The sequence below is a fragment of the Panthera uncia genome, chromosome B1, assembly GCF_023721935.1.
Source record: "Panthera uncia isolate 11264 chromosome B1, Puncia_PCG_1.0, whole genome shotgun sequence".
In the NCBI taxonomy this organism is placed as follows: domain Eukaryota; kingdom Metazoa; phylum Chordata; class Mammalia; order Carnivora; family Felidae; genus Panthera; species Panthera uncia.
The window spans coordinates 9,885,366-9,957,454 of record NC_064811.1 but is presented as its reverse complement, the minus strand read 5'-3'; the positions used below and the strand labels follow the sequence as shown (position 1 = coordinate 9,957,454).

The 72,089-nt window shown below is 41.5% G+C and overlaps 1 pseudogene; it reads left to right on the top strand.

Annotated features, from left to right (window-relative positions):
- Window positions 1–15,068: 15,068 nt before the first annotated feature.
- LOC125923969 (40S ribosomal protein S5-like) lies at window positions 15,069–69,988 on the top strand (annotated as a pseudogene).
- The last annotated feature ends 2,101 nt before the right edge of the window (window positions 69,989–72,089 follow it).

Here is a 72,089-nt window from a genome sequence, read left to right as displayed (position 1 = left end):
ATCTTCTCTCAGTGTGTAACTTGGGTTTCCACACTCTTCTAGCAATCTTTTGATTGAAGCCTTGATTTTCTTACTTGTAAAATGTACAACTCACTGTGTGGTCTGCCTACTCCTGATTGCTCCCAAATGGGTATATATGCATTTTAATACGAAGGAAGACTTAATACCATAAATAATCAAATAAAATCCAAGTTGATTGACACATACAAAGCATTCAAATGAAAAAATACAACAGGAAGAGAGAACTGGAAGAGGAGACATAATATCAGTACTCTAAAGCTCCAATTAAGTACTGTATGTGTAAAGTTCCAATTAAGACAGCATGTGGTACTGATGCAGGTGGAGAAATTTGACCAGTGAGAAGCACCTGGGTGGCTCAGTCAGTTAAGCATCCGAATTCTGCTCAGGTCATGATACTGCAGTTGATGAGTTTGAGCCCTGCACCAGTCTCTGTGCTGATAGTGCAGAGCCTGCTTGAGATTCTCTCTCTCTCTCAACCCCTCTCTCTCTACCCCGTCCTGCTTGTACTCTCTCTCTCTCTCAGGATAAATAAACTTTTAAAAAACAATTTTTCAAAGAAATTTTACCAATGAAATAGACTGGGGGTCCAGGAACACACGTTTATTTATATATCGAAACTTAGTATATGACAGATGTAATATGGCACATTAGTGATGAATAATAGAACTGTTCAATAGTTGGAGTTGGAAAAAAGTACACCCACTAAGAAAAAAATCCCTGGCTTACACCCTATGCTAAAATCTCATTTATTCATGTATATACCACTTGCCTAGAATTCTTTACTTATAATATCCCATTATTTCCCTATCCAGTCTCCTGTATCACTAGCTAAGTCATCTGTTCAATATTAAGAATCGACATAGATATATAGCATTTTAATAATGACCCTCACTCTGCAGGACAGAGAACTAATATGAAGACTGTTGGCTATTAAATTTACCACTCTTACTATGCACTCAGAATCCAGGGATATAACACAGCTAGGTCTGCAGACTCATTAGACACAATAGGAAATGGGTTAATGGAGCAAATTCCATTTTTGCTTGGTTTCTATAAGTTCCCAATCTAACCAGAGGAACATGAGGACACTTCCAGATTGGGTGGGCACAAATATCATGCAAACTCTATACCCTATAGTCTTAAAAATCTGAATATTCTCAGAGAACAGTTTCCTTGGAAGTTAAAAGGGCTTTTGTGAAATTATGAGACAAATATTTACTATATATTTTTGATAGCATCATAGGGTCTTGTCTTAAAGGGCTCCAGCTCTGATTTCAATCAGTTGGTTTTGGGCCTATGAACCAACTTCCATATGGAAACTGGGTGAAAAACAATCATTGTTCGTTGCGTTAGTTGATGTTAGCCTTTGTCACTCTCCATTAACTTCCATTGGTCAAAATTATACTCGTAGAGTTTTAATTGTTCTGCACTTCCAGTTTGGGTGGGCATTGAGTCATCTCTGACATCTCAGCAGGAACATGGAAACCTCAGGTCAGAAGGTAAAAAGCGTCCAGTGCTATCATGAGATGGTGTGCCTGCAGGCTGTGCCTATATGAATCACTTGCCATAGAGTCTGGAATAAAGCAAGGGTCCTAGAAATAGGTGTGACCAAGAGACTATAAAAATGATCATAAGAAGCAAATAATACAAGTGGCTATTAAGTCAACGATGAATGGAAATCCTCTTTGTAGGCAAAATTGTGAGCAACACATCTGTTTTTTCCCCACTTTTTCCATTAAGAGATATGATGTGATGAGTCTACATCACCTTATGGGTAGTGGCCAGTTGGTTGGCTTGCTACTTTCAGGTAATGTAAAAGACCAAAACTGCAAGATTAGTAACAAGAAGGTCTGGGGAAAAGGTGTGTGTGTAGATTTCTTGGATTTTGTAGTACATTTTGGATAATATGTAGTATGTATTTTGTACTACATAAATGCCCACAGGAAGTCATCCACTCTGGAAGGGGTTTTTAGCATGATGAAATCATCCATACTGTGGATGTCAGCCCCTTTCCCAAGACATACTGATACTTTTCCTGTGTCTCCTTATTCAGTCTTGGCAGGAAGAAACCCATGCACGAGCACAAATACATGACTTAAGCCCCACCAAGGCTGATCCAGGTACTGAAACAACTGAATTCCTATCTTGACAACAGTGGATTCTAATATTAAAACCAAATATAATAAAACCAATGGCTAGTTAATACATTGGATGCCTTCCATCATGAGATGACAGTAATTTGTATTCTTGGGAATAGATATTTGAGAATCCTATTCTGGATAATGATGACTGCCTACCATACTCTGTCAGAACAACCATTTGTGGACTTACAGAATACCACTGTCATCATCTCAGTGTCCTATATAGCATCTCTTCCAAGTAAGAAACTATATGGGAAATCAAATAAAACAAAGCTTTTGTATATGCAATGTGTTTTTCTTATCAGTAATCCTTCATCCATAAATGTATAGTTCAATAGAATTGTGGAAATCAAACACAGCTTCATTCCCTGCTGCCAAGGCTACTATTTAAAGCTTACTTACAGCATTGGCTAGAAGAAGACACCCTCAAGTATTAATGTTGTCTTACATGGAGTAATATGTAATTTAAACCAACAACCAGCCCATGGTATCATTTCCCTCAAAGCCAGAATACATGGGTCTGGGAATAAAGAAGCAGAAGTAGAAGGGACCAATCTCACTGCTATGTCACATAACTCACTTAGAGAATTTCTAAATTCCAGTGATTATATTTCTTAAGAAAATAATGTTTCCCTTAGGGAGAATAGCAACACTTCTATTAACTTACAAGACAAGAAAATACCCTGGTCATTTGGGTTCCTCTGCTACTGCACTGAAAGACAGAGAAGTGATGACTACAGGGCCTTGATTTCACTTACTAAAAAGAAATTAGGTTGCTTCTACCCAATGGAGGAAATAAGTAATCTATTAGTAATCAATGAAGTCGTTAGGGTAACTTTATCACTCTCTTGACAATGGTCCTAGTCAATGGAAAAGACAGCTCAATGAAGATAGAATATTGGGGAATAAACATTTAGGTCTCAGTACAAAAGATTTATCCACAGGGTTCACAGAGAACAGGGGTAACATGGACTGTGGTCTGAAAAGGAAATCATGATTATATATGTTTATGCATAACTTATTATATTATTTCTTCTACTTTACCCCTTACGATATCTTTTCTTTTGAAAACTAGTGCTGATGATTTATATGCATTTATAAGGATTCAGTATGACAAGATGGGCATCACTGCCACCAGAACTAGGACAACATTGAGAAAAGGGTTTCCTAAGTTACAAAATCAAGGAGTTACTCACTCTCAAGGGTGTGCATGTTAGGGTGCCATCTGGATTGAATTACAGTTCCTGCTGTGTCTTTCCTGATACATGTCCAGTGCTTAACTTCTATAATAGACTGATCATATCCTTTGTCTCCTTACATGTATTTGAGCTCTTAAAGATAACTCTATCTTTTATTTTAAAGTTCACAATCTTTTTTTTTATTTTAAAAATTTTTAAATGTTTTTATTTATTTTTGAGACAGAGACAGAGCATGAGCAGGGGAGGGGCAGAGAGAGATGGAGACACAGAATCTAAAGCAGGCTCCAGGCTCTGAGCTGTCAGCACAGAGCCTGACATGGGGCTCGAACCCACAGATGGTGAGATCATGACCTGAACTGAAGTTGGATGCTTAACCGACTGAGCCACCCAGACGCCCCAAGATAACTCTATCTTGTTTAACACTATATTCTGAAGACTTTTAGCACATTGTAGATGCTAACTAGAAGTTTGTTTAATGGAAGCATGTTGTCTCACAGGTAAATTTTTGTTTTGTTTTGATTTTTGTATTTTTGCACAGGTTTTTATTACACAATGTTCATAAACCAAGACCAATACTACTGTATTCTTTCATTCTTGGCAGGGGATGGGAAACATTGCTGGTGATAAATTAATAAGCCAAACATTTTAAGCTAAGGTGTAGACAAAATATTACAGCAGGGCCATATAAAAAAAGAAGGTATAGAGTGGGAAATGCAGATAGTAAAACTTAGTTTTCAGAACTAAATCTCTTATTTACTAACTCTGAGAACTGAGATAACTTATTTGATCTCACTGAGTGTCAGTGTCTCCTATTTGTAAAATAGTGTATGATATCTAGAATATACACCTTACAGAGCCATTATAAAGATTTAAAATTAAGTTGAAAGTATAGGTGAAAATAACATGTAAGCTTTAACATGATATAAAATTGTAAAAGATTCCTAGTTAGCAACTTCACTGCTTTTCTAACTTATCTAAATGAGTGATTTTCTCTCTCTCTCTCTCTCTCTCTCTCTCTCTGTGTGTGTGTGTGTATTTTATTTTTGAGAGTGAGAAACAGAATGTGAGCGAGAGAGGGGCAGAGAAAGAGGGAGAAAGAATCCGAAGCAGGCTCCAGGCTCCAAGCTGTCAGAAGAGCCAGACTTGGGACTTGAACGCACCAACTGTGAGATCATGACATGACCCGAAGTTGGATGCTTAACTGAACTACCCAGGTGCCCCTACATGAGTGCTTTTCTACCACTAATCACAGATTATCCAGTATGATAGATAATTCTACATATTTCAATCTTATCTTTGTAATAAGTTTCCTGCTGTCAGTGGAGATTGAATCTTATTTCTCTTGTCTCTCTCTTCCTCCATCCCTCATTAGCTCCCTCCCTCTTCCATGTTTTCCTTCCTTCCTTCCTTCCTTTCTTCCTTCCTCTCTCTCTATCCTTCTTCTTTCCTTCTTTCCTCTTCTTTTCCTGCTCCCTTTTCTTTTCCTCTTTCCCCACTTCCTCCATCTCCTTCTTCCTCTCCTCCTCCTCTTCCTTCTCCTTGTCCTCATTCTCCTTCTTTCTTCTTCTTCTTCTTCTTCTTCCCTTCTCACTCTCCCTCTCCACCTCTCCTCCTCAGCCTCTTCCTCTTATCATCTTCCCTTAGAACTTACCACAAGGGCTCAATAATGTCTATTTAATTAAATAATATTTTACTTATGGCCAACTCATTTAGTGTTTTCCTGCCAAGATTTGTACATATTTTTTACCTAACAAGTTATGATCCAGCAAACTTTTTTAAATTATAGAACATAAACAATAAAACCAAACATGTGCAATGAAGTTGATAAGACATGGCATTAAACTATATTTTTTGTGGTCTCAAGAGGTAAGCTTGAGGGCATACACACTAAGATTTTGTGTAAGAAGAGAACTAGACTGAACAGAGAAAAGAATGAGATGAGTGAGGTAAACTGGCCCAACACAACTAAATGCAAGGGCAGGGAAGTGGAGTGTGGCGCTGTCCATGGTCCTGGCCTTGTATTAAACTTGGGAAACAAAAAATTCCTGTCCAGTTTCTCCCAAAATTTCCTAGTTGGCTAGAGATGAAACCATAAATGGAAGACAAAAGTTATTAACCAGATAAAATGGGTAGATACTGTCAGTGATGCAAGGTATTGATTCCCTAGTTTATAAATGAGGGAAAGCTAAGTAAAATAAAAAGAAATATTGTTATTTTATCATCATATTAAGAAATCCAAGATTACTGAGCAAGAAACCACAAAATAATATTATTTGAATGTGAAACAACTATAGAATAAGAAATATGTGAACCAAGAAAATAATACCTGTGTTTGTGTCAACAAAACCCAGCCTGCCTGATACCAAGACTGAAGTTACAACACCAATGATAAGTTTTTCTTTGTTTTTATTTTCTATCTTGATTTTTCAAAGTTATGTTTTCTATCATATTGCAGAATATATTAAATCATGACTTGTGTTTTATAATATTTGCCAGTGATTTTTATTTAGTTTGATAATTTTGTCATATTCTTAATTTCTATAATTCCTTATAAATCTATAACTTATTTATGTTTGCATGGAGTATATCAGGAATCCTGGCTTTTCTTCTTCCACCTCCTGCCTGATGCTCTGTGAGCATTGTTATCAATAAATTGTCCTGCTTCCAGCATCTATTATTTTCAACCACAGGCAAGAAAGCAAAAGGTCATCTTCAACTTCTCCTTCCATTGAATTTGTTTCTTGCAATCATTTCAGCTACATATAACTATCTCTTCTATTGGATATAGGTTACATTCTTTACAATGAAAAGAATGTCCAACTTAATTTGGTCTAGATCTGTGTTACATTCTTATCAGTCACTACTCTGATCAAACAACTCTAGTCTACTTATGGTTCCAAAAACATCCATACCTTTCATATATCCAGCTCTTTCTTTGCTGATGCTGTTTTCTATGTTCATGAACTCCTGCCTGGTTTTCTCCAATCAAAAGTCTGTTCTTGGGGCACCTTGGTGGCTCAGTTGGTTAAGTGTCTGACTCTTGATTTTGACTCAGGTCATGATTTCAGGGGGCGTGAGATAGAGCCCCACATCAGGCTTTCTAATAAATAAATAAATAAATAAATAAATAAACATTTAAAAAGTCTGTTCATTCTCTAAACACATCAAAATATCTCAAAAGATACCAATCAGAAACACTCTTTCATTGATAATTCCACTACATTGTGAACATTTTTGGATAGACTGGAGAATTACAGCATGTAATACAGACTGATGTACACTGGGAGGAAGAATGAACCATGGAATTAAAAAGATTTGACTTTCAAATAAATATTCATTTATTCAGCAAATACTAACTAAAGTCCTATCAGGTCTGGGCACATTCATAAGCATTAGAACAAATGGAAAGAATAGAAAGTCTTTGCTTACAAAGAACCAAATCCCTAGTCAGAGGTGGTAGACAATAATCAAGTAAATAAAAAAAATACGTTTAATATTTTCAGATAATTAAAATATTATGAATATAATAAGCCCGAATTATAGCTTAGAGAAAGGTAATTAGCGAAGGCTTCCTTGAGAAAAAAATCTCTCTCTCTCTCTCTCTCTCTCTCTCTCTGTCACTTCCCCTCTCTGCCTCCCTCCCTCCGTCTCTTTGGGAACCTGAATATTATGAAGGAGCCAATGATGCAAAGATTATAGATGATGATGAGAAAGACAAGGAAGAGAAGGAGGATAGCAATTATAATAACCAGCATTGATTAAACCCTTATGTCTTGTAGCCACTTATTTAAAATAACACAGTTCTATGAACTGGGTACTAACACTATCTCCATTTTGCAAATGAGAGAGAAAATAGGTTTACAAAGACTGAAAATTCAACATCAGTTAAAAAGCACAATAAGACTCTTTAAAAAGCTATTTAGTCTCAGGATGCCCATAGGGCCAGACGAAGGAGTTAATGTCCTAGTCCTCCTATGTTTCTCATTTATAACAAAGATCTTTATAAACAATCATTGACAGGTGATCTTAGCATAAAGGATAAAAATAGGAAATAAATGAAAAGATATCAATAAGCATTCAAGGTATATATATTATTATAAATTACTTAAGGTTGGATATACATATCCTTTTAAAAGTACATATCCTTTTATATGCAAAAAAGGACTTAAGTGCATGTACAGAAAAATAGAATTAAATAAGAAAACAAAAATAATTAAATAAAAGGTTAGACTGAAGAAGTTTATATAATGGATCCAATAAAGCAAGATATTTAAGTAATAAATAGAAATTTAAAAGAAGGGATAATGCATAGCAAAATAAAAGGCACAGTCAGGAAGGACTAGAGTGTGTGAGTATGAACAGCTCTTTAACATGTTTTTGTGCATTTTAAGGAATTATCTGTCTGAACTTGATGGCAAATAAATGGTGCTACACAGATAACCTTAGCAGAATTTTTTTTTTAAGTTTTCTATCAGTCTTGAATATTACTGTCCTAAACCTAAGGAAAGTTATTTTCAAATCCTAAAGCGTCCCAAGGTTTCTTTTTAAAGAATTGCTTCTCCTGTGAGTCATTACCCAAGGATTCCATTTCTCAGAAAGGCCTTTAGCCCAGTTTCTCAGTCTCTGGTGGCTATTACTTATGTTTAACAGTTACGTGATTGATGAACAGATATATTTTTGAGATTTTCTTGCATAGTCTTAAAAGTTGTTGAAAACAAAGTGTTATCTTTTTCATTTGTTAGTTTTTCTTTTTATTTTGAGAGAGAAAGCACAAAAGGAGGGGCAAGAGGGAGAGAAGACAAAGAATCCCAAGCAGGCTCCCCGCAGTCTGCACAGAGCCCAATAGGGAGCTCAATCTCTTAAACTATGAGATCATGACCTGAGCCCAGATAAAGAGTTGGATGCTTCACCAACTGAACCACCCAGGTGCCCCATGCTGATTTTTTTTTTTATTAAACTGCTTTGAGGTGTTTTTTGTTTGTGTAACTTTTCTTCTCAGTTTTGAACAATTGGTTTAAAATCATGTAAAAGCATCATGATCTTGTAGTCCACTTTCATATCAAAATGTAAACATAGTTCAGCGCATTATGCTTTCTTATGCCTCCCAGGATGGGAAAATCCAGAATAAACAAAATTACTTGACATTTCAAAGTCAGAATTATATAGTAATTCCACTGACTGATGTGGCTGTTGGCCCATGTGATTGAACAGAGTTGAAAATCTTAAACTGATCATGTGTTAAGTGGTACCTTTGACTAGCATGCTTTCCACATATAGTAGGAATATACTTTATCCCCAGTTTGTTCCCATCCAGAAAGCAAAATCAAATACCTTTAGATTTGTCACTCTATTTCTGAATCTACTATGTCAGAAATAGATACAGAGATAGTTTAAGGAAAAAGAAAGAGCCACAGTCTTTAGCTGCAAAGATTGAGATTTTTGAGTTCAAGAAGCACTCAAAACAATGCACAGAAAGGCTGATATTAAAGAGGATTGTAGGAAACAACATTAACATTTGTACTAAGGGTGTCCCATGGCTTCGCCTATACCAGCCAAGCTAGACTGGAATATGTGGCAAGAACAAATGACCACCAAATCTCAATATTTAAAATAACAAACATGTGTTTCTTACTCACACTGACTACACTGCACATCAACATGGAGGGGATGTGGAATCACTCAAAATCTTGGGCCAATAAGCAGCCACCATCTCAAACATTACTGGTAAACAAACTGGATAGAAAGAAAGAGCTGGAGGGTCTTGCGCTAATAATCGAATCATTGTCCCTCCATTGGCCAAAGATATTTATTTATTCCCACCTAAATTCAAAGGCAACAGAAGTTCTATTCTTTCATGTACCCAAAAAGAAGAGAGCCAAAAATATCCAGAAAATAGAACTAGACCCTACCACAGCTTCCATGCTTTGCTTTTGTGAACACTCCATTTTTACCTATAAATAAACTGCTCCTCTGATTTGAATTAAAGCTTTTGTGTGGCAGCACTCGTTCCGCAAATGAAAGGAAGTGGTCTTTCTTTGTTAACATTTATATTTAGCAATGCAATATAAGACATCTTTGCTAGCACGCTTGTCTTTATTTTCTATTCCATCCAGAGTCTGATCCAATTATCAATGATATTAGCAGAACCAAAAAGAAAAAGACCAGCTTTTGTAATTATATAAAGCTTACCCCTTGGTTTTCACTGCTGCCTGCCATCAATCTGCACAATGACATACATTTAGGGAGAAAAGGGGAATTTAGTCTTTGTCCTAAGACCTGACATTGCAGTATTCCCTGAGTCCCAGGAACAACTTCCTCTTGTACTGCATGAACTTCTCCGGGGCTGGCTGTGTTGGGTGGTGGGATGAAGGTTAACAGAGCCCGAATTTGGGGGCACCTGGGTAGCTCAGTTAGTGAAGCACCTGACTCGTGATTTCAGCTCAGGTCATGATCTCATAGTCATGAGATGGAGCCCCATGTCAGGCTCATGTTGACAGTGTGGAGCCTGCTTGGGATTCTCTCTCTCCCTCTCTCTGCCCTCTCACCCCTTCTAAATAAATAAATAAATAAATAAACCATTAGAAAAAAGAGAGCCTGAATTTCATTCCTGACTGTATCACTTCCTAGCTATAAAATCTTGAGCAAAAGGGTTTACTTTTCTGCATCTTCTCTTTCTGCAAAGTCACAACAAACAACATGTTCCATGAGTACAAGACTTGCAATTCATCTCTTTCTTCCTTCCTTTCTTCCTTAACTTGCCTCCAACTACCATTGCACTTTACATGTTTTCATTGTATTTTTAACTTTATCATAGTAATTTAGGCATATGTACAGATGATATTACATTGGACCAGAAGTAAATTCTGCTACTTATGATAGCATATGGCAATCTTGTATCAGATACTGTACCAAATGGGAATCCATTTCCCAAATGAGGAAACTGAGAATCTCCAAAGTAGGCAGATAACACCTGTTCTAGGCTACCTCACAAGGTGGTTGGGATGATGAAATTTGATAGTATAAGCCATATTTTTTGGCCATATTTTTTCCATGTATTTTTTGGCATAGCACTAGTACATGGTAAAGTGCGGTCTCGTTACACATTATAAAACTCTTGAAGGGGCAGGATCTGTGTCTGTTTTGTTTTTTCCTTCACAACGGCAAATCCAATGCCTGACAATGGTAGGAGCTCAAGGGATGGTTGTTACCTTTACACCAAACCCTAAGAGCCCTTTCCCACACTCAAGAAGACCTATGAGATGAAGATACATATAACCATGTTTTAACTGTCTCCATACTGATAAGGATTACAGTGAGCCAATGTGACTGAAGGAAATAGAAATCTTTAGTCACATACACACTTGTGGTCAAATTGTAGCTCTGCCCATAAAATCCAAGTGTCCTTGAGTAACACGATCTGATTTCAGGTTTAGAAGAGTGGATTAAAACATGTATATAAAATTCTTTGCATAACCCCTTGCACATAATAGGACATCAGTAATAGTGGAATACATCGTTTACACAGTTATTTCAAAATTGCTTAATATATGAAAAAAGGATTAATATAAGGCATTGAAATAAGGTATTCATAAATGATGACACAGCCACAAGTATAACTGTATTGGAATTAGTGATTATTTCCTATCTTCCTGACCCAGGCTATCTATATTCTTGCATTTGCTATGTAAGTATTGATAGCTTTTATATATTTATCTCAGGCAGTTGAGGAGAAAGATTTATATAATTGTCATAGCCGAAATATAGTCATAGAGATTAAGGAAACTACTTCTAGAATGACCTGACTTCCATTAACCAAGAAAAGCTCAAACAGGAAAGAGAGAAAGCCCTCCTTTTGGGGCGTCCACTTCGTAAAGTAGTGACCTGTGGAAATTCATTCTAGAGACAACAGTTCTGTATTGTTTCAGGTCTGTCTAAAAATCTGTATCACCTACATTCTCCCTTGATTTTCCCTTTAGTGAGTCCTCTCCCTTCTCAAAGAGACACAGTACCTACAAAGGGTGGGATACAAGTGCTAAAGGTATTTCGGGTCATGCCTTTGCATGGGGGCAAGCATTGCACTGAAGTCCTCTATCCAACATCCAAATCACACTTTTCTAAACAAAACTATTTCTTTCCAGTTACCTTTATGTCTTTGTTGATTTTGTTGGCTGACAATGGAGAGCATTGAGCATTGAGCTGTGAGGACACAAGCATTAGGTCAGAACTCCCGAGGGGGTGACTTTGCCCTGCCTTCAGTGTGGGGACTAGATCTAGTCCCCGGTGCAAATTTTCCTGGAGCATCTCCTGCATTTGTGTCCAGATGAGAGGAGGTTTTAATAAAGACCCAAGATTCAGGTGGCCTAGGGGCAAGCGCAGAGATTCTGGAGTCAATGGGCCCCAGCTTCAATCCCAATTTTGCCCATCACTATGTTAATGACTTTGGAAAAGTCACCCAACTTCTGTAAACGATCGGGCCATAACCTTTTTAAGTGGGGGGGTGTCTTTGTCTGACTTATTACCAACTCTCTCTAAATTTCGTACTTTTCCTAAAATAGAACAGTGCCAGTTAGCTACTTTTTGACATAGTCAATGAGTAAGTGAACCTCATTTTTTCTCTCCGTGATGTGGATCAGTATGTACCCCTTCTGTATAGGAAACAAGAGGGGTGAGAGGTACTGTGTAAGGCACCCTGAATAAGGGAGAAGAAAGAAGGATGCGTCTCTGTGCTAGATGTGAAGCTTGCAAGTTGAAGCAGTGGAGATTCTTCTGGCAGAGCAGTGGATTATAAACTGTAGGCTTAGTGTTCCTCCACATAGCAATGAAACTTCAATTTCATCATCTTTAAAGTGGGGCTAATAATAACAGCTTTGTTGCAAGTTAATTATGGTAATTTAAGAAAAAGAGAATTCTGGCAAAGTTACTTGAATTCATGACTATACAAACACGTAGTGAGCTTTCAAAATCATCATCATGCCATGCTTCAAGACTGTCCCAGAAGGCAGTCTCACCCACTGGCTCCCTAAAGGAATTGCCTCCACTAGAGAGGGCACCTGCCCAAACTCACATCACCTTCCTGGGGCTGCCTGCACCCATGACTACTCAATATGATGGTATGAACTGGACTTGGGACCCTTCACTCTCAACTTGGGGCAACTCTGCAGGGTCATCCCAGCCTCAGAAGGTTGGCTCAGGCTTCTGATGGGACTGCGTCACTAACCATCTTCTCCCTCTGCCAAATTCTGCTTCCATCCCTACTTGCCACAGGTGTGGACCCTAACAGCACGCCTGATAAAATCTCCTGTATCTAATCTCCACCTCAGTCTGCTTCTTGGGGGATCCAATGTGGGGCTTCGTTATACTGCCAAGGTGTCCATCACTTTTACATCAGCCGCCAGCAGAAACCAGGTTTAGAAAATGTAAACCTCAGCCAAGGCCGACGGCATAAGCCACTTACCCTCACGTTCTGCTTTCTGGCCTATTTCCTACATCTCTGTACCTTGGGAACTGCCTTCCCTCCTGCTTCCGATCCACAACACAGCACTTAGGCATGATTCTGGACCAACAATATCCAGAATTTATTTCTGTTCCTGTCCCCACAGTTTGTTTCTATGAATATAATAGAAAAAAATGTTCATTAATGAAATAGCCGTGTATACAGTGAGTCGCTATACACACGTCACTGCTCTAACACGAGCATTCATCTTGATGTATTGTATCAGTGCCCTGTTGGTTAGACTTTCAGGGAGTGCCGGACTGGTATAAATGCATCCATCGCTTTGTTCTCGTATTCCCAGCTTGAAGAATACAACGCAAAGTAATTGCACAGGAACGGCAACATTTCCAAACAATTTCATTAAATTGATGGAAGTTATAAGACCCATCTCGGAGAAGGTCCAAATTCTCCTGTAAAACCGCTGATGGTCCAGAAGGTGGCAGTTAAATCGGTTAACAATTAAAGAAAAGACAAACTCAAAATACCCTATTGCATTTCAAGAGTGAATAATTTGATTATCAAAAAAGCCAGAAGAACACTTGGACAATGAACAAAATAATATATATTTTGCAAAACAGTACTTTCTTTAAGGTCAGGCTATGAAGGACTATTGGAAAGTGAAGGATATATTGTCCTGATGCCATACGTTTATAATAAAAACCATGCACCCACCACCAAAACGATGAAATCCACTTGATCCATTTTTTTTGTTCATTCTAAGAACTAGATCACAATTACATTTTAGCTAATATTGTTAAGTAGAAGATAAAATGAACTGAGGCACCTGGGTGGCTCAGTCGGTTGGGCGTCCGACTTCACCTCAGGTCATGATCTTGCGGTTTGTGAGTTCGAGCCCTTCGACAGCCTCTGTGAGGACAGCTCTGAGCCTGGAGCCTGCTTCCGATTCTGTGTCTCCCTCTCTCTCTGCCCCTCCCCCACTTGTGCTCTGTCTCTATCAAAAATAAATAAATGTAAAAAAAAAATTTTTTTAGAAGAAGGTAAAATGAACTTATTTTTTTATAATTGTTAAGTTTCATTTGTCATACATTATCCCAGTCTAACTGATTTTTTTTATTTTCTCCAAAATATGTGTCCCATTTTTGTGGATTCACTTTAAGTGATCTTATCTCAGTATGAAAGTGTCCTGAGATAATGAGGCCTTCCCCGCCCGCTGCCCTGGAGATGACTTCTGACCTCCCTGGAATGTCCCTGTCCCTACTTCACCTGTGGCCCCTACCTTACTTCTATTTATGGACTCCGTGCACCTTTCCACCTGGGTACACAGCATCCTAAGAACCCCAGACCCTGACTATCAATGCTCCTCTCAGCAAATGAAGCTGGGCACCAAGATCTAGATCTCCCCTTTTTAGAATAAGCAAAGGACATCATTATTTTCATAAACATGAATAAATTGCAGAAGTATATCATTGAAATATACACACATAGGTACCCTCATGTATATACATGTACCTGCCTACCTATGTGTACACATGTATGCACATACATAAAAAACCAAACATCACTGCTATTTTTAACATTTAAGAATTTGTCATAGAGATGCATTCCCATGGGTATGTGAAAATGTTATAGCTTACAAATTTAATGAATGTAATCAAAGTGGTTTTACTTCCCCCAAATCCTGGGCTTTACATAACAAGACTAAATGACTATAGTAACTGTGGGAACGTGGGAGTTACCAGAGTCGGCTAGAAAAATATTCTGCCAGCAAGATCTTGCTTGCATGACAAACAACCAGAACATCCATCAAATTAAAATCATGTTTGAAGCGAAATCCTATTTGCATGACAAACAGCAGAGCATCCGTCAGAACAAACACCAGTGTTTAGGACTTGGTAAAAATTCCGCAGGAAGAAAAAGCAGCAAAGGACAACGAGTACCAAATTAGGGCTGAAAAATGGAAGCCAGAGGCACAAGACTTTTGCATAGAACGAGCCCTGTCTACAAGTTTCAGCAAAAAGCACCCTAAAGAGGTTTTGTTTCTTTTTTATTATTATTATTACTTTTTATAAAATGAGGACAAAGTCCACCCAAAAAGAGAGAGGGAAAGAAAGGTGAGGGAGAGAGAAAGAGAGGAGGTGGGAGGGAGAGAGAAAGAGAGGAGGTAGGAGGGAGAGAGAAAGAGAAAGATGAAAGGTGGAAGAGGAGAGAGAGAGAGAGAGAGATGTTCTTCTTTCCATGGAAAGAGAATGGAGCATGAAGGCATGGGGTCTGAAGGGAGATAATCGCGCAGCCCAGCAGCCAGCAGCTAAAGGGTTTGGCAGACTGCGAGAGCAGGTGTGCTTGGCTGTAAAACAAGCATTGCCTGCCAGGCCCTGGCATCTTCCCAGACTCATGTGTACCACACAGGCATATGGGGCATAAATAGTGACAGGACAGGAAACGCAAGGCTAGAATCAGGGCGGGAAGCAGAACCCAGCCTTCTAGCACATCCTCAGGCTCTCTCGGACCCTCTCCTCCGAGTGCATTTCATCCACACCTGGGCTCAATTTGAGGGCGTGTTGTTTATTGTCCCGGTGAGAATGTGAGCTCTAGATTCGGGCAGAAGGGAGCCCATTATTCACCAGCTCTATGGCATTGGTCGTATTGGGTCTCGGTGTTCTCATCTAAAAATGAGGGCCAGGGTAGATTTCTGAGAGAATTGGAAGAAAGAAAGATGTGCGAGCATGCGCGGTACGCCTTGCTGAGCACCTGGCAGGCCACGCCCCTTCCCTCCGTTATTGTGGGGACACTTTTCCCTCCTCTGTCTAGGAAGGGTCATGGCTGCCGAAGTTAGAGCCCACCCCATCTTGTAAAAAAAAAAAGACCCCCGAACTGCATTTCCTTCTTCTTACCTATGAAGTTAGTGTTTATTACTGGGAGGCAGGTGGAGTGAAGAATTCTGCAGGAGGGGCTTGGAACCAGGAGCCAGGAGAGCTGGAAATTACTTGTCTATGCCCTTGGGCACTAACATAACCTTGGAGAGATGCCATGACTGTACTTGAGCATCCTCAACTCTGTTTTGGGGATTCTCCAGAGATCGAGAACTGGTTTTACTATATGCTATATAACTATAATATATAATATATGTTCTGTAACTAGATTTTTGAACTGCATGGGTTTTTGTTGTTTTGATAAATACAGTACAATACTAATCATGTATTTTCTCTTTCCTATGATTTTCATGATAACATTTTCTTTTCTCTAGTTTACTTTACCGTAAGGATACTGCATATAATACATACAACACACAAAATATGTGTTAACTGTTTCGGTTATCGGTACAGCTTCTGGTCAACAGTTGGCCAATAGTAGTTAAGATTTTCAGGAGTCAAAAGTTATTATATAACTATAGTAATATAGTGATTAATTTATATTAATATATGATTAATCATGAATGTACAATTTAAGTAATGATTAACACACAATTATATACCTTAATATAATTATTTTAAGACAGATATATAAGTAGAATTTTTCTAGTACATTACAGTTATATGGCTTCATTCCATGATTATAGTATATATTATATACAAGTATATATATATATCATATATGTAACTAGAATGTAATTATCTATATATAATTATGATGAGATATATATTTTTCGTGTGTGTTATATATAGATACATATTGTAAAGAATTGGTTCACGTAAGATGGTGGCTGAGAAGTCCCGAGATCTGCAGTCAGCAAGCTGGAGACTGACAATTCATGAGACTGAGTTCTAGTTCAAGCCTGGAGGCCTGAGAAACAGGAAAGCCAATGGTGTAAGTTCTAGTCCAAAGGCCAACAGGCTTGAGAACCAAAAATGGATATTTTAGTTCAAGTCCAAAAGCAGGAAAAAAACTGATGTCCCATCTCCAAAGAGAGTCAAGTGGACTTACCTGGAACTTTGAGGTCAATCTTTTCCTTCTATTTAGGCTTTCAACTGATTAGCTGTGGCCCACCCACACTGGGAGGGCAATCTGCTTCCCTCAGTTACTGATTCAACTGTTAATCTCATCCAAAAACACCCTCACAGACACACCCAGAATAGCATTCGATTACGTGTTTGGGCACCATGTGGCCCACTCAAGTTGGCACATGGAATTAACCATCACATCAACCATACCTTTCTTGAAAAGAGAGGAGGAGGAGAAGGGTAAGGTAGAGCCCAGAAATACAGAATTGAAAACTCAAGAAATCCAGGTTTCTTCATATTTAGCATCTTCCAGGAAACGAGATGAAATAGCTAGATTCTATGAATTTTAGGAGACACAGAGGAAGATGGTACCTTATCACATCATGAAGAAAACGCATGATTTCTAAGGAGAATGAAATCCTTAATAATGCATAGAAATAGCGTTACTATTTAAATATGCATCTACCATGAGCCAGGCATCTTACATGCATTATCTTACTACTCCTCACATTAACCCTCAGAGCTGGGCTTCATTAAGACCATATCAGGTAGGGGCAGAGGCTGAGAGGGGTTAAGTAACATGTCCAAGGTCACTTAGCTAGTCGGTGACAATGCTGGGATTTTCTTATCCCCAAACTTCTGCTCCTTCTAAATTGTCCTTTTGGTCTCTGCTGGACACACTGTGCCCTGGTGCCTAGGACATTACCTGGCATGTAGCAGGGGCCCAACAACTATCTGCGGAATGAATAATGAGAGACGCCCAGACAACCTGCCTTCTCCTGCCGTTGTTTTTACCAGACCTCTCTCACCGGAAAGCCTGGTGGACCCCACCCACCTATCCACATTGCCCTGTTCCTGAGTCAATCAGTCCTAAATAGAGAAAGAAGACAATTCTTCACCTCCACTGCTTCAGATGAGGAGGACTGAATACTTCCTTTCCACAGATTGTGTTTTCTCTATGATAGAAAAGGACCCTGGACATTTTAGTGCCTCAAATTCATCTCCCCGTCGAGCACTACAAAATCATCCACACAGGTTCTCTGGTGCTCCTTTCTGAAGAAGCACACCACACACTATCAGGTACTCGGATCCACCATACACAGTAACGATGTGCCATCACGTGGGTCTGATTTTGCATTCGGATCCGATTTGGCCACTTCGGGCTTATGAATCGGGGCAAAGAAACCACATTTTTAGCGTGTTTCCCCTTCTATAAATTTTGTATGATTTTCCCCGGCATGTAGGGATGCTGTGGGCATTTAATGTGCTAATTCAGACAAAGTACTTAGCACAGTACCTGGCTTATGGGTAAGGAGGATGAAGGATGACGTATTAGGTATTATCACTGCCCAACCTCAACCTCCAGTTTTATTCTACAGCAGACTGTGTGTCCCAATGGAGAGAAATCCCCAGTGCTAATACTATCCGAAATGCTACCTGAGTCGGGTATGGTTTCTGGCCTCTGCACTAGAATGGCTGCCCTTGCCAGGGCCCATTTCCCCAGTTGAGTTGGTTTTCCCCCACCTCATCCCCCTCTTCGTGGCTTCTTACGCTCCGTGACGCAACAAAGTACTCAACTCCTGTGGCTCCCCAACTCACTGCCCACACTGTCTGCCAGCCTTCGAAGCCGTCTTCTCCAAATTTAAAGATGTGTCACTTTCTCTTTTAAAAAGTTCCCTTTTATTTGGATTAACAGCCCCATCGTCCTGTTTGCCACTTCCGAAGTGATTCCAATAAATAGAAACCAGAACATTTGGAAATTGCCTCGAGCCCTCTCTATGCTAGTCTCACTTGGAAATCTCCAGCAGCTGCGTGTTTTCCTAACGACCTTCAGTTGCACAGAGAATGTATAATTCATTCCCCACCTATCTTCACTAATCCCACTTTCCTAAAATAAATATTAACTGAACTTATCTGCTAAAACAAGCCCAAATCAAGTCTCTTATCAAATGAACTCAGAGGCAGAACAAAAAGCTGAGAATCTGGTGGAGAGGTAATTGTCTTTATTGGGAAGGCAGATCTAAAACTCCCTCTGGCCTGCCGTTGCATTCAATCCTGTTCGGCAAACCTTTATTGAACACTCTCTATGCAGGCAGCAACAGGGCTGGAGAGCACAGAAAATTGGATTCAGAGTTAGAAGGCCTGATATCAGAGGAATTGGATCCGAATTCCATCTTTACTCTTGACCAATTGTGAACATCATGAAAATCGCTCTGAGGCTCATTTGCGGTAGAATAGTAACACGATTCCTATTACCGGAATCCCTCAACACCTCTCCCCACCTCCTAACACACACAACTTTCAGCAAAGTCTCCCTGGATTTGTCGGGGATAAGACAGTGAGTGTCTTGTCAAATATTAGAAAAAAATATTGACTTCCTGATGCATGGATGGATCATGGGAGTAGAAGTTGCAATATCTCTAGCTCAATTCAAAGGAGAAAGTTATTTGTTTTATTTCATGAAAATTTATAAATCCCATTGCCCATGAAAATACCTTTCCCAATCCAATTCTATTTAAGCCCCGTGCAGTCCTAGTATCCTTATCCTAACAGCACCTTTGCTTGCTGCTAGCATGGGAGATTGAGGAATAATCTAGAAATGTGTCTTGAACCTTCATTGCAGAGGCTGTTGTTCCCAAAGGCCTTATCTGACGATGTCACTTTTTTGTTTGAGCTCTTGGATGGGACCATCCTTGGAAGCCTCTCTCCTTCCGGATTAGACTGGTCATCATAGCACCGGGGATGCTGGGTTGGGTCCAAATATGACCCATCATCTAGCATCAATAGGTGAGGGGACCACAGGATCCCATAGATGAAACATAGCAAATAACCAGATTTGTGCTACCAAGCAGCAGCTACGAAAGGCAATTTTAAAATCTCCAATCAGAAAAGGGTGTTGTCTCAATGGATAATGGATTCTTTCTGAGAAACAAAATAGGAGATGGAAGTAAAGGTTTACGACAAATGCTGATTTTTACTTCCAAACTGGCTTCGCGATATTGCTCCAAAATCTTGGGTTCCCACTCTTTCCCCCTCTCCAATAAAATCCCCTCCTGCTTCTTTCCCAGGGCTGCAATGATGGACTGAGCAATGGTGTTGAAAGCGCCGGGTAGACTATCGAATCCTGAACGTGCCACAGGTCGTCACCATTCTGAGCCACTGGGATAGGTGCTCTGAGGGGCAAGCAGATGAAAATCTCATTGGCCCCAACACTCTTGAGCGCACAGCCCAGGGAGAACTATTCATAGACTCCCCAGTAAGAGAGTCCACTGAGGGCTGGGCAAGAGGAAGTGTAGTGAGCGAAACAAGCACACGTTTAGGAACGCCCTTTGCTCTTAAAAGAACGTCAAGGCCAAATGGGGCAATTACAGAGAAAGGGTTACAATTGCCCAAGAAATCTTCAAGGAAAATAATTCCTTGTCCTCTGAGGGGACCTTCCAGTGCACCCTCAGGAAAGCATCCTTAAACCCTCATGGACCTAATGAGGTAGGCCAGTTATCAAACACATAAAAAACTCTGCTCTGCTCTTATTTCTGAGAGAGCTCTCTAACCCACACGCCTTCTTTGAGTTCAAATCAAGAAATTAAATATTCTTTTTTTTTTTTTTTTTTTTTTTTGCACCAGCCTGTGTTCCTGTCTTTAATTTACAGAGCCAGGGACAGAAAAGGGAAGACAGGGGCATGCTAATGAGGTTATTTCTCTTGTTGACATTTGCCTACTAGTATTTCTTTTCAAAAGAAGGATATGAACTAGAAACACAGCTCATTGTTCTAAACACCTTGAGAGTAAGATGACTTAGTAGAAATATAGTAGGAGGGAAAAAAAGGCTGGAGAAAAAAAACACGAAGTTTCATCCCATGTACCTCTCGCGGTACAAATGTTTTCCCCTCCGTCATTTGCTATCAATTTTTTTTTTTTTTTTACATTGCTTGCTACATGAAAATGTGTTACCATAAAAAATACTCTCCAAAAGAGTTTTCAGTGGGGAATTGGACCATACATGTGTGGCCACTTGGATTCTAAATTGAGGACACTGATGTGTGAAGGTTTATTCCTGGCGACTTGTAATGAACAAGAACCAAAAAAGACAAGGACGTAGGAAGGTTTTATCCAAGCTCATTGGAAGTTTTCACAGGGTCTCAGTCTCATGTTGTAACTTCAGCGGAACTAAACGCGAGAGCCAGAAGACACAGTGAATTCAGCCACATGCCCCGTCCTTTCTCCCTCCCCTGTTCCTTTCTCTGGAGATAGAAACTATTTTTTTTCTTAAGCCCTTGTCATGATTGCAGCTTCCTGAAGGCTGTCTCTGTCTATCCCCCTGCTACCCTTTGAGCACAAGAGAGATACCATAGCTACTACTCTGTCAGTCCAAATTCGAGAAATCAAAGTCCTCCAAATAAGCAAACAGCGAAAGCTACCGATTTAAATTCTACCTACAGGAGCCGTTTATTTCGTCCACTTTTCCCCCATTTGTTTATTTTGTTGTTCTAGACATCTGTGGGGGATCACATTTGTCCTGGGAATTTCAAGTTGGCCTTCTGCTGCCTGAATGTCGCATTCCTGTGCATTCCACCAGGGCCGATGGATACAAAGTCACAACAAAATGGAAACTATTACCTTGAGCCAAGCTAGCCCTTGGGAAGTCCTTAACTTGAAAGTTTTCATTCCGCCCAAATGTTCAGTCAAGGACAAAGTGCTGAGAAGATGGCCTTCTAGAAAGCATGACTTGGAGGAGACAGGCTGCACTGTGTGCTGAAGTCAGCGAACTCAGGCTGGAAACCAGTCACACTTGGTAGTGAGAGTCAGTTGAACGCACCTCTTCCGATTCTCCTCTGCCGTGGATCCTGGATCGCAGCTTAAAATTTGCCGCGGGGGAGTATTTACATCCCTGAAATCAGCAAACGCTACAAATCTGAGGGTAATGTTTTTCTGTTTCATTTTGTCCCAGAGAGGCAGTTAATAAACTTTTTTCTAGCACAGCACTAACTACAGACCTGTGAAAGGTCAATGTTTCAAAGAGCCCGTCTGGATCCGAAATGCCTTAAAAGGAAGGCCTCTCATTTCTGCGATTTCTCAAGGAAGTGCCAGCAAGAAATGAAAATCTGTCTCTGTGACTTTTTCTTTCAGTGCTTTAAAATAACCCACACCAGGGGCACCCGAGTGGCTCAGTCGGTTGAGCGTCCTAGTTCAGCTCAGGTCATGATCTCACAGCTCGTGGGTTCGACCTCCGCATCAGGCTCTGTGCGGACAGCTCAGAGCCTGGAGCCTGCTTTGGGTTCTGTGTCTCCCTCTCTCCCTGCCCCTAACCCATTTGCATTCTATCTCTGCCTCTCTCAAAAATAAATAAACATTAGAAATATTCTTTTTTAAATAACCCACACCGGAGCTCCAGCCAGTGACTTCCTGCCCTCCCCTTGTGTTGTGCGTGACTTGAAAGTCCTTCCATTGCTCAGGCCATGCAGTTTTTACACCTGTATTGTGTTATATAAGCCAGCCTGTCTAGTTCTGGAACCATCCTGTAAATATGTCAGCTTAGATTTTCCTTTTCTTCTGCTTCACCCTCAGGCGGTAACTTTCATTCCCTTCCAAACAAATCCTTCCTGCAGTGGTTTGCTCCCCTGCCTCCACTTTCTCATGTTCCATCACTTTTCACTGCCCGCCACCCGCCTGCTGTGCCCTCAGCTCAAGAGCTCCAGTGCCGGTCAGCAATGTAGGCTCCTGGCTGCTACACACCCCTTCTCTCTCCCTCTGAGCATGTGCCCCTGTCAGCAGAGCCGTGTCCCTAAAACGCCTCCCTCGGCTGCCACAGCTACTCCAGATCATGGGACTCAGGCTTCATCTCTGACTAATCTTCTGTCTCTTCTTGGTGGGATTGTTCTCCTCCTACAGGCAGGGCTTTTGAGGAGTCTGAGGTGGGTACAAGCCATTGGGTCCACACAGGGCTTGGAACCCTTTTTACAGCCATCGCTATTTTATTGTGTTGTTACATATGTAAATATGGCATTTCCTCTAGTAGAATAGACAGGCCTTAAGAGCCAAGAGGGGGCCTTATTGATTATCTGGATTCTTTACAGATGCTTTTTAGGTGAGAAGTGTTAGGCAGAAAATGGACTTCCATAGCTGGACCTCCCCAATGTCCTAAGTTATCTGATATAAACACAGGAAGGACAGTTGTTCTCAAGCAAGGGTGATTGGTCCCTTACACATTTGGTAAAGTCTGGAGGGTTTTTTTGTTTTTGTTTTTGTTTTTTTCATTTTCACAGCAGTGAGGGCATGCTACTCACTACAGGTGGTTAGACAACATGCATCCAGCTAAATGTTCTATAGTGCATAGTACGATTCCCACAAAAAGGAATCATCAGACCCAAAATTTCAATAGTGCTGAGGTTGAGAACCCCTGACTTATAGTGTGACCATCCTAATGCTGTTCACCAGCTAATGGGGGTAAGAGTTGGGTTGTGGGTCTGGTCACACTTGCTTAACCACCCAATAACTGAATGTCATAAGGGTTGCTGCACCCATCTGCTTATCCGAACCTGGCAACAGGATGGCCCCCTTCTGGCTTTCCACAAGGTCTTTGTTCTGACCCTCAGTTGCCACTGAATACACAGCAGAGCCCCTCACTTTCAATCCTTGGATGTATCTCTAACACGCAATAAACAAGCCATAGCATCAGGATGATCTGTGTGTGAGTCTCAGCAACCTGCATCGTTCACAAGCACATCACATATTCAAAAACTTACACTTGACAATCACGAGTTCGGGGAAAGTGTAAGTTAGTGGCTAGAAGCTCAGAGACCCAAGGTCAGAGGACAGTTATGCTCATGATAACTTGAGTGTTGAGTCTTTGCTAATCTTCACTCCGTTTTCTAGTCTGTAAAATGAGGACATAAGTGAGACACCCCTCACAACTCATGGAGTTGTGACAACTATCCGATGATGCAACCACAGTGTTGAGAAAAACGCCCCGCAGTTAGTAACCACTTAGCAAATAGGCGGTGTCAGTAAAACAACATTAGATTCTTTATGGGTAGGAAAAAAAGAGAAGCCGGGTGTTTCTGAATATTAGGGGGATTATGGATTATCATCAAATTAATAACCTACTTTCTATAAGTAACTCCTTCGATCTTTATTGTGTTGAATTGAAGTGAACTGATTTCGGTAAGATGCACGTGTATCCCATTGTTTGTTACCGAGCAACAATTCAAATAGAATAGAATGTTTGAAAGGAATAATTCATGGAGCTTGCAAACAGTGAGGAAAGGGTGGGGGGGGGGGGAAGAATACAGTACATAGAATACAAGATGCATTGCCATGAGCCAAGTCTTGAATATCTTCTATTTTTCTACATTAGTTTGTGCCTCAAGGGTCCAAAGCGTCTTGCTAATCTGATGACTCTCCACAACATCCTGGTATTATCATTCCAATTTTTTTTTTCAACCTGAGTAAACTGAACTGCAGAAAAATTGAGTGATTTGCTCAAGGTCACACAGAAGAGAAGCCCAGAATAGAACTGCATCTGTTGGTTTCCCGTTCAGCCAGGACCCTTCCCAATACACCTTACTTGAAGCAGTCTGGTGAGAGTGGCTAATGGCTTTGCTATTCTTAAACCACCAGCACCTTTTCTTTTTTTTTTTTTTTCCTGAGTAATACTCTTGGCAAACTTGTTTATTTTCTAGAGTGAGAGATATTTCTGAAAATAGAGCCTCTGGGCAAAGTTGATTGTCATTCTAAAAAGAATAGTCAGTCTCAAAGCAGCAAATTAATTTGTTAAAAATGTGGGTTTGGGGACTGTAATCAAAGAGGAAGATCCTATACCAATGTCAAGAATCTGGAAAGATGGAGAAATTGAATGAAAGATATTGACTATCAAAGGAAGAGTTTTGCAAAGGCTCAAAAACGTGGATTCAGAGTAATAGCAGGCATTTAGCAATGAGCTTGAGTTCTTGCCAAGAAATGTGGTGCACCTTGGCACCTTTCCCTGACCTCACAATCCTGCAGGCAACTCATTTCCTCCAGCCAAATCGATGGCTTTCTAATAGCTGAGCGTCCCGCTCTGAATCACTTGCAAACCACTAAGATATACTTTCACTGTTTATTTTCTAACTTGAGACGGAGAAGAGCAAGGTCAGTTGATTCTTTCAATGATTGCTCTTAAAATAAAAACTCTCACTGCCATCTTTTGGACTTTTGAAAGCCAATGCCCAATAACACAGCCATTTTAGCCAATTCAGTTGTTCATGACCATAGTTTTCCATAACTTTACTATCTCCGTCTATAGCATATGTATTTAATGCACTGGCATTATTAATGACATGTGCTTTTACATTTGTCAAGGATGGTGCCTTGTGCCTACTGTGTACTCAGCTAACATTGGAAACAAAAAAAAATATACAAAGATAATAAATGGTTCCATTTAATTAAGGCTTATTTTTCATGTGAGATAGAGCCCTCCTATTAGAAGAATAAGTGTATATTGATCATATGATGATGTGGAGAAAAGGCTTACTGGTGGGAAAGGTGCATGTCCAGGAGCTATAGAAAATAAAATTGAATGGGTGTGTCAATTAGGCAGAGAACATAGGCTTCATGTTGGGTGGGCATAATAGTGTGGACAGTATGAGCCAAAGAGTGGAGGGATTCCAACCACAAGATGAAAGCTCTAGAATGAATAAGTTCTAGGAGGCAATACATTTGCTACCTGCATTCCACTTGGTAACCAACATGCTCATAAGAAGCTGCATCAATGTCACTACTACCACCATCATCATCACCACCATCACCATCATCATCATCACCATCACCACCATCACCACCATCATCATCACCATCATCACCATCACCGTCATCATCACCACCATCATCATCACCATCACCATCATCACCATCACCATCATCATCATCATTGTCATCCTCTCTTATGACTACAAGTCAAAGAAAGAAATTCATCAAAGTCTGGAAGCCAGAATATAAATATTAATATAAATATTATTGTTAATCATTACTGTTAGAATACTCAGGTTCTTTTAGTGTTTATCTGAAGCTACTTTACATTTTTACACTAACTGAAACAAGATTGCTTAGTTTCTCAGGACTGGAAGAATTATAAAGCATATGGCAGAGAATTCACTTTTGTTGGTCCATATCCAGAGTTTTGTACTCATGCTGTACCTTATTTGAATATAATGAATCAACAGACAGAGGCTAGAGGCTAGATTAGATTGCTGACTGACTGTCAAGGCAATGGAGAAGTATGTGGTGAAACCAGCTTATATCTCTCTTGTAATTATGTCGTCTTTACCTTCATTCTGTTTGAAATGAAAGATGCTTCTTCTAGATGCTTGCCCCTTTGGAAAAGTGGCCTGAAAAATACAACATATTTCTTCCTCAAACTCCAAATTCTATTTCAGATGTTAGATGCTAGTTGCTAAGGGAACCATTACAGGGCAATTATCATTAAAACAGTCTGAAACTAGATACCTGAAGGAGGGGATTGTTCTCTGGTCTTTTAAGTGCAATGGTTGGGCAAACCCTTTCTCCCATTAGTAAAGCCTGTTCACGGACAGACTACTTTTCCTTTTCACCCACTTCCTGGGAAAAGAGTGAAAGAAATTGTATTAAATCCTTGGAGAAGAGAAGACTCATATATGGATGAATGTTGAAATCAGATTGAACCCAGACTCATGATAGCTGTGCTATAAGGAAATTGTATTTAAACTTGGGAAACGACTTTTTTTCTTCTACCTTTTTTATAAATAGGAGTACAAATTGCATACAATAAAATGCAGATTTTATGTACATTTTGATGAGTTTTGACCAACGTATACCTTTGTTCAAACGCCACCCCCCAAATGATACAGAACATTTTCATCTTTCCACAAAGTACCCCCCTTATACCACATTCCAGGCATTTCTTCTCCCTGGACACAACTATGCTGGTACCAGTCACCATAATTTAGTGTCTCCTATCCTGGAACTTCATATTAATGGAATAACATTATACTTAATCTTATTTTCTGGCCTCTATTGCCCAAATGTAAGGTTTATAAGATTAATCCATGGTATTCTATTTACCAATAGTCCTTTCCTTTTTATGGCTGAGTTGTATTCCACTGAATGAATAAAGCTGTTATGAGTGTTCTTTTAGATATCTGTCTGTGGGCAGGTATTTTCATTCCAACTTTAGTGTTGCTAGTCACAGATTTGACTTACTAACTCTATATAGAAGAAGCCACCGTGGGAGTAGATTGTTCTGAATAGAAGGGCCTTTTATGCAGTTTTAGCTCTTTGGTCATCTCAGCCCAGGGTTGTGAACCCACTGTCTACCACCATCACCCATCCCCAACCTTCAATATCCATTGAAAATATTCTCAAATTCCGTATGTCTTGAATATCACAGCCAAACAGTGTAATAAAGTCAAGACCCCTTCCACATTCCCATTCTCACTTAAATAATTGGGACTTCCTTCTAACATGTCAACACCTTGTAGCTCGAGAGGAGACGCACAGTAGCTATGCCTCTGTTTAGATTGAAAAGCAGCCTGGGGTGCATGGGTGACTCAGTCGGTTAAGTGTCTGACTCTTGGTTTCAGCTCAGGTCATCGTCTCACTGTTCCTGAGAGCGAGCCCCCATCTGGATCGCTTGGGGTTCTCTCTCTGTTCCTCTCACTCTCAAAATAAGTAAATAAACATTAAAAAACCCAGCAGTCTAACATTTTCAGAGTAATTGCTTCAGAAACTCACCTGACCAACCCACAAGCCCCCTCGGGTAGTGACTTTGAATGCATGCGTTACCACTTTGCATGAATTTTGCATGCATAGTGAAAAATAAGTCAGGTTTCAACAATGCACTTTCTTTTTTTATATATTAAATATAATGTGTTGTCAAACTGATTTCCATACAACACCCAGTGCTCATCCCAACAAGTGCCTTCCTCAATGCCCATCATCCACTTTCCCGTCTTCTCCACCCCCCATCAGCCCTCAGTTTGTTCTCCGTATTTAAGAGTCTCTTATGGTTTGCTTCCTTCCCTGTCTGTAACTTTAACTTTTATTTCCCTTCCCCTCCTCCCTGGCCTTCTGTTAAGTTTCTCAGAATCCACATATGAGTGAAAACAAATGATATCTGTCTTTCTTTGCCTGACTTATTTCACTTAGCATCACACTCTCCAGTTCTATCCACGTTGCTACAAATGGCCAGATTTCACTCTCTCATTGCCAAGTAGTATTCCATTGTGTATATAAACCACAATTTCTTTACCCATTCATCAGCTGATGGACATTGAGGCTCTTTCCATAATTTGGCTATTGTTGAAAGCACTGCTATAAACATTGGGGTACAAGTGCCCCTACGCATCAGCACTGCTGTATCCCTTGGGTAAATTCCTAGCAGTGCTATACCTGGGTCATAGGGTAGATCTATTTTTAATTTTTTGAGGCACCTCCACACTGTTTTCCAGAGTGGCTGCACCAGTTTGCGTTCCCACCTACAGTGCAAGAGGGTTCCCGTTTCTCCACATCCTCGCCAGCACCTATAGTCTCCTGATTTGTTCATTTTAGCCACTCTGACCAGCGTGAGGTGGTATCTCAGTGTGGTCTTGATTTTTATTTCCCTGATGAGGAGTGACGTTGAACATCTTTTCATGAACAATGCACTTTCTAGGAGGACTTCTGGTGCCTCCTACGTTTTCTGAGCTATAGGAAAGGATATGTTAATAAGACCATATTTAAAATTCACCCCAGTGGTGCTTCAACATCCTTTCTGAGAAAGATGTACTGAGATGTTTGCTATAATCCATGCTAAGACCTTTCTAACACTTTAAGGACTGTGTTACAGCGGAGAATGCTTTATTAGAAAACGGTGGTCTGGCTGTGGGATCCCTGGAGCGTTTGCTTTAGCCCACGGGGTAGTGACCCTGTTATCCGTGCTTTGATTCTGGCACACACAGGTTATGCCTGAAGCTCTCACACATTTCCAATGCTTCTAAGAGGTGACACATCTCTAGGTGATTTAATCCCATCAACTGATTCTTTGTTTTTTCTTTTGGAGATGAGCTGATGTGCAGGGGACACCATTTAAACACGAGTGCTTCCAACTCCTGATTTTTAGGGGGGAGGGGCGGTTTCTTCTCAAGGTTATATGATTTCCCAACCGCTTTCTTTTGGACTCTGTTAGCCAAATAGGCATTAAATACCATGCCCATTTTACAGATGGTAAGAATGGAGCAGGTTAAGTGGCTTTTGCCCGTAGGGGCGTGTGTATGGTGTGCCTGGAACCATTGTGATCCCCAGCCATGCCTTCAAGGTGACCGAGTGGGAGATGGTGCAACCTGCATCACAGAGACCCCCAACATCAAACCCCTGGGGAAGTGGAGCACCAGTGACGTGCAGATGAGTGCCGTTTCCTTGAAGGATTACATTGCGGTGAAGCAGAATGTGCCAAGTACTTGTCCCGCAGCACAGGGCACTATGCGGCCAAATGCTTCTGAAAAGCCTGGCGCCCTGCTGTGGAGAGCCTCACCAACTCGATGACGTTGCACGGCCATAACAACGGCAAGCAGCTCATGACCATGCCCATTGCCAAGTGTACCTTGGAGATGACCTATCTGCTCACCGGTGAGAAACCACACATCACCCCCCTCTGACCGCACAGGTCCTGGTGCATGTGATTATTCACAGGTTCTGGGAGGACTCAACCCGAACTGGGCGAACCAGAACAGTGAAGCATCAGGCCACCGATGTGTCCCCACTACGCCGTGGGAATCAGGCCGTCTGACTGCTGTGCACAAGTGCCCGTGGGGCCGCCCTCTGGAACATCAAGACCATTGCTGAGTATCCAGCAGATGAGCTCATCAGTCAAGCCCAGGGTTCTTCCAATTCCTATGCTATCAAGAAGCACGAGCTGGAAAGTGTACTCAGGTCCAACCATTGGTCCCCTGGCTGTGGCCCCAATAAACCTAACTGCCCACCCCAGTCTGGGTGGAAGCAAAACCTCGTCTCTGTTCTGAGAGAAATCCCTGAAGTAATTGTAATTTTTTGTAAATGAAAGACAAGTGGATACTTACTGTAGGGGAGGGGCTTGGCAAGGTAGCCCCTCCAAATCCCCCTAAATGTACCCAGCTAGCACTGAAGGATGGGGGAGAGTCAGTAAATCTGCACACGAATGAAGAAACCTGAGAGGAAAAGGATCTAGATTCTGAATGCTTTCTCTTTCAGGGGCCAGTATTTGAGAGCGTGCCTGGTGAATCAGGATGTTGGGAACTGAAGGTCGTGAGGCACGAAGAACACCAAAGAGGAAAACGTTATGACAGAAGAAGGGGTTCACCAACAAATCTGAAAACACCCAAAAACTTAACTCACAAAATCCACTAGAAAAAAATGCAAATCATGTACATAGTTTTAATGTTCTAGTTACTACCTTTAAAAAAATTAAAGGACAGGCACCTGGGTGTCTCAGTCAGTTAAGCAAAAGACTTCAGGCCAGGTCATGATAGCATCTGACTTTGGCTCAGGTCATGATCTCGTGGTTCATGAGTTCCAGTCCCGTGTCGGGCTCTGTGCTAACAACTCAGAGCCTGGAGCTGCTTCAGATTCTGTGTCTCCCTTCTCTGCCCCTCCCCTTCTTGCTCTCTCTCTCTCTCAAACATTTAAAAAAGTAAAAAGAAACCTACATAATTTTAACCCATTTTTTAATTTATTTAACCTAATATATCCAAAATATTATCGTCTTAAGAAATAATATAAAAATAATGAGATACTTTATATCCTTTTTTCATGTATTAAATCTTGAAATCAAGGGTATATTTTCTACTTATGGCGCACCTCAATTGGGACAAGTCACATTTCAAGTGCTCTTGCTTTTATTTTTTTATATTAAACATAATTTATTGTCAAATTGGTTTCCATACAACACCCAGTGCTCATCCCAACAGGTGTCCTCCTCAATGCCCGTCACCCACCCTCCCTCCCTCCCACCCCCCCCATCGACCCTCAGATTGTTCTCAGTATTTAAGAGTCTCTTATGGTTTCCCTCCTTCCCCCTCTGTAACTTTTTTTTCCCCCTTCCCCTCCCCCATGGTCTTCTGTTAAGTTTCTCAGGATCCACATAGGAGTGAAAACAGATAGGATCTGTCTTTCTCTGCCTGACTTATTTCACTTTCAAGCGCTCTTGCTTTTAAGTAGCTTCCATGTTGGATGGTGCGAGGCTTGATGTTCATGGGAGAAAGACAAGAAACTCCCTCTTAGCAGTCACTCTCCCAAGAGTTCTGAGCAAGAGTGTGAGCTAGAGCTGTAACCATAAGGTGTGATGAGCTATATCTCAGGACACAGAGGGTAGTGAGGATGACACCTGGGGGGCAGCAGTATAACCACAGCCCCACACTGTGGGCCACAAGTGGACCGAGCATTTTGCTTTACCCACTCCCTATTGTTTGGAAAAAGAGTCAGTCCCAAAATTCCCGGCCAGTTGGTGTAAGGAGAAGAACCCAAGAGAGAATTTGGTCTTATGTCAAGTTGAAGCAAAGGAGACTTCAGCCAAGAGTCTGAAAAGAGAAATATAATGTCCTCTGTTTTGGAAGTCTGTGACATGGGTCAGACCAGTAACAATTATTTAGTTGTGCATCAGCCTTCCCACCCCACGCCAATATGGCACAAGGGCCTTGAGGGGCAGAATTAAGATATTCTCTTTTATAATAGTTGCTGAAATTTCTGTGGCACCACAGTTGTGGTAAACTGGATAAGCGTGGTCTTCTTCAACCTCTTCCCAGCACCTTGAATAGGACTCGCCATGGAGTCATATGCATTAAAAAGTCGTTGAAAGACTGAGCAGAGAAACCTGAGCTCCTTTCCTTTCTGCTTGCAGCTCCCTCCTTCCAAAATGGACATAACCAGAAGATTCACACTGCTCGTGTCTCAAGTAAATTTTTTTTGAAGTTTATTTGTTTGAGAGTGACAGAGACAGCACGAGTGGGGGGAGGGGGTAGAGAGGAAGGGAGAGAAAGAGAATCCCAAACAGACTCCACGCTGTCAGTACAGAACCCGATGTGGGGCTCGAACTCACCAAGTTGTGCATGACCTGAATTGAAACCAAGAGTCGCATGCCTAACTGACTTAGCTGCCCAGGCGCCCCTCAGGTAAATTTCTGTAGGCGTTACTATCCTTACCTACCTACATAAGTCAATGGGAAGAAAAAACTATAAGAAAAATTATTGGAATAAAAGATGTTGCATTTGCATGATGTTTTAGATCATATAGAAGGCTCTCGTATGCAAATCTCATTTAAGCCTTCACATTTTACATGTTCAGAGAAGGTAAGACCCTCGGTTCACTCAAGTGACTAACAAATCATTCAGCTGGAAACTGATCCTACAACACCTGACTCCAAATCCAACTAATTTTAGTCTTCCTTTCCCTGCATTATGGCTGCCTTCAAATGCAGGACCACCTTGTACTGATAATAAAATGCTCTGCACAAATTCATGATATTTTTACCATGTTGTTATCAGGAGTACTCAGTTAGCCCTAAGAAAATATTATTATATGAAACTGCCTTTGACCTATCTTTACATATATTAAATACAACTATTGACCCACCAGAAAACCCAGAGTGGCTCTAAATAAAGATTTTCATTTTCCAGGTTATACCATGATAGTTTGTCTTCCAGAATAAAATGACTTCTTTGGAAGCAGGGGAGAATTGATTTCTTAAATCTGACCCAGACGTCAGATTGGTGTGCTTTATTGTAGGAGTCTAACTGAATGTTTTCTTAGCAGGATCTCCTGTTACTGGAACAAGGAGATTTTGCACAATTTATTCATCGAAGCAATGGGGGAAAACAGGCCAGACCACACAGCTGGCTTAGAAAACAATGTAAATGCCTTTTTGTTCAGTAAACGATTGAAGAGGGAAAATAATTTCCTCCCAAGCCAACTGAAAGTGGGAAAGGACAAACATTTGCTTTTGCCAAATTCAGTCTGAATTATTTATCACCTGCTACAGAACAGGGTATGTGAATAATATTGTAAGAAGCAGTAAAGTTCTGACACCTTCTCAAGAAATAGTTTGTAAGTATTTTGTAAATAGTTTGTGAATTGTCAATAAATTACCACGTATCAGTCCATGTAAGGAGTGGGTCATGGGCAGTTGTGGCCATCATTATACTCTCCTCGGTTCTACATCTTGGCCGAAAAAAATCTTAACACTTCTCAACACGCTGTTGAGAAATGAGTGCACTTGAAGCCCAGAGACCTGGCTTCATTCTGTAGCTAGATTGTCTTCTTCGAGTCACCGAAAATTTCTGAGCTTCCTCTCTCCTGTTGTTAAGCATGCTAAAAATATCTACTTTGTAGGGTTGTGCTGAGAATTAAGTGAGCTAATAGGAGTGAAATGTCCTTGTGCAATACCTGATCCATAATATTAACACCCACAGATCAGTGATCTGTAGGGGGAACACACACTCAGAAATATAATTTTCCTGATTTAAATATGGCTGCAAAATTGGTGTTGCCTGTCTACTAAGCTGATAATCATACCTGCTCCTACAGTGAACTTGAGATGATATAAGACTAATGCATCACTCATTTGTGTATTCTTTCACTGCATCATCATTTTAAAAAAAAGTTAATTTATTATCTACTGTGTGTGTGGCACCATACCAGACCCAAGGCAGACAACATATCTATTCCCCATAGACTACAACCTATAGCCTACTATTGATGGGGAATGGCAGGTGGTAAATGTCGTTATACAGGAAGGGCCTTGGCTCCCTAATGTGAGACTGATGGTTTCAATGTCAACCGTGCACAGCAAAAGACGTTCTCAAAAGGGTGTTTAAGACACCCATCTCATTATTCCAGCTTGCAGTCACAGGGTACCAGGCTGAGATACAGAGAAACAGCCTTCCCTTCTGAGGAGCACACAGGTAAACTCTTATGTTAAGGAGAAGCAAGAGTTCATTGGCAATCAAATTATAAGAATTCCGCACTTAAACAAGTGTTCTTCAAACAAAAATCAAAGGAAAGTATAAGATCTCACTTCTATTGATAATACTCTGCAGCAGAAACCAGATCTGAGAACACAGTGATCAGGAAAAACTTCAGACAAAGATGGAGTTTTAAATACATGGTGTTAGGAGAACTGGGCAAATCATTTTGGAAAAAAAAGATAAAAATTAGATTCATATCACACCATATACAAGAATAAATTCTGAATGGATTAGAAACCTAAATACAAAAAATGGGACCATATATATACTATATGGGTGAATTCCTTTTTAACTACAGAGTAGAGACAGGCTTCCTAAATATGACCCAAAATCCAGAGGCAATAAGGAAAAGTTGATAAAATTGACTACAGAAAAATATGTAAAAATGCATCACACAAAACATCATAATCAAAATCAAAAGACAGCTGGGGAAAAAAGCAACATGTACCATGGCCAAAGGTTTAAGATGCCTAATAAGCAAGGAATTCTTAAAATTTTAAGGACAAAGGACAAAAATAATAGAAAAATAGAAAAAATATATATATGGACATACAATTTGGAAGAGCATATAAACATCACTCTAAATATATTAAAAAGTTCAAATTAGTTAAATAAATGCAAGTTATAATAATGCTTGAGTTATTTTTCACCTCTCAGATTGACAAATGATTTAAAAGTAAGAAAACAAATGGTACTGAAACGACTGGATAGCCACATGCAGAGACAGAATCTAGACACAAGCCTCACACCCTTCACAAAAAATGGACTGAAAGTGGATTCTAAACATAATTTAAAGTACAAAACTGTTGGGGTGCCTGGGTGGCTCAGTCGGTTGAATGTCGGACTTCGGCTCAGGTCATGATCTCAGTTTGTGAGTTCGAGCCCCGCGTCAGGCTCTGTGCTGACAGCTCAGAGCCTGGTGCCTGCTTCAGATTCTGTGTCTCCCTCTCTCTCTCTGCCCCTACCCCACTCATGTTCTGTCTTAAAAATAAAACATTAATTTTTTTTTTTTTAAGTACAAAACTGTAAAGTTCCTAGACAATAACATAGGAGGAAACCCACCCAATCTTGGACAAAGTAATGACTTTGTAGATACAACACAAAGGCATGACCCATGGAAGAAATCATTGATGAGCTAGACTTCATGAAAATTAAAATTTTCTGGTCTGGGGAAGACACTATAAACAGAATGAAAAGACAAGCCACCGACTTGGAGAACACATTTGCAAAAGACATGTCTGATAAGGGACTGTTATTCAAAAATATAGTCTTAAGTGAGAAAATGAATGGCATAATTTTCAAAACTGGGTGCAAGACCTGAACAGACACCCCACCAGAGAAGATAGAAAATATACAGATGGCACATAGCATATGAATGGATGCTCAGCATCATATGTTATTAGGGAATTGCAAATTAAAACAAGATGCTACTACTCACCTATTAAAATGGCCAAAATCTAAAACACTGATAACACCAAATGCTGGCAATTGAGGATGTGGAACAGCAGGAGCTCCCCTTCATTGCTGATGAGAATACAAAATGGTACCACCACTTGGAAGACAGTTGGGTATTTTTTTTTTTTTAATTTTTTTTTTTTAACATTTATTTATTTTTGAGACAGAGAGAGACAGAGCATGAACGGGGGAGGGGCAGAGAGAGAGGGAGACACAGAATCGGAAGCAGGCTCCAGGCTCTGAGCCATCAGCCCAGAGCCTGACGCGGGGCTCGAACTCACAGACCGCGAGATCGTGACCTGAGCCGAAGTCGGACGCTCAACCGACTGAGCCACCCAGGCGCCCCTAGTATTTTTTTTTTTTTTTTTTTTTTTTTTTTTTACAAAACTAAATATACTCTTACCCTTATGACACAGGAGTCATGTTTCTCAATATTTACCAAAGGAACTGAAAGCTTGCACCCATACAACAACCTAAGCACGGATGTTTATAGTAGCTTTGTTCTCATTTGCTGAAACTCAGAAGCAACCAAGATATTCTTTGGTAGGTAAATGGATTGAAAGAAAGAAGAAAGAAAGAAAGAAAGGAAGGAAGGTAGAAAACTACATCCAGACAATGGAATATTATTCAATACTCAAAAAAGTGAGCTATGAAGCCACGAAAAGACATGGAGGAACTTTGAATGCATATTATGAAAGGAAAGAAGTCAATCTGAAAGGCTACGTACTATATGATTCCAACTATACGACATCCAGGAAAAGACAAAACTATGGAGACAGCAAAAAGATCAGTGGTCAGCAGGGCCTAGGGAAGAGTGACAGATGAACAGGGACAGCATGGAGTATTTATAGGGCAGTGAAACTGTTCTATATAATATTAGAATGGCAGATATATGTCATTATATATGTCATTATTTGTCAAAACCCATACAGTGTATAACACCAAGGGTGAGCCCTAATGGAAAGTATGAACTTTGGTTATGATGTATCAGAGTGGGTTCATCAATTGCAGCAAATGTAGCACCCTGACCAGGGATACTGATGGTGGCGAAGGACACCCATGTGCGGGGCGGTGAATATACAGGAACTCTCTACTCTCCACTCAATTTTTCGGTGAACCTAAAACTACTCTAATATACAAAATCTCTTACAAAAATAGAACATATCCTGTTGGTAAAACTGTGAGACAACACATTCTCTTCAAACATTACTGGTAGACATGCGAACCAATACAACCCTTCTGGAGGGGAACTCCAGACCCAACAAAACTACCCACATGCTTACCTTTTGACTCCACAATTCAATTCCTAGGAATCTACGGCATGACATAACAGATATGCACAAGGTTATTCGTGGCAGCATTGCTTGTTATTTCAAAATATCAGAAACTACTTAAATACTCAAAGCAGAATTATTGAAAATAAATGTGGCACGTCCACACAAAGTAATAGTATGTACCTATAGCAAAAATCAAGGAAGATCTCCTTTGATTAGTATGATGTGATTTTCAGAATATACTATCCTATGAAAAAAGCAAAGTGCAAAGTCATGTCTACGGTATGCTGCCTTTCATGTAAGAAAGAAAAGGATATAAGAAAATGCACCACACATAATTTTTGCAAAAGTTGAACAGGGAGGATAAACCAAAAACTAAAGAGATTGGTTATATGCAAAAGATAGCTAGGAAAAGGCTGGACAGGAGCAGAGAGGAGGGCCAAGTGGTCTTATAAGGAGAGAGGGCCGCTTCTCCGAGTGGACTTCTTTAGATAGCCCTCACTCTTAACGTCACAGGAATATTTCACAAACACCCCCAAATAAATCATTAAAATCAACCAGAATGCAGGGGAATCCAAGGTGGAGAATAAAACACACAAAATGAACTTCATCACATCGCCGCAAATATCGAAAGCACACCGAAGGGGTTGGGGAAGCAAAGAACTGACCTAAACCACCTTGAAAAACTGGCATTTGGATAAAATATTTGGTAAAGCACAAGACAATAAGAACTGCGTGCAAATGCTGTCATTCAGTAAAATCGTTTCTCATAGAGATACGGGTTAGCAGTTCTAAAACTATTTGACGTGTGTAATAGGATTATGTGAGGATTATATACTGTGCATGATGCGAGCAGGATTTCTTGCAGCCACAGAATGGGGGTGAGGGTGGGTACATGGCACCTCTCTGAATTATCTTTGCAGTTTCCTATGAATCTATAATTATTTCCAAAAAATCAAAATGAAAAAGAAGGGCAAGGGCAGCAGGTAGCTGGAAGGACCGGGTCGAGATGTCTAGTCTGGTCAGTCCACGGGGCTCCAAGGCATTTGTAAATCTGCATATGCTCTCATAAGGGAATGTGTGTGAGCGTGTGCATGTGTGCGCATGTGCACACACACTTTTACATAGGCATAAGTATGTATAAATAGAAAGGTGATGATTTTAGAAGAGATTTTTTTTTCCTGATGTTTCTTATTTTTCTACCATGAACATATATTATCTTTAATGGAAGAAAAAAGAGGCATTTATAATAACGTTAGAGAAAAAAAAATGGAATTACTTGTCCAACTTAAACAATTCTTCTATGGGGAAACCAAGGCCCAGAGGGATCGCATGTCAGGGCCAAGCTCCCCCAGTGACCCCATGGCAAGGTGAAGGCCACTGCCATCTATCTGTCCAAGGCTTCATCCACGGAGCCTGTGACATCCTTCCCTCGGGAGGAATCGACGCTTTTCTTCTCCCAGAGTCCAAGTTTCTATAGGAAATGTCAACAGCAGGGCTAAAGAAATTTCACAAAGCGAATAATAGACATATAATTAGTACTGCAGAAAGCAATTTGATTGTTGATGAAAAAGCGAAGTTGTCAACCAGAGGTATGCAAACAGGCTTTCTGTGCCAATAAAATTCCAGCAGCCTTGTTTAAAATTCTCTACTGATGAACATCCTTTTCACATAAGGCAAACAGTAATTGTAAAAACACAGAACCACCAAAGTCTTTTAAAAGTCTCTGGCATAGTTTCATTTATGTAAGACTTTTTTTTTTCCCTTAAAACTAAAATTATCTTAAATATCAATTCCTAAAATTAAATTTAAAAAATAAAAGGCCACTCTTTCTTTGAAATTCTTTAAGTAAAAGATCTGGGTCATTCCTTGAATGCAGGAACAAAGAATTTTGGAAATAAAGAAAGATTTTTAGGCAGTTTGAAAACCCCAGTTTTCTTTAGAAATGACTAAGATTATTACCATTTTAGGATAAAACACACATAAAAGTGTGATTGGAAAATAGCTTATTTTTACTGTGTAAAGAAAATGCCTATTTTATAAAAACTAGCGAGTAGGGAATTTTCTGAAAAAGTTGTTTTGCTTTCAGATTCCATTTATCAATACGTGTTTCAACAAAAATCCATTAAGCACCTGCTTTAGACTGGCCCCACTCCCATTTGGGTTCTGAACATACATCAGTGAATGAGATCAGTAGAGCTTAAACTGTAAGAAATTCGTACGGCTCCAGCCCCAGGAATTTGGAAAATAGCCACGTTTTTCCCATCGTGAGAAAGGATTGTGATGGACGTGAGAAGAGGCATCACCCTGCTTCATTCTGCACACAAGGGAGAGGGTACCAGCAGTGGCTAAAGTTTCAAGCATTTCCCAGACAGCACTTTGCCATAATCACGACCACCCACTATGGTAAGTCATTTCTCTATGTTCCAGCCCTGGGAACTATGATTCAGGAGCTTAAGTAACTAAATGGGGGTAAGACAGAGGTAGCGATAGAGACATTTAAAGAAGGACAAGCTTGAGCAGGTATGGAATACATCCTTTACTCCCATTATCATGTTGAAGAATTTTTGTTAAGGTAGGGAGTGAATGAATGAATGAATGAAGAGAAGGACATAGGGATTCTCATTCTACAGCTATTCCTTACCTACGCATGGGTTAAGTTTCATGTTCTACTTTATTTTTTTTAAGTTTATTGATTTATGGGGGGGGGGGAGGGGCAGAGAGAAGAGAGAGAGAGAATCCCAAGCAGGCTCTGTTCTTTCAGCACAGAGCCCAACATGGGCCTCGATCCCACAAACCATGAGATCGTGACCTGAGCTGAAATCAAGAGTTGGTTGCTTAACTGACTGAGCCACCCAGGTGCCCCCATGTTCTAATTTAGAGAGTAAATGGTGGCCCCTTAATTTCTGGGAAGGGCATTCTCGGGAGGCACTGAGCATAGAAGGAATTAGAAAGAAAGGACAGGACTGTGGCCCAGCTCTGATGAGGTGGCAAGAAGGCAAAGAACCTGGGTCACTGCCCCCTTCTTCTTTCCAGTTAGTACCTTCATCAGCTTGGTTGAATAACAGCTAACACCTAGGACTTCAAAACCTCATCCCATAAAATAAAAACAATGCAACGTGTCTCACTGTCCAGTTGTGAGAAGGAAACAAAACAAGCACATTGCGTGCAATTGCGTGGAAGGTTCTTGGCTCCTGGTTGACAGAACCTTCTTTCACAAGCGCCCACCTGAGACCAGGATGGGACCAGCAGAAACAGACTTGGTTGTGGGTTGCGGGGCATGAAACATGTCTGCTGGCTGAGGGAGCTGTGGAGGGAAGAAGGCGAGGGGGTAGGAGCTGGGTGGGCAGAGGCCACACAGTCAGGGTTTTTGAACAGCACCACAGACGTCACCATGGAATGTTGGAGTCGTCCTCCGAAGGTCGTCAAAAGTCAAGCTGAATCCAATCCAGTGAGGCTCCACCTAAAAAGAGCATATGGTCTGGATGGTTTTTCAAGGCCCCTTCTAGCCCTCAGGTTCTGTGACAGAATCATCTTTAAAATAACCAGCCTTTAATTTTTTTTTTTCCAGTACCTTCTTTTGTAAAGTCAGAGAGTTCAACCGATTGCTTACCTTCCATTGCCTCTCGGTGGGGTTTATTTATAGAATAATCACATGACAGCCAGAAATACCTTCAGACCAGGAGGGACACCGGCCATCTGTTCCTCTGATAAGGCGCTTCCAGTGATTTCTCCGGGATGCTGGTACTTAACAAAATGTTGCTACGGCATCATCCAATCTGTGTATTTATAGGGAAGGAGAATGTGTGTACGTTACATATTTGGACTTGTTTCTTTCAGCGGGAGAAATATAGCTTCTGCCATATGTTTGCCGCACACATAATTACCTCAGCACTCCATACATCTAATTTTAAATATTTTACCATCCGCAGAGCAGCAGGTTAGAATCTTCCCCTTGAGTCCAGAGACACTTAAACCCATCATCCTGGAACAGAAGCCCTTTGTGGGAGGGTCATTAATCAGATAATTACTAACTTCCAAGCTGATTCTCTAGATAAACACTCCCAGTTTTGAGGTATCTTCTGGAGCTCGGAGAGGAAAGCCATGGTTCCCAGGTGGGTCCAAGGCATGCGCCTTCACTCCCTCTGGCTTCCGCCACCCCCCACAGCTCCTCTTGCGTGCATGAAGGGCCTGTTGGTAAGAATGAGACCTGTAGCTTCGCTTAGTATATTCTTGTACCTCATGCCACACTGCGCTACACATGGTATGTGAGGTACCTGATTTTGCTTCTCACAGCAGCTCTGAAGGGTGGGACTCATACCCCCACCTTACAAGTGGTCAGACTGAGGCTTACAGAAGGAAAGTATCTAGTAAAGGACAGAGCTGGCCCTCAAGCACAGACCTAGCTCTCTATAGGGGACGCCATTTTGTTAAATACTTCAAACATGGATTCAACCAAGATTACTGAAACCCCTCCCAGCACCTGCTTTGACCTTGGGAATACGGTGCTCCACAGAAAAGGCAGAGTCCTGTCTCTCACGGGACTGGGAATTCTGTCAGCAGAGGACGGACAAACAGCAGGGGAGAAAATGGCAGGTACTCAGGAAGCTATGATGGAAACAACGCAGGACAATACACAGGGAGAGCCCCGAGGTCACTTCGACTTTAGCTTTGTGGAATGAGCTGAGACCCGAAAGAGACAGGGCTGGGCAAGGGAAGCTCCTGAGGCAGAACATTCTGGGCAGAAGGAACATCTGTAAGCTCATCCCCTTTACAAGTTCAGATGGAAGATAGGTGGAACCAGATCCTCTGTGCAGGCGGGGATCCAAGTATAGAGAGGAGTCTCAGAGGCAGACAGGGACATGTTTTATAGAAGCTTCCAGACCAGGGCAGGGAGATTGACTTTTCTTGAGGTGTCTGAGTGGCTACTTGTGGAGCTGGAAGTGTTTAAGGGGAGATTTTCATCATCTGGTTTACACCTTTCAGAACTCAGAATTGTACGTGGCCGGGGGTGGGGTTGGTGAGCACAGAAGCAAGAGGAACCATTAGGTCACTACCGCAGCAACACCCAGCCCAGCAGGTAGATGGAGTGTTGCTGCCACCCGTGTGAGGGGTGGCCGGGAAGGGGGACAGGGCATCCTTCCCATATGAGCTCTATCTAGAAAGATAACCAAGATCTCATTAGGCAGGGGAATGGAGAAGAATATTTCACTTAGAGGGAACAGTGACTGCAAATATATGGAAGTCTCTAAGTACAGGGTAAGTTAGGGAAGCAGTAAATATTTGTCCCCAGACTATGGTGGGACCCAAACTGTTAGGAACAGGCGGTGAGGGGCCTTGAGCCTGTTCCTATATATAAGGGCTTCCTATATATAAGGGCTTCTCCACAACGAGAATGATTGTCCCTTCCTCTAGGTGGACAGAGCCCACACCAGAGCTTATGGGAAGGAAAAGTGGAAACAGCCATCACTTCAGCTCCTCCTTCCTGATGACACCCTGAGCTACATCTAGAGCAGTGTGCAGAAATGTCTGATGTCCCTTCTCTACTCCCTCACCCCACTCCTGCCACCCTCTTACAAGGTCTATTCTGGGTTCTTGCTCAGTTCGCTAGTGCTTATGCATAGGACTGCCTGGTGGAAACAGTATGTGCCCCACATAGGAAATGGTGGTCCACACCCAGGACTGGTGCCAGGAGTCTCATCCTGGAAGGTTCCATGCTAGATGTTTGCAATAGACCCTTGATCCTCTAAGTGGAACAGCAGTATCAGAATTTCCTGGCGTATGTTAGAAATGCAGAATCTGGGGGCACCTGGGTGGTTCAATCGGTTAAGCATCTGACTTTGGCTCAGGTCACCATCTCACGGTTTGTGAGTTGGAGCCCCACAGAGGGCTCACTGCTGTCAGCCTGTCAGCCCCGAGCCTGCTTGGGATCCTCTGTCCCCCTCATTCTGCCCCTCCCCCACTTGTGCTCTCCCCAAAAATCAATATAGAAAAAAAGAAATGCAGGATCTCCAGCTTACCCTAGAGTAATTGAATCAGGCTCTGCATTTGAGCAAGATTCCCAGGTAAGTTGCATGCACATCTGAATCTGAGAAACACTAGTCCAGATAAAACATGTTCTGCCAAAGATAAGTCATGGCCGAGAAAGCCAGAAAGGGTCCAGAATTGTGCAGAAACCCACCGCGTGATGCTAGCTGAGGCCTGGGATCCGCAAATCCTGTGTCGAGGGCATGGGTAGGCACTGAATGTTTCGGTCCCCATTGCCAGCTATGCTTCTGACACAGAGTTAGAGGCAGACAATGTGTTCTTAGGGCCGTGCCTTCCCTTGCTTCCTGTGTCTACCAGTGAAGATACTTCTTTTAATGGATGCAAAGACAAGGTTGAAAGGTTCTCCTAATAAATATATTTCCCTGAAGAAAAACAGAATATTTTCCCTTGACTGCCATCAGAAGAACTTAAAGTGCTCAGGAGAAGAAGAAGAAGAAGAAGAAGAAGAAGAAGAAGAAAAGGAGGAGGACGAGGAGGACGAGGAGGACGAGGAGGAGGGAGAGGAGGAGGAGGAGAAAAGTGTGAAAAAGAAATCTATAAAGAAAATGAAAAACTGTATAAATTGCTTTATGACCACAAGAAATGTCCAATGAGTTATCTGTTCGTACAGAGCATTAGGTGCTATCGTTCATTGGGGGAATCTACTCTTTTACTATGCTATATTATTGATCCACAAGCAGACATTCTCTTTCCTTGCATTATTTTTTTATAAACTTACCACCTTTTAACACTACATAATCTCTTAGTTTTAACGTTTGGGTCTGAATCCTTAGGGTGATCTCAGTCTGAGGTGACTCTGGTTTGAGGTGTTGGGTCAAAGGGAGGAAGATCAAAAAACCCTAAAATATTAAATTACCACTCAGTATATGTGAAATGTGTCTTTGAAGCTCATGCAACTTTTTTTTTTAGCTTAATGCTCGATGGCATGTCACTCTGTCTTAAATCTCTGCGAGAAAAAAATCAATTAGCATCGTCGAGCTGGTAATTCTACACCATATTCCGCAACAAGGAGAATGACAGAGAAAGAGCAATTTAGGCTGATAGCTACATCAAGCACAGTACAGTTGATTAAAAATTTAACAGTTTTTTTCTGATGAATGTCCTAGCTCAGATTTGGAAAACACTGACGGATTTAATTTTCCACTGACTAAATAATCATTTTATAAGCCATGTATAATTCATGTAATGGCAATGTTATGGGCTTGTTAAAAATCACTGCTACTAAACAGTTAACGCTCTCTAGCAAGCAGAGACTTATAAAGGATTATTATTGGAATTAGTTGGCACCCCTTCACTGAGAAAGGGGTTTTGCCTTCTGAATCTTTAAAATGAAATAGGTTCAACCTATTAGCACAAGTAACACCCCACCCCACCCCCTGACCAAAAAAAAAAAAAAAAAAAAAAAAACCATAAGTACGTATTGGGGAAAGCATGGGATCTGTTTAGCTCTGTGTTTCCCAACCAGATAAACCTGAACAAGATATTCAGCTTTCCCAAGTTCAGTTTCCTTACCCAGAAAACCAGAAAATGGTGATAATCATGCCTATGAGACAGTGTTAGTAGGGGAAGAAAGCGAAGCGATGCTTTCCTTTTTAAAACCACTTAATGGCGGGGCGCATGGGTGGCTCAGTCGGTTGGTTAAGCGTCTGACTTTAGCTCAGGTTAAGATCTCATAGTCGTGGGTTCGAGCCCCGTGTCAGGCTCTGTGCTGACAGCTCAGAGCCTGGAGCCTGCTTCGGATTCTGTGTCTCCCTCTCTCTGCCCCTCCCCTTCTCATACCTCTGTCTCTCTCTCTCAAAAGTAAATAAACATTTAAAAAATTATTTTTAAACTTAAAGAAAAGAAACAATGGCATTTTTTAGAGAAATAGAAAATCAACTCTAAAATTCATATGGCACCACAAAAGACCCCAAATAGCCAAAGGAATATTGAGCAAAAAAGAACAAAGTGGGAGGCCTCACAATGTCGGATTCCAAAACGTATTTCAAAGCTACAGTTATACAAACAGCATGGAACAGAATAGAGCCCAGAAAGATATCCTTACACCCATAGTCTACTGATCTTCCACAAGAAAGTCAAGAATACACAATGTACAATGCATAATACATAATTTTCCTTGTTAAATATATTAACCAGCCCCCCCTGGAGACTTTAAGGGAGCTATTCCTTGGTCATAAAGTTGAAAGATTTCTCTTTCTCATCTGGGAAAAAAAAAATCCGGTTTCTAGTTTAGCTGGACCCATAAAACTGGTATAACCAGACAACTCAAGCTTGTGCTGAAAAATCCGTTAGCTTTGAGGTCCTGTATTTCTCTTCCATTCCCTGAGGCATAAAGAAAAAGACACGTAAGAAACTCATGGCATGTCAGATAATAAAACTAACTTGCTTGGGGAGCCTGGGTGGCTAACTCAGCCGACCTCGACTCAAGCTATCTTCTCACGGTTTGTGAGTTCGAGCCCCACATCAGGCTCTTTGCTGTCAGCATGGAGCCCACTTCAGATCCTCTGCCTCCCTCTCTCTCTGCCCCTCCCCTACCTCCCAAAAATTAAAAAAAAAAAAAAAAACTTAAAAATAAAGTCGTTCAATTGAAATTTTCATCTATCATGTGCAGAGAAACCACAGAAGAGAAAGATTTCATCTGTCTTTTGTTCCAGGAAGGCTTCCCAGAAGAAGGGACCTTGTGTTGGCCATTACAAGATGCATGAGGGTTCTGCATGTACAAAGAAAGGAGGGTGCATGGTAGCTTGCGCAGAGAGAAAAGCACAGTGGCAATGAAAATCTTCACGTTGCCCCAGCACAGTGGGAACGCTTGTTGAAATTTTTCTCATTATCGCGCATTGAAGGAGCACTACCACGTATCAGGAACTGTTCCCGAGAAACAAAAGGGTAAAGTCAGTTTTGATCTGTGCCCTGGAGTTCACGGTTGAGGCAGATAGAAAGTCACACATGCACATAGAGTGTGGAATGAAAAATGCAGTCCCAGCAGTGGGCATGAGTTGCCATGGGAACACAGAGACACTGAGTGACTCTGCCGGAAGAAGGGAGAGAAAAGTTGTGCCGAGAATTACCCATGAGCTGTGATGAGATCACCAGCAAGGGAACAAGGAGGCAGGGGCATCCCAAGCAGATGGGACATCATGTGGCACCTGAGCCTGGAGGTGGGGCAGTCCGTGGCTTCATAAGCCATAAAGGATTGCTAAAAAATTAAGAATTACAAGACAATGACAAAGGGCATTCAACCAAGGACAGGGCTCTTCTGAGTGTGACCCTTGTGACCACACAGGCTGCGCACCCACGAGGTCACCCTGTCTATGGAGGAATGTGCACGAAATTTACCCTCCTGTTTCATCTCAGAGCCCTTTGTCCCAGTCCACCTCCAGGTCACTGAAAGTGACCACAAGGTTGTTACTTTTCCTCACAATGAAACTCTGATGTTGGAAAACCTTCACTCGGACCATTCTTCATTGCTACAAAACCGGTCTAGGTAAATGCCATTGAAACTGACTGCAATAAACAATAGAGAAACACAAAGGAAATGAAAACCACCACAGAGAATGCAAAAGAAACCAAGAGGGTAAAAACCCAAGCAGAGGAACTCCTGTCATGCAGAGCGATTTGTCTAAGATCAGAGGAGCTAAATGCCTCCTTGAGTCCCAGAATTCACTCACCATAATTGAAAAGCACTTTAGACTTTCCTGAAATCATTGCATTTCCCCCCCCAAACATGGCTTGAAAATAGATTGCAGGATAAACAGAAATACCATGAAAAATTGTCTAGGGATTAGAAACATAAAACCTTTTATGTTTCAGAAATAAAGGCCATAAAAACAAAGTATCTATATTTAACTATTCCTGTGGATGGTAATGAGATATTTTTAGAAGAGAAAAAGCTTATATGGCATATGTGCATTGCCTTGTTTAGATCAGGTTAGATTACAATGTAATGACTAACCAACTTCAGATTTTATGGTTAAACAAAGCTTCATCTTATTTATGTGTGTGTTCTCTTTATTGCTCTGCAGAATTTCTGCTTCTTACCATTGAATATGGACTGAGGACTTGTCTATCGAAGATTCAGGGAAGCCGGGTCAGTTTTTTAAGGGATGTAGTATATAAGTTCAAATAAAGTGGCATGACAGAGTAGTCTTGAGGGTGTCAGAAGAGGGTCCAGTCTTCTCATTCCGCCGCCTGGGGGATGTGTTCATTAGCTAAGCCACAGAATGTCTATCTGAGCAGGGCTCCGTTTCTCTTTCATTCTGTGCAGTGCCCTACCCCCCTCTCCCAGGCTCCTCTCAGCATGTCTGTGGGTGAGCTCCACTGGCGCTTTGATGCACCTACCCCAACGGAGTGAGCCCTCCATTCGGTGGTACTTCGATTACAAAGCGGAAGCTGATGACCTGGTAGCTATGTGATTAATAACGATCATTTGCAGAACATGCACAGGTGTCTGATGTGGGGTGTAGCATTTTGCATGGATCACGTCTCATATTTCACTTACTGGTAGAGCAGCCCCATGATGTAGGTTCTGTTATTAGTCCCATTTTTAGTGAAGGAAATTGAAGTCCAGACAGCCATTTCCCAAACTCGCTCAACTGGTTTGTGTCTAAACCGAAAGGAAAACCAAGCCAATGAAGCTCTTCAGTTTGAATTGTCAACCACTGGGTCAGGACTTCCCCAACTTTCATCAGTTTTGTACCACTGTTAAAGGTGGTGGTCTGTAAACATAAAAAAATTATTCATCTATTTGTTTAAGTGACATCTTTCCTAAAATATTACACATTAATATATTAAAATATCAATTGTTCATCCACATACCTACCCCTTATGATCATCTTGCCCACGACCTGGATTCATTTGACAAATATTTATTGGGTCTATGCCGGCGTGCCAGGCCAGAGAAAGCAACAACATTTTGAGAAAGATGTGACTGTCAAAGAACAAAAGATTCTCCTGACATCCCAGGAGACAGTCGCTCCATCCTCAAGGAGATAGTCGCTGAGGACAGCATGGCTGTTGGGGTGCAGATAGGCTTTAGGGAGACTGAGAAGGTACCATCACAGTTGTGTTCTGACTGGTTAGGCCCTTTGAGGACAGGACACCAGAAACCCAGAGCAAGACTCACTCAGCGCCGGTGTAAGGAGTGAGCAGCTGGGACAAGGTAGGGTCCTGTGCTCAGCTCACCGGTGGACATGGGAATCTGGACTCCCCTTCAAGTCTCTCTTCTAGTAACTGGATGGATAGCAGGTCCCAGGAGGAAGCTGAGATTCATCTATTTTGATATCAGAAAATATCCAAAGGCAACAAATGTGTGCAGAGGCTTAAAGTCCTCACCACTCAGAGAAAACAAAACCCACTTCCCATTCTCCAGCAATTGCACGATGGACAGGAAGCTCAGGAATGAACATTAGCAAGTATTCAAGTGAATCCCACTAGAATGGAATTCTAGAATGGAAGCTCCTTGAGGGCAGAGAATTCTGCCTACTGTATCTCAATGCTTGGAACAGTGCAAGGCATAGGGGTGACACTCAGTAACTATTTGTTGTATAAATAGATAAATTAGAACAGGTACCTGCCTTCCTTTGGGACCATAAGTTGGAGAGTGAGCAGGAATCCGGGTAGCAGCGTCACTAATGTATTGTAAAGACTTATTGTCATGTGGAAAAGTCCAGACATTTCCTGTAGACCCTGAAGATGTTGATATATGTATCTTAAGAGTGTGAGATCCAATCTACTTTTATGCCAGTGCAAGTTATTGTCTTTTCCCAGAATGTCTCATCTACTAAAGTGCCTCCCCCATAAAAATTACAAAAAATTATTGGGGTTTTGCTGAATGAATCACATATATTACATAATTATTCTAAATAAAGACTGGGACTTTTTTAAAGTTTAAAAAGTTCTAGTTTAACCTAGAACTTTCTTTTTACAAAAATCCATGAAGTAACTACTATATTATCTCAATTTACAGAAGAGAAGTGAAGATAGTTTCACAATTTCTTTTCAAATCAAGCAGCTGGTGAGTGACAGAGAAAAGATTCAAACCCAGGCAGTCTGTGCTCTTAAACCACTGTATTTTATTTCCCTTCCAACGCCAAGGAAGATGAGTCCAGAGCAAAATTATAAGTTTGGCCTCATTTACTTTCAGGAACTCATCCTCTTTTGCCTGTTCCCTTTTGTCCATTTCAGCCCTTAATATCTTTTATCACTCTCAGGGTTTTGTCTAGAAACAGTCCTATCAGCCTATGCTTATTTTCAAACAGAGAGATATTCCAAACAAAGCATACAATTTTCTGGGTCATGATTTCCCAGGTTTCCTGCCATGTATCAGCTGATGAGTATAATGAAATGGAGCTTTTTTTTTTTTTTTTTGATTAACGATTTCTATCCCCTTATTCCTCCTGTCCTAAGCACTGCGTTGTGAAGATAGAAACGCCACATATGGAATAAACTAGGACTTTTCAGTTATACTGGTCACGTGGGATCAAAGTCATGTCCACTAGATCCTGTCTTGACCACTTCCTTTCATGCTGTGTCACAATGGTGTCCCATTTGATACTAAGCCCTGACCTGGTCAGTCTTATGGCTTGGGTCCTATCCTAGCAGTCTTTTTATTTCTATTGGTTTGCCATCCGAGATAATGGCTCTCCTTTCTGGCTTAGGTCTCTGGTCCTGGCAGAGATGACCAATTTGGCTTGAGGCCTTCAGTCTCCCCGGGAACTAATGCATCGAGGCCTCACGACCTCGTTCCCCTCCTGAGTCAACCAGCTTTCCAAGGTTATGACTAATTAGCTGAGATCACAACTGGTGACTTATCCCTTTTTTTAGGGTGTCTCATTCTACCCACCAAGGGACACCTGTTGAAAGGTTACCAATTTGTCACTTCATTATCTGGATAATCAGAAGCAGCAATGAGTCAATGAAAAGGTCACTGAGATCGAAATCAAAAGAGCTAAATTTGAATTTCCACTTTATTACATCAAGCACCTCAGTTTCAGTCGTCTCATCTATGTAAATGATAATAAAAATTAATTTCCTAATATTTTAAGTCTTCAGTAAGATAATGTGCCTGGAGGTAAGTGTTAATTATTATAAGCTACAAAAATGTCAAATATGTTTTTCTTATTCTCAGCTTCATCCTGTGCTAATAACATTTTCCAAGAACCATCTGAGCTAAAAAAGAGGTTAATTTCAAATCAACCCGCATTTCTTGGTTGCCTGCCTCTAAGCGGGCAGGCATTTGGTGCTGGGTACGAAGGTCAACGAGCACACTGGAAACGCCCAGTTTGTCCAACGCCACAAAGATTGCAAATGACCTGCGTCAAGGTTTGGAACATACCAAACTATGTGTGAAAAGCAGTGAAGATTCATTGGTCATTTGGAGAAGCAAGCCAGGCATGAGTATCCCAAAATAAAAATTAATTAATTAATTCATTAATTTCAAAAACAAAAACCTTTTTAATCTGTGTAAACCAGCTTTAGGAAAAAGTCCCTCTCTCTGCGAAGTCTGAGCTCACTTCGTGAAGATCTGGTTTGTAGGGAGCCCTCTAGAGGTCAGTTGACATTATCGCTTGCATTTTCTGACAGGAGCCCTTGGGTCCTGCTTTAATATTTAATTTCCAGATGTGGATTGCTGAGCCCCAGAGAATGTAGCACTAAACGTCAGCTTTTAAAGAAAGACATTATTGTTATTAGAATTGTGGAAATATTAATGAGTTTGCGGTATTTACATTGATATTATCAGGGGAAAAAAATCCTGAAGCAAAATTTAAAGTATAATTTTTGTATCTTCTGGTACTTTCATCCCTAACTTGCAGCTGTTTTCATTCCTTGTCTAACTAAACCTTTATCCCCCCACTTACTACTTAGGAAAGATATAGTTTTCGTGGACTTTGAAGTCTGCGAGAGAACAGTGTTTGTTAGATGTTTGTGGATGTTCTTGATAGACTCATATATAAATGTTCTTTCACGGTTCAGGAATAATCTTTTCTTAATTTCTTGAGTTCGCATAATACTGAGGCCTTTTGTGCATTTTCTTTAATACCCTATAAATTCCAGTGTTACTGTTTGTGTTTATTGTGCTACAGGTAAAATTTTGCACAAGGAAGTTGGTTGTTTTTTGTTTGTTTGTTTGTTTGTAGTTCTCTCCTCTATCCTGATATATTGATCATGTAACTCATCTGGAAGTTGATCCTGGGCCCTCTTGCAATGCTCTTATTTTGTGCTCTTAAATATCTTTTTGAAAATATATGTATAAGTGAAAATTAATTTTACTCTGAGATAAATCATGTTTTATATATGGTAGAAAGTCAATGGATATTTGTTGGTTGAGTTGACATAATTCTAGTTTCTTAACTGCTCTACTGGTTGCAAACAGCAGAAAAGATAAAAAGGTTTTAGTGATTCCCATATTGACAGGATGGATTGCCAGTGATAACCATAGATTTCCTCTCATCCCGATGGTTTTGAACCTATTTAGTAATCATAGCTATGTTGGGATAAAGGGTGTTTGAACTGGCAATGATAGATAGGCTTGATATCTTTGCCAGTTTCTGCTTTGATTTTTAAATGTCACTTGAACATTTAAAAAGAGAACAAAGGTATTAAGACACTGGGACAGAAATCCAAAGCCAAGCAAAATAGGAAAGAAAGGAGTTTCCCATAGAGTGGAATGGGGTTGGGGGAGATTGAGGTTTGCTATTGATGCTACTCAGAGGAGTAACCAGATCAGAGCTGGTTTTGTCTTGTTATTTTTCTCTGGCAGATTTTTTGTTGTTTTCTTCCTCCCTCCCTCCATTTCTTTCTTTACACCTGTTAGGGAAGGATTTCCATCCCCCGTAAGCCTTGGTGTCCAAGTGGAGAGACTTGTAGTAGACAAAGAGTGTTGATCTCCCTTCTGACTCTCACTGTTTCCCAGGAGAAAAGGAGTGATTTACCTTAATGGAGAACGTGTGAGAAGAAATTGAGAAGGCTGTGCTCAGCACCCCCCAGGGGATGCCTGTGGTTGCTCATCTGCAGCGATGGCCAGGTTGACAAGTGTGTGAAACTATCAGGTGAAGTATAAGCAAGTCATATTCTACCCCAGACTTCCTACTGCACCTTACTCTCAGTGGCCCTTAAATTCAGGATGGAAAAGGAGGTATTATTTATGGCCACTTGAAATCCCAATAATTCCTGTCCTTGCCCTTTTGAGTTGAGGTGGATTTCAAAATCATATACAAAACAAGATAAAATACTAGTAAGTAAGGAAAGAGAAGAAAATAGTAGGAAAAAAGAGAAAACAAGGCAGCTGCTTACCCGTTTGTTCAGTCAACACACATTTACTGATGTTCCAGGGTACCAGGTTCTATTTTTTTCTTTTGTTTATTTATTTATTTTGAGAGAGAGAGAGAGAGAGAGGCAGAGATAGAGCGAGACAGAAAATCCCAAACGGACCCCACACTGACAGCACAGAGCCCAGTGCAGGGCTCAGATCCATGAACTGTGAGATCATGACCTAAGCTTAACCGACTGAGCCATCCAAGCACCCCAGTGCCAGGTTCTGTGTGTAATGACGAGCAAGAAAGGCAGGCTTCCTGCTGCATGAACTTTACAGAGCTCACCAATTTCACACCGTGCCGTCTTTACTTTTTTCTCTGGAGGAAACAAGCACAGTAGGAGCTAATCTTATTAACAGGAAAAAAAAAAAGTGGGAAACCCATCTTCAATTACGTGATGAACAGGAGTGTTTGCCTACCCAAAGGAGTGCCTCCCACCCCAGATTGCTGTGAGATATTATAATTCACCTCTTGGTAACCACAAAGAGAAATGGACATTGTGTTTCTCAGGATCCCTGACTTTTAGCTCCAGTGGTTCAACAAGGAGGACGTATCTAATCCAGACCAGATCATTCAGAGAGCCCTGACCCAGTAGTTTTAGCTATCTGAGGCAGGGAATCCAGGTAATCTCTTGAAAGTGAATGAAACTCAAGAGCTGTCAGCAGCCACGATTCTGGATCGGCAGCAAAGACAGAAAAGTAAATGGGAGAAAATAATTTGCTTTGTTCCAGTTGGGCCCATTACTACGTCCACAGCTTGACAGCTGAACACCTCTCAAGCATGTCTGCATTCTTCTACTAAGAGGCTGAGGTTTAAAAGAGTCAAACTGCAGTCACAGAAAGGGAGAACATAGTTATACGCAAGCTCTATGCTCGAGTTTCACATGACGTTTTCTACACATCTACCTGCCTTTTCTTTTCTTGTCTTGTGTTAATTTAAGATGTGATTTCCATTTATGTATTCCTCAGCTATTCATCCTGGACCCTCTCAAAAAGTTACCAACTGATGCAAGGCAGTAATTTAACTTTTCAGAACACATCAAGGGCTTAGAATTTCATCTCGCTGTGTCCCATTTCTGACTGTCGTTAATGTTTTGATTCTGAATGATCCCTCCTTACCCCCCAACAATCTTCAGCATTTGGCATAGTACGTATTTCTTTCTGGTGTAATTTAAACCTCACTGGAGCCCAGAGATGAAATGTGGTCAATGGATCCCACAACTTGGAAGGAGAAAAAAGATGTTTATATCAGATACGACGTTATCATTCACCCTGTTGGTGCCACTGTAGATAAAACAACATTCGTTTTTAAAATTTTTTTGAGAGAAAGAGAGCTTGAGAGTGAGAATGGGGAAGAGAGAGAGAATCCCAAGCAGGTTCCACAATGTCGGCACAGAGCCTGACACGGGGCTTGAACTCACAAACCGTGAGATCATGACCTGAGCTGAAATCAAGAGTCGGAGGCTTAACTGACTGGCCAGGCACCTGAAAACAACATTCTTGATAAGAGAATGAAGCAGGCTGTGAAATCCAGGTTCTTCTCCCACTCTGGAATGCTACATTTCCATGGCAACACAAGGACTACTTCACAATGACTATCTAAAGTGCTGATGGTGGCTTCTGAATGTTTTCATTGTAAACCTTCTAGGGTTATTAGGAGACCGAGTAACTTTTGTCATGTCTATGATTACAGAAACTGAAACTAAGCTCAACAGAGAATAGATACCTTCCTTAGATTGAAAGCAAACAACAGAAAGGAAAAAACAGATTCTGAACCCAGAGGAAGTGGTGAGGTCTAGGGCACAGCTCTGGCAGAACATCTAGGATGCCCAAAAGCTCTCAATAGGTAGCAGTATGAGAACGTTCAAATACAAAGCAGTCAGCATTTTACAATGCTCATTTTTACAATTGACGATTTTACAATTCCTCAATAGTGATGATCAGATGCCTTGGCAATTCAACAAAATTACAGGGATTTACTACAAACGTACATTCTTTTGTCAGTGGTAGCTCTCTTGCTCAAAAACCCTCATGAAATTTTGATCAACTGCAGTGGAATGTAGGAGGCGATTAGCTGTTTAAATGCATAGATTTTGTGGGAGTAGTACAAAGACAGTCTACATAACCCTAGACAATCTTATTCTCAGAAGAATGTGCTTGTCCTAAGGACTCATTGATTGTCCTTGACCAATTTTGATCAAGTCAATCAGAATACAGTTACTGAAAATGACCTATTCTATGAGCCACCAATACCGTGCTCATTCCAAGACTGTGTCACTGAAGGTGACTCAAAGTCCCCACTTCAGTCACTTCATGAAAGGAGATACATTCTCACAAAGCCCAACAGGCCCAATGTTTCAGAATCTGTTCACATAATTACAAATTGTTGGATATCCCTGAGACTGTTGTACCCATCTCCCAAATTCCTGGGCTACGTCACCTTCTTGGCAGCCATATTTTGCTTATGGTCCAATGAGGTTTTCTGGAAGCTCAACCTTAAAGATGAAGCAGATGCTAAATGACTGAATCATCCTGAGAGTTGGAGTCTAAACATCGGGCATAATTCATGTCCGTCAGACCTACGAGTTCTTTCTGAAATCAGGTTTCCAGTGATTTCAGGGTGAGCAATGGGAATCGGGTAGAGCCTCAAGTCTCCTTGTACTCAATCCGCATGTTCAGCTTGCTCCTGATTGCCTGTATTTCCTCAAGAAAAGCATCCAAGTTGAATATATTCTCCTTTTAGCTCTTCAAGTTGGTGAATCCATATCTCTACCATAACAATGTAAATATGCAATAGAGGGTTTGAAGACTTGGGTTCTTCAAAGTCATCTGAATCCCTCAACTCTTTAATCTGAAAGAGCAGTTCAATAAACCTCTTCCAACGTTCCTCCTGACGTAGTCATCCATCTACACGAAACAAACAAAATTGTTTCCACTTCTTTCCCAGTGAATAGTCCCAAGCATGCATAAAATCCAGTCTCAATCACTCCCTCCGTTAAAACCTGCAGTGGAGTAGACTTACAATATTTAGAGCCCTAACTGTCTTGACGTTTGGTATAATAGGGACCAAGTCCAATAGGTCTGGGATCCACATTCACCTAACAAATCTTCTCTTTCTCCGTGGATTCCCCTGTAACAACTAGGCTTAGCTTGTTATTCCTCAGTCCCCAAAGCTCCGATTCCTTGGAGGAAGATGAGTTCACATATTCTAGATCAGTAGGTAACTATGTATGTTTTGTAGCATCCTCAAGACGAATGCCCTTGGCCTCATGGTGACCATCCCTCCGGGGTGATCAGATAACTGAATAGGGAAGAACTAATTATTGACACTGCAATTCCCAGAAGTCAGTTTGGCCCACAGTATACAAGACATTGAGAATGGCTCCTTTATGAGGGGCCCTAAGGGCTACAATGAAGCCAGACGTCATTCGCAAGTGGCCTCTCAAAGGGCCCCTCCTTGTTTCGGTAGCGTCCTATCTTCATCAACACTTGCAAGCCCGGATCTCTGGCCTGTGTTTCGAGTTGAGATACCTGTTATCTCTGGCCTGCGTTCATGTTAGGTAATTCACATGTCACCTGATTCCCCATCCTCCACTCCCTACCTGTTTTTGGTCACTGAATGTAGGTTGTTCTTGGCGAATTGCTTCAAATGCCCTTGTGACTGAAACAAGCTGTACCCCATTTGGAACTTTGTTGTTCCCACATGCACACGGCTGGTCAGTGGCCCGTTCTTCCACCCAGAAGAAGCTGTGATTGTCACAGTCGCATCACGGAGAAGAGAATGAGCTGGAGGGAAAAAATACGTGAGATCCAGGCTCGGTTCGTTGCTTGCTATGGAAACTCAGTTTTGTTGTTTCTTTGCTTGTTTATTAGCTTCTATTTTACTACTCTCTGAAGGGTCACATTGAAATAAACACTCTGAAGTGATATTCACTTTTTCCATCTGATATTAAGCGAAAATAGATTGTCTTCTTTTATCTAAACTAATACAACATGTTAAACGAGATGAGGAGATGGGCAACGAGGCTTTGGAGTGAGACAGGCCTTGCCCAAATGGGCCCTCATCCCTTCTCCTATTCTTCTGAAGCCATGAACACTTGAGAAAGTTTCTAGGCCCCCCGTGTCCATTTTCTCAGCTGTAAAATGGGGATAAAAAAAATCTTACTTATGAGCATTAATGGTGAAACGACGTACAGAACCTCAAGCCTGAAATAATTTTGTCCACAGATACCCACCACATTCCTTGTGTAACCATTGACCAGGCTCTCTATTCTCTAAAAGTTTATTTAAATTGTCTCATTTAATGCTCAGGGGTTCTATTTTTATCTGCATTTAATAGATGAAGAGACTGATGTTCAGGGAGGTTGAGCTTCCCAAGATCATGAAGCCAGTAAGGGAGGAGGTTGGTCTTTGAAACGAGATCCCTTGGTTTCATTTGTTATGCTCTAAAGATGACTCTTCAGAACAGAAGGATTGGACATCCGGAAGACTTCTGTTTTAGGTGGGACACCTGAAAATGGCAGATCACTGACAAGAATTGTGTTTGAAAACCAGCGCTCAGATTATTGTGCTTTAGAGTGGACTGAGAAAGGAGTTGAAAAACGAATGGTACGATCCCTGATTCCTCAGAATAATCTTTGATATTCAGTAGACTTGAGGTTATGTGCAATTTCATGCAATTGTAGAGCAGTTATTGAGTGTGTACTTGGTACCAGAGAGTATAAGGTGCTAAGGATACAAACAGGAATAACTGTGGTCCCAACCCTCACTCTCACTGGCCCCACTCTCTGAAACACATCCTTTATCATGGCCTTTCAGTGAAGCCCATCAGTATTAGTTAGAATGATAGGGTGGGAAGAAATTCATTTGTATCTGGGTCTGGCAGAAGATCGACCAGTGAAACCTGATATTGAAAACCCTAAGCCTTGGTTCTTAGTTATAAAATCTAGACAACTTCCATACGGGGAAGCAGTGATCATCACATCTATGAACTGGGCTGTTAGGAACTGAAGTGTGTTCTCCAAAAAAAAGATATGTTGAAGGCCTAACACTCAGTACCTCTAAGGTAACCTTCTTGGAAAATAGGGTCTTTCACAGATATCATATATTTTCACTCATATGTGGAATTTGAGAAACTTAACAGAAGACCATGGGGGAAGGGAAAGAAAAAAAAATAGTTACAAACAGAGAGGGAGGCAAACCATTAGAGACTCTTAAATACAGAGAAAAAACTGAGGGTTGATGGAGGTGGGGGAGTGAGGGGACGGGGAAAATGGGTGATGGGCATTGAGGAGGACACATGTTGGGATGAGCACTGGGTGTTGTATGTAAGTGATGAATCATGGGAATCTATCCCCAAAGCCACTACGCTGGATGTTAGCTAACTTGACAATAAACTGTATATTAAAAAAAAGAAAATAGGGTCTTTCAGATTTAAGCAAGTTGATAAGGTCATTAGAGTGAGCCTTAATCAAATATGACTGGTGACCTTATACAAGGAGGGAAATTCAGGCAGGGACATATAGGGAAAACACCACGTGAAGACATGGGACACACAGAGGGAAGCCAGCCACGTGACGATGGAGGGAGTCATTGGAGCGATACGTCTACGAAGCACAGCAGGTGAAGGCGAGGAGAGAGGCTGGAACAGATTATCCCTCACAGCCTCCAGAAGGCTCCAACCTCACCAACGTCTCGACTGGAGACTGCGAGGTGACACAAGCATGAGACGGTGCTTCTGTTTTGTAAGCCATCAGGTTTGCGGTTTTGCTACAGCAGCCCGAGGAAAGAAACGCATCTGCCAAGTGACAAAGTTGGGGAATAATTCTCTAGGGAGTCTAACATTCCATGAGCAGGCAGAGAGCACCCACGTCAAGTAACAGAAGCCAAGTCCTAGTACACTGAAGTCCAGGATTTAGTGGGGATATTAGATTCTGCGCCACCACCATCCTTCCATATAATTCATCGCTTACCAGAGGAACGCAGCCCTCACACCCACTAGCCCAGGGATCCCGGCTTTGTCAATATGCACAGATGTCTGTACTCACTGACTCTTTCTCAGAGTTTTCTTTTTACCTTTATAACTATCACTTTAAATCCAGCTGCACTCTCAACCAAACTTTGTCTATTTCATACTATCCCTCATCACTTTCACTTGATCACAAATGGGCTACTGCTGTAGTGAAAAATTCATTTTATTCTTTTCTCTTTGTCCTTCCTTTTTTAAAATTACCTTTTTAAAGCTTATTTATTTATTTTGAGAGAGAGAAAATGAGAGCATGAGTGAGGGGCAGAGAGAGAGAGAGAGAGAGAGAGAATCCCAAGCAGGCTCTGCGAGGTCAGCATGGAGCCTGTCTTGGGGTTCGAGCTCACAAACTGTGAGATCAGGACTTGAGCCAAAATCAATCGTTGAACACTTAACCGACTGAGACACCCAGGTGCCCCTCTATTCATCCTTCCAAATGTCATGTCCAGGGTCCCACCAACTCTCATATTCCACTCCCTCCTAAAAATGCCTCTTTCAATACTTTCTAGACACAGGGAAGCCAACCTTTGGCTTTCTTTGATATCTAATGTGTTTTAAACAATCCCTGGATATTTCTGTCCTTGCTGAGGAAAGAAACTAAAAGAAAGGGGAAAAGGAAGCTTCTTCACATATTAGGTATGGACTGAGCTTTGATGAGCCCAAGACTCCTTAATGAGAACAACAGTAGAACTCAGACAGCCTGGCTTTGAATCCCTGCTCTGCACTGACGAGCTCAGTATCCTTGGATGGATTACGTAACTTCCACACGTCCTGACTGCCTGTAAGATGGGGTCAAGGTATTGTTGAAATTAAAAACAAAACAAAACAAAACAAACAAACAAAAAAACACAGTTGTGAAGATAAATGAATTAATAATGCACATGTACCTTATGCCTGATACTTAATAAATACTTAATAAGGACCCAGAAAACATTAGCTCTTCTTATTCGTTGCCTCTATTTGGGGTAAATATTTCATTTTTACAATGATGCATTCACAGATTTGTGTCTATTTGTTGTTTAAACTGAGACCTTTGCATAAAGACTTATTTTTATGCGATCTCTTAATAAGAAATTGAAGTGGTGAAATTGAAGTATAAATGTAATGAAAAATAAAATAAATCACATCAAATCAATGCCAGTAAATCTTGGTGGAGTGCTTCTTTAAAAAACCTGGCTTATGGCAATTGATCCTACACCTGCATTTTATGAAGCATATTTCATTTTTTAAGTATTCAATTACACGGAATAGGTGTGCTAGTATAGGCTGATAGCTGTGTCATGACTAGAGATCGCAGTAAATCTACATTTAAGAAAGCGTTCAAAGTGACTGTCGAAGCATTTCCTTCTTGACTGGGATTTTGCATCTCAGGAAGAAAGGGAATAAAAACTCTGAGGAGTATATTGGAGGGCAGCTGTATTCATTGGCATGAAATATAGGATATAAGAATGCCAAAAAGAAAAGCAGTCCAATATGCCAAGGTAATTCCAGTTGTGGTCACTATTCAAACTCAACATATATTATGGATATAAATTTGTTGAACGAGTAGCTGTCTTCTACTCAGATGAAGAAAGCATAAATGGGAGAAATAAGCTCTCAAGAAGATAATTCTTAGTCTTATTTGAATATATTAAGCCCAGACAGGTTTTACTTGTTTGTTGTTGAGGTTTCTGGGTTTTTTCTCCTTTATTTTCTTTCTTTGAAGGGGGGCCTTATTGCATATGATTTAGCACTTAAATGACTTAAACTGATTGATGATTGGATGAGTGGATGGCTAAATGGACGATCGGATGGGATCTGGGTAGGTGGTGGACAGACGTATTGATAAAAGTCTGATTGCTCCAAATACTCTTAAAGGCAATCACCAGATGCCCAGCACATAGTAGGCACTCCATAAAATATTTTGACTGACTCAGTCTTAGAGGTCCTTTTATCTTCCCAGACGCATAGCCAATTCTGCACCAAATAGGCAAAGTTGGCTGCTTGTTGAGTAGGGTCTGGCATAGATCTGTCTTCTGTGAAGACAGGATGACAGGAGCCAGTGTCAGTGTGGACAGCTTCTGCTCATCAAGGTCAACTCCCAAGAAGAATTGAAAAGAAGGAGACAGAAGTACCAAAAGAAAGAGGAAGTTCTCCCTTTATGCCAAAGACACGTTAAAGGAGTTAAGACGAATATGGGATTTGAAATGAGAAGACATGAGCTGAGTGTCCATGTCTATCACCTGTGATGTTAGGTGACCTTAGCTGTGATGTCTGTGACCTTAGCTACCCTGCGTCTCATCTTTCTTGCTCGGAAACTGGGCAACATGCCCCCTCAGAAGGTTTTCATCAGGATTTAATAAAAAAAAAATGCTTGTGCGTTAAACCTTAAAATCCTCCACAGATTGACTCAGCATCCATATCGGATGCAGTAGGGAAGGTCAACTTTGTAAACTGTAAAAGGATGAGAGGTGAGACCTTCCACAGATAGCTGAGGTCTAGAGACAATGGTCCTGCTGAACAAATCTTCCGATCTTTTGTTCTTGAAGCAGTTTGTATAAAGTAAAATTCAGCAGCAAAGCTTGAGAGCACAAGTCAGAACAAAGGTATATTTCAACATATCTAACGTCTTGCGAAGTCATTCGTACAATCCAAAATTGTATTTTCAGGAGGTAAAGGGGGAGGTGATTTTTTTTTTTTCCTAGAACAACAACAACAGCAACAACAACAACACTACAACCACAGTCTGGACTGTGCCTGCAATCTCAGATGCTGTGTAAGACATAAATACATTATAAAACATGAGCTTGCCTCCCCTCAGTGCAGCTTTATTGCATATTTATGCCTGTGGCTTCAGTGTGTTTCTGAGACAGGAGATACGCTAGTTTGCTGTTTGGACTGGCTCCATTGCCCCTCACCTGTGCTGTGCTTAATCTGGCAGCCCCCTTCTGAGCCCAGAAAGCATCTTTTTTTTTTTTTTTTTTTTTTTTTTTTTTTCTGAGCCAGGAGACTGGGGAGTCTGCATAAATCCAAAGACTCCACATCAGGCATCGGCAGGATGAACGTGCTGAGCTCTGAGGCCTTTTCAGAGCTTGCAAGATCAAAAACAGGAGGACAGCATTGCAGGTGCCTAACGTCACAAAAGACAGTCGCCAAATCACACGTGCTAATCAGAATGCCTGAAGGGTGGCAGAATGCGGACAGCAATTTCTCTTCTGCCGATCTCCACTCGACTTTTCTTGGGAACCAACAGGGAGATGTTGGATCTGACTATTAATGAATCAGGACACACTTTATTGGTCTTAAAGCACATTTGTCATGGCAATTTACATGAGTTAGCACCATGTTTCCAAAGCTTGCTACAGAATCTAGCAAGTATTCATTTTAATGAGCTAACACACCCAGAATGACTTCTACTTTTTTATGGTATTTATTACATATTGTCATAAACACTATTAAATTAAATTATGGGACCATTTGCAAGCTGAAAAAAAATAAATTGTTCGTCATTAAAGCAAGAAAGAATCTTAAGAGACACCCACTCGACCAGTTCTCATTCCATTGGATACAGAAGAAATTGTGGCAGTATTCTTTGCCTCATCCTAGCTAAACGAAAAATCCAGAGGTTAGCACCTCGGCCACGGTACTAGAAGTCTGGGGGAAGAAGGAGGGCGGAGCCCAAAGGGAAAACCAACTTTGATAAACTTGTCACCACATTATTAACCCTCTGGAGCTAGGAAGGAGAAGCAAAGTCATGGGCAGAATTGAGGATAATGCACCAGCACAAAAGGATTCTGCACAAAGAATGGGTGGAAGGCTTTGGATCACTTGAGCAGGTGAAACACAGCACTAGGCACAATTTATACTAGATTGAACCCTTGGATATGTGGCAGGAGGCCTCAGATGTGGACTTTAGCTTTATGTAATAATCATCAATAATACCTTGGCGTCTCAATATACGGGAGTGGGTTTATAAGCCCTTCTTTGATGTGAGGTGTTCTCTCTCTAGGACTTTCTGGAATGCTGATATTTGCCCTCCTCCAGATTTGCCCTGATCTCCCATACTCTGAGCTCCTTCCTGAGGATGCTGCCTCTCTCAACATTAGTATCGACGGTGCTTTAAGAACATGGACTCTTGGTTCAAATCACAGACCTACACTTACTAGTTATCTTCCTTGGGAGACTTCCTCAGCCTTTCCGAAGTGCACAATTATGATATGGGAATAGCGATAATAAAAATCTTTAGAGTTAGTATAAGGACTGAGTAAAAATATGCCAGGTCCTTAAAACAGTGCCTGGTACCTAATGAATGCTCTCTAATACTGATCATTTTTCATGATGAATCTTCCCTTCCCTTCCCCTCCTCTAGTTGTCTGGGGTTAGCCTTCTGAGGGAAGGCAAGAATAACAGGCTGCGATTTTTTTTTAAGTTAATATAATTTCCAGATGAATACCGATGGGTTTTCTTTTTTAATATGTGGCATTTTGAAAAAAGGGATAATGAGGCACATTGGTATAAATAGGTAGAATCCTTTTTAATGCAGGCGGATACAGGTATGCTAGAGACAAATTATATGAACAACACTGTCATCATTAATGTGATTTTTCAAACTGTGATCAGACTGGCTACTCAGAGTAAAGTCCAGAAAAAAAGAAAAATACAGTTACTTATGGATTTACACACTCATCGCATTCCTGGGAATCCAAAGTATACCAAAAGGGAACACAAAATCCCTTGGGATTTTATGGAAAACAAGCATATATCCTGGGTCCACACAATGACAATACGTTTTTTTGTTTTGTTTTGTTTTGTTTTGTTTTGTTTTACTTACATGAATGGCAGAATGGACATCCAAATCATGCAGAACTTAGAATGATTCTTTATTATGTGGGCGGAGCCATTTAGTGCGTTGCAGGATGTCTCGCCTTCCTGGGTCTTGCCTTCTAAATACCAGTAGCTCTCTTCCCTCACTCATCATGAAATTCAAAAATATCCTCACACAGTTTCAAAATGCCTCACAGGGTAAACCATTGACCTGGTGAGTGACCAGACCGGGAGGCAGTTTATTGGTGGAGTGAAAGCCACAAGCATTTTTTCCAGGGAATTCAGACCAATCATTAAGGGACCAGGGACAAAACCCAGAGCAATACAGTTAATGACAGGAAAGCATGAGAAGCAGGCCACAAGGACGGGGAACGGGCAGAAGGAGGACCATGACTATGGGCACAAGAGGAGCGTGAAAGAAAAGAGAAAATACAGTTTCCTGAAGAAGAGAACCCTCAACAGGGTTGGACGGAGTAGGCGAATTCGGCAAAATGGGGGGCTGACGTAAGTCAAGTGAATTTGAAAATTAAGGGGTCATTTCTGAATTACCTCCAAAGCCATCAGGGCTGCCTTTGTGGGTAGAGACTCTATTGCAGCCAACTTAAAACTGGACACCGAGAACCGGGGTCAGTAATGTCGCCAACTCTTTCTGATAGCCTCAATGAGAGGGGAGCAAGATGGGGAATAACGACCGACGTGGCCCGTGGATGGAAGCACCTGGGTTTTAACTCACACCCCTCCACATTTCCTTCCAGAATACTGTACTTTTCCATGTTTGTACAAAATGTACAGGCCAAGAAAACCCAGAGGATCCACTTGGGTTTGTTTGTTTTTAAAACTAATGGTATTTTTTATTTTATTTGTTTGTTTATGTAGTTATTTTGAGAGAGAGAGAGAGAGAGAGAGAGAGAGAGAATGAGCAGTGGAGGGTCAGAGAGAGGGAGAGGATCCCAAGCAGGCTCTGTGCTGCCAACACAGAGCCTGACACTGGGCTAGATCTCACGAAGTGTGAGATCATGAGCTGAGCCAAAACCAAGAGTCAGATTCTTTTTTTTTTTTTTTTTTAATGTTTTTATTTATTTTTGAGACCGAGAGAGACAGAGCATGAGCAGAGGAGGGGCAGAGAGAGAGGGAGACACAGAATTTGAAGCGGGCTCCAGGCTCTGGGCTGTCAGCACAGAGTCCGATGTGAGGCTCGAACTCACGGACCCTGAGATCATGACCTGAGCTGAAGTCGGACACCCAACCGACTGAGCCACCCGGGCGTCCCCCTAAGAGTCAGATTCTTAAGCAACTGAGCCACTCAGGCACCGACACTTCAGATTGAAACAAGGGAGACTTTTTCTTGCACACGTTCTGAGGGAAACATCCATCGGCCTTCTCTTGAAATTCCCATCAGCACCTTTAAGCATGTTCTGTGTACAACCACAGATCACGCAAACAGTAGCCCGTTCCTTTCCATTTCTCCACCATTTGCCAATCTGGCACGTTTATTCTTTCTTCCTGGGAGAAAAAAAAGGTCGCTATTGCTGTATCTAAAACCAGTAGGGCTCCCCCAGATAACTGTACCTTCCTTCAAAAATGTCAACAATTTCTGGGCTGTGGATTACCCAGTTACCAAAATTTGTCTTCAGTCTTGCAGCTGAAGCAGTGGAGAAGAGCGTCTTTAGGATTTCGTTTCTAGCGTGGGAAAAGCTTGAGCACGTTTATATCCTGATGAGGGCAAGGTAAGGAAGGAGCGGCTCATAGAAAGAGACAGAAAGTGCTAATTGAGGGAATAAGAACCTTAACAAGGTTCTAGAGGGAAGGTATGCAAAATACTCATCTTAGACAGATGGAGGGACTCTCTCGCAGTTAATAAGAGGACAGAAAAAAGTGTAGTTGTGGCTATGTTAAGTGTGGAATGGAGGGCGAAATGAGACTTTCTAGAAGCTCATAGACAGGCCTGTGTTACTTCAGATACTTCTAACAGATGTCCCAGGTAAATCTGAGTTACACAATGAAGATATATATAATCTGATTTAAGAAAAAAAATACCCAGATTCGGCGGGGGGGGGGGGGGGGGGGGGGGGTGGGTGCCTAGGTGGCTCAGTCTATTAAGCGTCTGACTCTTGATCTCAGCTCAGGTCATGACCTCCCAGTTCGTGAGTTCAAGTCCCTGGGCCGGGCTCTGCACTGACAGTATGGAGCCTGCTTGGGATTCTGTCTCTCCCTCTCTCCGCCCCTTCCCCTCTCTCTCTCTTTCTCTCTCTCAAAATAAATAAGTAAACTTAAAAATATATCCAGATTTGGATAATAATAATAATAATAACATGAGGCAGTGAACAGAATTGTGTGGAGACAACCCTAAACCCTCACTCTGAACTGCTAGGTACACAGGCTGGCTGGGTGAGCAAATGAGGAGTGGTTGCTAGCTTCTCGATGTGGGAGAAGCATTATCTAAGCTAAGAACCCTGTAGGGATGCTGACGTACTGGTCCACGGGCCATGGATCATCTATTGAAAGCCACTGGTGTGTAGCAATTGGCCCCCTTCCCCTAGCATTCCCAGCCAATTTCTGCAAACCAGTGGTTTTCAATAGATGATCCATGGCCCGTGGACCAGTAGCATCGGCATCACCTGGGAACACGTTAGACAAGCCAAGTCTCGCACCCCCATCTCAGACTCCTGAATTAGACACCCTGGGAGTCGGGCAATTTGTATTCTAACAAACACCACGGGTCGCCACTAATGTCTGAGAACCACCGTTGTAAACAGCTGACAGCCCAAGTCTAGATGAAGGGACCAGACCATTGAACATTTCAAAGGCAATTATAAAGATTTTATAGAGATAAGCAGGAGGAGAGCTCTGTGTGATGCCCACACCATGTTTCTAGTAGCCACCCTCCTGGAGCCATTTCAAATGAATCCTCAAATTGAATTAGGAGAGTGGAAGTTTCTGGTTTTCAGCAAATGTAGCACAAATTTGATCAACCACAAGGGCATTCACGAGAGTATTGCAGAGACAATGTTCCAAAGTTCATGCTGATTCAGGCTAACCTGATTATTTACTCCAACATTCAAAGCTCAGACATTTACGACAGTAGGAGAATATGAGATGGACTGAGGCTGGCATCCCAGCTCTGCCCTTGGCAAGCTGTGGGGCCTGGTGCATCTCAACCACTATGAATGGCATTCTCCTCGTAAAGCTCTTACAGTTACTGGGAGAAAAACAGGATAAATATACTACACTTAGCACATGTTTGAGGTGTCCTAACAACTCGGATAACGATACCCTAATAACTCATTGCCGTGTGGTTTTTGTTGAGCATCTTGTGGAGGTTCGTTCCTACTCTGGGTGTTGATGGCAATGGGTGAAGGGGGAGCACAGAGAATGGGTAAGAGAGACAGCATGGGAAAGAAGGACCGCAAAAAGGCTTCCAAGAACATGATGTTTGAGGTCAATCTCGACACATGAGTGAGAGAGAGAAGAAGGATGAGGAAAGGGGCCTCAGAGCGGAGGGCACACGTGGATGAAGGCTGAAGACAGCTCTGCCTTTTCAGGAATGTTCAAGAATTGCGGCTCGGCTGAGGAGTAGGGTTCATGCCCAAATGAGGGATGAGATAAAGCTGCAAAAAAGACAGAGACCCTACCATGGAGACCCTATTTGGCCTACCTGAGAAATGGGCATCTTTGGAGACAATGGGAAGAGATTGATGGGCTTTCAGAGGGGAGTGAGACCTACTGGAAAAACACAACCCCGTGGCACCTGGGTGGCTCGGTCGGCTCAGGTCATGACCTCACGGTTCATGGAATTGAGCCCTGCATCGAGCTCCATGCTGCCAGCACTGAGCTTGCTTGGGGTTCTCTCGCTCTACCTTTCTCTCTTCTCCACCCCCCACTTGCAACTCTCTCTCGCTCTCTCTCCTTCAAAATAAATAAAGACATTAAAAAAAACAAAACCTACCCAGCGATGGGCATTAAGGAGGGCACTTGTTGTGATGAGCACTGGGTGTTGTATGTAAGTGATACTTGGCAACCAAAAAGAATGAAATCTTGCCATTTGCAACGACGTGGATGGAACTGGAGGGTATTATGCTAAGTGAAATTAGTCAGTCAGAGAAAGACAAAAGTCATATGACTTCACTCATATGAGGACTGTAAGAGACAAAACAGATGAGCATAAGGGAAGGGAAACAAAAATAATATAAAAACAGGGAGGGGGACAAAACAGAAGAGATTCATAAATGTGGAGAACAAATTGAGGGTTACTAGAGGGGTTGTGGGATGAGGGATGGGCTAAATGGGTCAGGGGCATTAAGGAATCTACTCCTGAAATCATTGTTTCACTATATGCTAACTAATTTGGATGTAAATTTTAAAAAATAAAATGTAAATAAATAAATAAATAAATTCGTCTCCTGAAATCAATGTTACATCATATGTTAACAAACTTGAATCAAAATTTTGAAAAATAGTAGAGCAAAGAGGGGCACCTGGCTGGCTTCATTGGTGGAGCATGCAACTCTTCATTTCAGGGTCATGAGTTCGAGTCCTATGCCGGGTATAGAGATGACTTCAAAAAAAAAAAAAAAAAAACTTAAAAAAGTAGAGCAACGAGTCTCAATTTCACTAGGAAATAAAAAAAAAAGGAAAAGGAATCAAATATCAAGTACTATTTTATACCCACTTTTGAAAACAAGACAGCAGACCCAAAATGGAGTGGCTTATGCTAATCCTCACATCACCAAACTTAATTAGTTTCAGCTCTCCCAAGAATGGAATCTTAAACCAGTCAGGAATTGCTTGATCACCACTAGTTAGCTAACTGCCTGGTAGACCACTGCCATCCTCCACAGGAAAGTAACCTTGCAATAACCAATCCGCTTTTTTGTCTAGTATAACTTCCTTGTTCCCACTCCCTTCTACCCAGAAAAGTATTTCGCTTTGTACAGTTTCCTGGAGCTCCTTTCTATCTGCTAGACTGGATGCTGCCTGATGCATGAGTTGTTGTACAAAGTCAGTAAGATCTTTAAAATTTAATAATAATAATAATAATAAACCTACCCAAACTACAGGGAGGAGAATGTATTGAATTGGAAAATAATTTGGAGTCAAGGGATTTGTTCGGAGCTTATGACCATAAATCAGGAGAACACAGATGAGGGCTTGGATGAGGCCATTCAAGGAGAGAGAGAGCTCACTCTATGAGATTGCAGTAAAAAAAAAAAAAAAAAAAAAAAAAAAATGTGTTTATAGTGATAATGGGATCCTCGTGGCCAATACTTTCCATGTTAAGAAAAAAGGATACATGGAGCAGACCCTTTGAGCACATCTTAATGTGACCAGGGGTGTGCCAGGAGTCTGAGACCTCGTAGCATCACAGGGAGAATGTCACGATGTGTGGGACCCTGCTGGAGGGCGTTGAGGAATACAGTATAAATGCTGGAGGGTGTGGGTGCTTTACATAGTAAAGCAAGGTCTTGAGGAAACCTCTCCTGACTCCAAACCCAAAACCCCCAAATCACTCTACGAGGATATTCAGAAGAGTTAAGATACATTACCTTCACAGGTGTGATCATGAGAAAATCACTCCCTCTTTCTGGCCCTAGTTTTCTTCTCTATATAAATGATGAGATTGGAATTGATGATATCAGGAAATGACCCAAGGCCATGATCCTCCAATGGAAGCTTATGCCTGCAACCTGGCATACTGAAAGTTGTTGGATAAACAAGGTGCCTCTTCCCAGAAAAGCCTTTTTTCCTGATCATAAATAATTCAAAAACATTACCCTTCTGTTAAAATAAACAAGACATGATTTACCATAAACTGCACATAGGCATAGATTTTTAAGATAAAACACAAAGCTTCCAAAGCACATCTGGCTTGCAGTGCATGATTGGTAGACTTCTGAGATGGTTCTCGATGATCCCCACCTCCTGGTGTTTACATCTTGTGTAATCCCCTCCTAGACCTCATGACTTTCCCTTAAAGAATAGAATGCAGCAGAGGCAATAAATAAAAATTTCTGAGGTTAGAGGATAAGACACTGTGACTTTCCTTCTCTCTCTCCTCACATAATCACCCCGGTGAAGCCTGTTGCCATGGTCAGCTGCCGTCCAGAGATGTGCACTTGGCAAGCAGCAGCCAGCAGGGAGCTGAAGCGCTCAGTCATACCAGCCACAAGGGATGGAGGAATGAGGGGCAGAGGGAAAGGCGAATGAGTCTGGAAGCACAGTGGAGTCTGGACGTGATTGAAACCCTAACTGACCCCTTAATTACGAGAGATCGGATGACCCCAGCTGAGACGAACCTAGATTTCAGGCCCACAGAAACGATGAGATGATAAAAGTTTGTTGTTGACATAATTTGTAATGCAGCAAAGAGTAACTAATGCACAAAATATGGCTTTGGGCTGTAACCGGAAATACCTGCCAAAGGAGTCTCTCTCTTACCTCTCTGCCTTTAGCAGTAATTGGTGGAAATATCTCTGAAACATCCTCAGAAAGAACAACAACCTTTAATGAGGTGAAAGCCCGTGGAAGGCTCTTCCACTATAAGAGTAAACCTTCATGGAAACCCACTTGGCAATAAATTTCATATATTGAAAAAAAAAAAAAAAAAAGAGTAAACCTTCAGACTTCAGCTCTCTAGGACGTAAAGATCTCCGGGTCAGAGGAATGGAAAGGAAGCTCAACTATTTGCCCAAGTCTTCCTGGCTGGTTAATGCTGAGCTGGAATGAACTCCAGGTCTTTCAATACCCAGGTAGTGTTCTACTAAATGACTCTGAGCTCCAAAATATGTAAATCTATTTGCATATGCATTATTACAAGAAGTATTAATATTTTATATGGTATATACATATAATCATAGTCATTATCCTTACCGGGTCCACAAAATTGTTTTCTAAACCTTTGCTGGCTTACTTGTTAGTTCAAGGCATCTGCAGGCAAGGTTGTTCCATTTTCTTTTTTTTTCTTTTTTTTTTCCTGTTTGTATTCAGTGACTCCTAAAGGACACTATCAAGAATCTTTGGACAATGATCCCAGAATGTCGAATTGAAAACATTTCCCAAAGCCCCAAGACATATTTCAACACTCACCTCCAGATACCATTGTTGCATGGCTGCCCAAGATAAGGCTGGCCCTATTTTATAATTCAACTTCACTCCAGGGCAGAGGGAGTGAGGCAGAGCATCATAAACCCAGCCAATGGAATGTGTTAATAAAAACCCTTGTTCTTCTTCCACCCTAAGGACAAGCTGCAGAGAAATGATACAGTAAATGTGGATAGACAGTCCCGGCTTTTAGAGAACAGTGAGCTGGAAAAGCTCATGCGTCCCTCGCCGTGGCTATAATTGCCATGGATGCCCAGAGAGCAGGGGCGTAGAGCTTCCACTGTTTTTGTTGCTCCCACGCTTCTTGCTGCGTTGCTGTTTTTGTTGTTGTTCCTTTATTGTCCCTGTGCCCTTGGCGTGGTGTCCTTCAACCAGGTTGGAAGTCTCTCAATAATGGGGAGCCCAGTGCTCTCTACTCGCGGGTTGCATGCGTCAGGATGATCCCGATTATGCGGCAGTAACAAACACTCCCCAGATCCCAACAGGTGAAAACAACGAAAATGTATCTCTTGTTCACATTAAATTCCCACCACGGATTAGCTGGAGATGGCTCTGGCTTGTTCTCCCTCCAGAGCCCAGGCTGTCAAAGGAGCCTTTTCTAAACCGTTGAGGATTACCGGTGGCAGAGGGAAAGGCGACGTGGCAATTTTGAACTGCTGCTAAAGTGTTTTCCCGGAAGTGAAACACTAACATTTCATTGGCCGGAGCAAGCCACACAGCCATTCCTGACTGCCAGGGGAGACAGAAGTGCAATCGTAGCTCATGCTCAGGAGGAAGAGAGCTACGACGCTTACAGCAGTCTGAGTGAACATCAGACACACTCTCAAGGTACGGTTATATTAGAGGCTAATGAGTGGGAAAGTATATGACATGACACGTCAACACAAAAAACTGCAGATTTTATACCAAGGCTTGGTAGCCTGCACATTCCCATTCTTTTTGATCGAATGAGAGTCTCTCCAGTCTCAACCACACTTAGCGGCGAGAATGCAAGCAAAGCAGAAAGGTTTCAGTTCATGGGTGATCTCTTCTGTCCTCTCAGCCCAGCCTCTTATCCCACCTCCATCAAGACCTAGGTTTCATCAAGTGTCCTCTGCCTTCTGTGTCTCTAGATACATCCCATATGCGGGTTCACTCCTTCTCTCCATGTTTTTTTATTTGTGTGTGTGTGTGTGTGTGTGTGTGTGAGAGAGAGAGAGAGAGAGAGAGAGAGAGAGAGAATGCACATAAGCAGGGGAGGGACAGAGGGGAGAAAGGATCCCAAGTAGGCTGTGTGCTATCAACACAAAGCCCGACATCGGGCTTGATCTCATGAACCATGAGGTCATAACCTGAGCTAAAATCAAGAGTTGGACACTTAACTGACTGAGTCACCTAGGCACCCCTCTTCTCTCCATCTTTTCACAACCAAGAATCTCAAGAGTGGTCAGTGTCCGCTCCCCCCCCCCCACCCCTAACCTCACCTTCATCAGATATATAGGTTCTGCCCACACTCAAAGAGAAGGAGGCTCACAAGGGCAAGGGTCACTGGGATCATCTTACAATCCTGTCCGCCCCTGCTAACAAGGAGCCAAAGATCAAGGAAGGCCAACTACAGGTGGGAACCATTTCTTACTTGCTTAACACTTCTAATCCTGTAGGCTAATGTCTGTCAAATGAAAAAATGGGTGAATCACAGAGGCCACTGGATCATCTTCTACACACCTGTCACTATGGCTAACTGGTACTACCATCATGGATGAATTGATTATCCGAAGCAGCCCCAAAGCTGAAGAGTGTCCTCAGAATGGTGTCTTTCTTTGTCCTCAGAATAGCGTCATGCATGGCCAACAAAAGCCGCCCCAGGTAAACCAGGTGGCCCAGGTTCAAGTCTCCCCTTCTCCTTTTACTGCGTTGCCATTTTACTCATGCCTCAGCCAAGCTAAGCCTCCTTCTGTAAAGAGAACAATAATAGTGCCTCACAAGGTTTTCACAAGGATTAACCAACATATGTAAAGCACACACCTAGGCACACACCAAGTCTTCAGCCAGTGTCGATTATTGTTGTTGTCATTGCCTTCACCTGATCCTTTATGCCATGGACATCTTTCTCTCTACTTTCCCATTTCCCTCTCTCTAGTGTTCTCCTTTCAGAGAAGCAGCCAGAAGGCTGTTTCCTTTGCCAAAGTACTGACAACAGCAACACAGAAAACACCCTTAACTGATAATACCCTCCTCCCAAGAGGTGATAGCATTATCGTTCCCTCCCTGCCACCTCTTGCCTGGGCCTGGACAATGGCTGGAGGGCAGGAAGTTGAGAGTTTAAAACAAGGGGTCTGAGTATCCTTTTTTTTTTTTCTCC